The sequence below is a fragment of the Juglans regia genome, chromosome 3 (assembly GCF_001411555.2).
Source record: "Juglans regia cultivar Chandler chromosome 3, Walnut 2.0, whole genome shotgun sequence".
Taxonomy (NCBI): Eukaryota; Viridiplantae; Streptophyta; class Magnoliopsida; order Fagales; family Juglandaceae; genus Juglans; species Juglans regia.
Window position 1 is genome coordinate 27,679,289 of NC_049903.1, and position 72,089 is coordinate 27,751,377.

The 72,089-nt window shown below is 35.2% G+C and overlaps 5 protein-coding genes across 12 annotated transcripts; 4 read left to right on the forward strand and 1 right to left on the reverse strand.

Moving 5' to 3' along the window:
• The first annotated feature begins 17,219 nt into the window (after positions 1-17,219).
• On the forward strand, positions 17,220-22,998 carry LOC109011174 (MLO-like protein 3). 2 transcript variants are annotated; one of them, XM_018992267.2, is made up of 15 exons: positions 17,220-17,421; positions 17,535-17,592; positions 17,713-17,873; positions 18,036-18,152; positions 18,623-18,683; positions 19,772-19,860; positions 19,976-20,050; positions 20,202-20,290; positions 20,532-20,581; positions 20,753-20,793; positions 21,337-21,510; positions 21,608-21,643; positions 21,916-21,983; positions 22,132-22,192; positions 22,313-22,998. In XM_018992267.2, exons 1-15 carry the CDS (start codon positions 17,296-17,298, stop codon positions 22,667-22,669), a joined length of 1,563 nt encoding a protein of 520 aa, XP_018847812.1. In that variant the 5' UTR covers positions 17,220-17,295; the 3' UTR covers positions 22,670-22,998. The 2 variants fall into 2 exon arrangements, with proteins under 2 accessions (XP_018847812.1, XP_035544853.1); XM_035688960.1 differs by having other exon boundaries at positions 17,752-17,873.
• An 18,128-nt stretch (positions 22,999-41,126) lies between these two features.
• LOC109011226 (peroxidase 21) lies at positions 41,127-43,313 on the forward strand. Its single transcript, XM_035688190.1, has 5 exons — positions 41,127-41,221; positions 41,777-41,925; positions 42,044-42,232; positions 42,317-42,482; positions 42,797-43,313. Exons 1-5 carry the CDS (start codon positions 41,146-41,148, stop codon positions 43,201-43,203), a joined length of 987 nt encoding a protein of 328 aa, XP_035544083.1. The 5' UTR covers positions 41,127-41,145; the 3' UTR covers positions 43,204-43,313.
• A 1,734-nt stretch (positions 43,314-45,047) lies between these two features.
• On the forward strand, positions 45,048-47,972 carry LOC109011227 (DNA-binding protein S1FA-like). Its single transcript, XM_018992338.2, has 2 exons — positions 45,048-45,280; positions 47,522-47,972. The coding sequence occupies exons 1-2, from the start codon at positions 45,227-45,229 to the stop codon at positions 47,735-47,737; spliced, it is 270 nt and encodes an 89-aa protein (XP_018847883.1). The 5' UTR covers positions 45,048-45,226; the 3' UTR covers positions 47,738-47,972.
• A 1,744-nt stretch (positions 47,973-49,716) lies between these two features.
• On the reverse strand, positions 49,717-52,688 carry LOC109011228 (cell number regulator 8). The gene is made up of 3 exons (XM_018992339.2): positions 52,157-52,688; positions 51,329-51,531; positions 49,717-50,158 (listed from the first exon to the last, which is right to left on the reverse strand). Exons 1-3 carry the CDS (start codon positions 52,479-52,481, stop codon positions 49,919-49,921), a joined length of 768 nt encoding a protein of 255 aa, XP_018847884.2. The 5' UTR covers positions 52,482-52,688; the 3' UTR covers positions 49,717-49,918.
• Positions 52,689-55,143: 2,455 nt separating this feature from the next.
• LOC109018462 (phosphatidylinositol N-acetylglucosaminyltransferase subunit C-like) lies at positions 55,144-59,823 on the forward strand. 7 transcript variants are annotated; one of them, XM_035688212.1, is made up of 6 exons: positions 55,144-55,379; positions 55,481-55,622; positions 55,709-55,836; positions 57,703-57,815; positions 58,492-59,572; positions 59,709-59,823. In XM_035688212.1, exon 5 carries the CDS (start codon positions 58,615-58,617, stop codon positions 59,524-59,526), a length of 912 nt encoding a protein of 303 aa, XP_035544105.1. In that variant the 5' UTR covers positions 55,144-55,379; positions 55,481-55,622; positions 55,709-55,836; positions 57,703-57,815; positions 58,492-58,614; the 3' UTR covers positions 59,527-59,572; positions 59,709-59,823. The 7 variants fall into 7 exon arrangements, with proteins under 7 accessions (XP_035544105.1, XP_035544106.1, XP_035544107.1 ...); XM_035688213.1 differs by lacking the exon at positions 59,709-59,823 and having other exon boundaries at positions 55,709-55,856; positions 58,492-59,707; XM_035688214.1 differs by lacking the exon at positions 59,709-59,823 and having other exon boundaries at positions 55,709-55,856; positions 57,713-57,815; positions 58,492-59,707.
• Positions 59,824-72,089: the final 12,266 nt, after the last annotated feature.

Genomic DNA, 72,089 nt, shown 5'->3' on the forward strand with positions numbered 1-72,089 from the left:
TGAGTGACTTTATAGATTCTTGTACTAGTCCAATATGTATGAAAGAATATTTATGTTCTTTGTGATATTTAATTGCTTCTTTTGTTAATAGTTGTAACGATTTATAATCATTATTTAAACTAATGGTTTTTTCTACTGTTTTAATTGTATAATTTGTAAGAAATGATAATTTAGAAGAAAAAGTAGAATGTTTGTATATTTGATTTTTTGGAACATTATGAATTGTCCAGTCTTGTAGATTTCTTTCTATATCTATTATACTGTAATCTTCTTGATTGATCTTATCAGGTTTTATGGGAATACTTGTAGTGGATTCATTAGGATTGAATAATGAATTCATTGAGAAATGTCTTTAAACAAAGATTTTCTATATCCTAAGAGATATAAGTAAATTAAGAACTTGAGAAAACACCATCGAGAGCACCCTTAAGGCCTTCTAGCACGAATTGGTTGACTAATGGTTTTTCATGGCTTACCAACACAAGCTTCCCAATATACTTCATTCTCTTTTGTTATGGGTTATCTTTGTAAAAAATCTATATACAATTTAAATATGCTCTTGTATCTAATAAGGCAATTATAGTTAAAGAAAATTTTTGATTAATTGAAACTGTTACTTCAGCATTTCATTTTTTAAAATTTATTTTATCAAAGATATTAATGAAATTATCTGTTTTATCTTTTATAACTAATGTTGAACATTCTCATTGTTCTTTATTATGTTCGTCTTCAAATTTTTACTTCACAAAATGATAGTCCACCAGCATTAAATCATTGTTCACTACTCATTCTTTTCTTCCTCAAAACAAAGTTAAATTGGATTATGAAATGAGAATATGTCCTCATTTCTCTCTCAAAACTATTATGTTTCTAGCTCGCCAAGTTTCTATCAAATGGTGGAAGAAATACAATTATGACATAAAAATGTTTTCAAATATTTCCAAGACACCAGAGGTTCTAGTCCAGTGGAGCAGATTTCAAGCGCAATTAACATCTATTACCAACAAGAAGGATTTGAAAAAATTAGCCGAAGCAATGTCATAAGTTTCAGATATTGACGATGAAGAAGAAGCACGTCATCTCGCCAGATTATCTCTATTACAGCAACTCGCATTATCACCAGTCCATCAGGCATCTCCTTCTCAACAAGCCTCTCATTCTCAGGATAACTCAGTCGCCTCTCATTCTCAAGATTACTCATCCTACATATATTCTCAAGATCCGTTTGACCTGAAATTAGCAAGTTATGATCCTCAGAGTATGTGATTCTAGAAGATTATTATTCATGTCAGATTATTGTTCAGAAAAACAACAAATGACTTTGTACATACTAGTTCACGTGTCCTGTATTGTGTTAATTTGCTTTTAGTGTTGGCTGATATTGTTCTTGTTTTTAGTGTCGGCTGAAACTGTTTATGTATAATTAGGATTACCGTGTTGTACTGTTCTAGTATCCATATAAAGGGGTTCGCGAAGGGTATTCAGAATTTTCCATCTGAAGCTTCTTCCTCTCTCGCCCAAACCACTCCACTTCAGTCCTGCTCACTTTGTAAATTTTCATTTCTTCATGTCTTCTGCTTCCAACTCCTTTGAGAATTAGTCTCCTTGTAAGTATTATGTTTTTAATAAAAAAGTTTATTTTGAATATATTTTCTATATTATTTATTTTCTCATGCATATGGTCGGTTATACCGCCTGCTCTTTCTGCTATCATGCATATGGGTGGTTATACCGCCTATTATTCTTATTAATATTATACTATTATTACTATCTATTAATATTACTTGGGATTTACGCATTTGGTATCAGAGTCAGTGGTGATTATATTGTAATATTTTATTATTTTACCTTTTATATTGCTATTTTTTCGTGTTGTTTAACTTTGAATTACATATTTTATTATGGATAATTATTATGCTCATAGTACTAGTTTTCGTTATTTATATGAGTTAAAATGTTTAGATTATTATTTAAGACATGAATTAGAGCATAATATTAATTTATATATATTACAATAATATATATTAAGAAGTAGTACTACTACTCGATGGTACGTGCATGCATGACTAATATGATCAATATTAATATTAATTTACAAGGCAAACCACATTTGGAAGGTGGCACATGAGTTCTTGTACGGAAACATCGTTTCAGCTTTGGATTGTGTGTTGTTAGCCCACCTACCCATAAGCTGCTTTTATATAATCTGTGTCTAAGTGCGTGCTGGCTAGCTTGACGAGAAAAACATGATCGTCTGATAATTAATGTCTAACGTATAATAATACACTAGTTTGGATATTGATTCATGTGGTCCATGCATTCATGCATGCAGAAATGTTTCTCCAAGCAATTCTTCCATTCCGTAGGAAAAGTTGATTATCTCACTTTGAGACATGGTTTCATCTCGGTAAGTACGTAATTATATATATATATATATATTTATTTATATGTATATACATATATAGCTTTCTTTGTCGCCATATCTTTAAGACAAACACTACTCCTCCTAATTCCATGTTATGGGTGGAGTAATTCCTTTCATGATCCTTCAATTGTCCAGATGCATAATCAATCACCTTACCCTCCTACATCAGAATGCATCCTAAATTATACTTCAACGCATAATGAACACTATGAATGGTTTATTTGGTTCTGACAGTGCTAAAATCGAGGATGTGGTTAATCGCCTCTTCAGTTCCTTGAAGGTTTGCTCACACCGCTTAGTCCAGATGAACTTAACATCCTTCCTGATCAACACCATGAGAAAGGTTGATAACTTAGAAAACCCATCCACAAATCTACGATAATAACCGGCTAACCCCAAGAAACTTCTAATCTCCTGTATGGTGGTAGGTCGTTTCTAGTTGTTCACTGCCTTCACCTTTCTAGGGTGTACCATGAATTCCTTCACTTGTTACCATGTGACCTTAAAATCTTACTTCTTCTATCCAAAACTTACACATACTAAGCTTGGCGTACAACTGATGATCCTGAAGGGTCCTCAACACTATTATCAAGTGATCTTCATGCTCCTCAGCATTTCAGGAATATATCAGGATGTCAACTATAAATACTACCACAAATAAATCTAAGAATGGTTGGAACACCCTATTCATAATGTCCATGAAAGTTGTTGGGACGTTTGCCAACACAAAAGGCATTTTAGTGAACTTATAATAACCGCTCCTAGTTAAAAAATTCGTTTTAGACACATCGCTTTCCTTAATCTTAAGTTGATCTTGGAAAAGACTGCAGCTCCTTCCATTTGGTCTAATAGGTCATTTATTCTGGGTAGTGGATAACTATTCTTAATAGTCATCTTATTCAAATCCCGATAATCGATACAAATGATCCTAAATGTTCAATCATTCTTCTTTACAAACAATATCGGTGCTCCCCAAGGTGAGGTACTAGGTCTAATGAATCCCTTTACTAATAATTTCTGTAGTTGACTCTTTAGTTCATTCAACTCTGTTAGGATGATCTTATAGGGTGTCCTATGAACTGGAACAACCTCCAGTTCTAAGTTAATGGCAAACCTTATTTCCATGGCAAGGGCCATCCCTAACAATTCCTCAAAGACTAGTAAGTTCTTACTACTGGTATGTCCTCCACTTCTTTATGTACTCATTTTCTCAAGGTCAGGTGCACTAGATAAGCCTCAATCACTTTTACCAACTCCTTCTTAGCTTGCATTGAGGTGATAACTTCAGGTAGGTCACATAGTTTACTTCCCTTAAAGACCATAGCTTCCATTCTCGACACTTAAAAAGTTACAGTCCTCGAAAGACAGTCTATAGAATATTGTCTCCTCATTTGGCAAGGCCTCCATGATCCCTTGGCTCATTGGCTGCTTCCGAAGGTTAGCCAGTTTGACTAATGTCGATGATACAAATGACTGAAAAACTCTAGAGTCAAATAAAGTGCTGGCATAGACATGTGACACCCTAACCCTTCCTATGATAATGGCCACTACTTAATATACACAAGGAATTCCCACAAAGGAAGTTAACTATGACGAGTAATAATCTCATACCTGTGAAGACACTAGCTTCTTGTGCTTCCACGGCCTCCTTGTCAACTTCTCCCGGGGGTAAGTGCTTACATTCTGGCTTGCACATGCTTCTTTAGACCTCCATTACCTCCTCTTGGCATCATTCATTGCATTAGGGTTGCTCGGTGACAATCTCAGCGAAATGTCCCATTTGATCACATCTATAACATACGTTTTGGGCTTGATAGAAATTTCCTTCGTGAGCTCTATGACAAACATTGCATACTGGCATCCTTCCACCCATTCATGACCTGGAATGACTGGTGGTTGCCCATTGGCTCTAGATACGAACTTCTGCAGGGCTCCTGAACTAATTCCTTCGTCTACACTCGTTCACATCTTTATAGTTGAGGATACAACCAACGAATTTTGATGCTCCCGTTCAGCTATGGACACCTTATGAACAAGTTTATGGAAATCTATAATTTATGGTGTTAGAGCTCCAACGCAAATCGATAATTAAATATATTTTAATTTTTAAGGAGAAATTATATATGTTCTTCCATGGTGTGCAAGCATCGAGCACTACCATTGGAAAAAAGTAAGGGTGTAACCTGTCCGGTTCGGTCCGATTTTGGACAAATTTTAGAATCAAACCAGTATTACATCAGTTTTGAAAAATTACGAACTGGTACTGAACTAATTCATCACTAAAATCGGAACTTTTGGTTTTCTGGTTTCGGTCCTATCTGGTTTTTTGGATTTTCAAATTAATAACTTAATATTAAAGTTCATCTTTAAAATTAAAATTTTATGCTATATTAATTCTATGTTATAAAATTAAAATTTATATGTTATATCAAAATTCAAATGTTATATTAAAAATTATAAGATTAATTTATGTTATATCATAACCAAATGTTATATTAAAATTTATAAAATTAATTTTATATTAATTTTACATTATAAGATTAATAAACATGAGTAATAAGATTAAAATTTCATATTATATTATTTCACAATTTAGCATATAATATATATATATCATTATATATAATATAATATAAAAAATTATATATACTATAAAAAGTCATATAAAAAATATTTTTTATATGACATAAAAAATTAAAATATATATCTACCAGTCAGGTTCAGTTCAAACCAGTTTTGTAAATATCAAAATTGAAATCGGATCGATTTCTATATATCTAGTTTTGATTGTTACGGAACTGGACCAGACCGATTACGAACTAGACCGAACACACCGGCTCGGCCAATTTTACTGGTTCACTAGTTTTTTACACCTTTGGAAAAAAATGGGTCTTTACTTATTTTAACTGATTTTTTCTTATGAGTTCTATATCTATAAGCTTTTATATTGAAGAGTGTGAGGGCATGCACACCCTATACTAGTGCGCGTGTGTATATATATATATATATATATATATATATATTTATATGACACTATAGCATATTATCACTAATATACTAATATATATATATATAGAATCATATAACATATACTATAGTATTACTATATGGTACTATATACTAGTGATCTATAGTTATTTACTTATAGTGATTTATATAGTGACTTATACATAGTGATTTAAAGCATATATCATATAGTACATATATAACATATATTATAGTGTCTTTTAATAATGTAAATCCCAATAAAACAAAATTACTAACTTATGAGTAATAATATGTTCTAACGGTTTTACTATACGTTAGAACAATTAGGTCATTGTTTGAACGTCCCCGAAAGAGGAAACTACACATTTGAACGTCGATTTTGGTGTTGGCGCCTTCTGACCTAGTGGCAGTAGTGTTTCACTCCAATGACTCAATATACGTGTCTTCGTTCGAGCGGTAGCTATGTCAATTCAAACGTACTAATTCTAAAGTTTTTTGTTTGAACATACATGCGCACAATGGGAAATTCATACTTCACATGTTGGAACTTTACGACGCAATAAATACATAATTTGAACGTCTCAAACTCATTTTCAAAAAAAATCCAACTGTCACGACTCCGCCATCCAACACCTCCATCCAACGTTACCAAAGCCTCACGACAAGGTTAGTGCTCCTCTTCTTAGCTTTTTATAGTATTTTGCATTTAATTTAAGTGGATTTGGGTGTGATTGGCCAATGTCCAAATAGCCATTGTAAGAAGGCTACTATAAGTGTATCCTTTATTTTTACAATGACCATTTCTCCAATAGTGGTATGCTTAGGGAAAATGAAAATGGCTGGGTCGACTCAACCATTTTTGAAATCTCCAAAACTTTTTACTTTTGAATGTAAAAACTTACATTTGAACGTGAGTTCGACTTGAATAAACATTTGAATGTAGATATATACGTTCGAACGTAGTGTATACATGTGAACTTTATACTCGCACATTTGAATATAGTTCAAACGTTATATTCGACTGTTCTAACATAACTCTTATGTGCGAACATAATTTACTTTAGGAATTATTGTTTGAACTGTAGACACTATTAAAGTTTGAACCGTGACATAATTACGTTCAAATGTTACCTGTTACATGCGCACCTGATTTTTCATGTTCACATATAGCTTTGTACTTTGAACGTAAATCACTCATGTTCGAACATATATGTTTACGTTTGAACGTTAGAAAATAGTTTGAACGTTATCCGACATAGTTTGAACATACATTTGAACGTTTTTATAATTTATCCAATTAGGTTATTAATTAGTACAACACATCTATATAATGAAATGTGTAATGAATTTCTTTATCTCTTTTGTAGGATATATCTCATAATAGGAAAACGGGGTAGGGATGGAATCCTGGACATGTTAAGGGTCAATATTTGAACAATTATGGTTGAACGTGAGATCAAGGTCTCGATCTCGAAGGGGAGGAGTTTGAGGTCCCTCTTCATTGCTAGAAAGTGGACTAGCATATGCGTACTAATGAGGAAGATATACCTATCCATTCCACATGCAAATGTATGACATGCTACAGTCCATAAATAGTCGCAATATATCTGTAGGGGTATTGAGTTTAAGGTATTGGCAGACGTCTTCACCGATCTACTAAGGGAGGCCCGATGAGCAAAGATGTAGACCCTTCAGATGATGATGGGACTCGACCTTAGGATAATGACAAATGATGACTTTTCTTTTGTCTCATAGGGAGATACCATACCTCGTTCGAAACAGAAAACTCATTCCCATCATAACATCCTATTACTATTTTTCTAGATGTTGCAACTCATAGTTGCAACAAACATGTAGATCTGATGGCACGTAGAGATCCTATTGACTTGCCATTGCAGATATTTGTAAAGATCCACTACAAGGCCAGCATCACCTCCATTGACATGATCCTTAAATATGGGATGATCATTACTCGATTATTATTACAGCGAGGAGTGGCACCCTGAGCTGAAGAGTGGTTGGCTGAACATATGAGAATGTTCAAGGTGCAGCCTTGGATAGGCAAAAGTCCATGCTCGGCATGAGGTTGGGCCTCTAGTAGATCTTGTGCCATTGGCTGAGGCTGGTGTTGTTCCCCATAATGAGAGTACTAGTGGGGAGCTGATGGGTGGAGCTACAGGGGATGCACGTCTTGCTTGGGTCAATGAGATTGTGTCCAATATTATTGCAAATGTTGACAAATAGATATATGTCCTCAATTGTCTCTTCGGGCATCGGTATATCGAGGACAATATGTCCTCGATTGGCTATCGTTAAGATATCTTAAATGAAAATGTCAACACATTGTCAAATGGATTTCATACTTATTTAAACACTGAGTACTAAGCTATGTTGATCCAGTTTTTACTTTTGTATTTATCATTTCATGTCATTTTTTGTTCTCTCTGTGTAATGAACAATATTAATTAATATATTTCATGTTTATGTATTTCAATTCTAAAAATCTTTTAATTATCAATTTTCTGTTTGCTATTATATTCCTTCTTTTGGTCTGGATATTTAAGTTTACAAATTTAAAGTCCAATATATATAGTTCGCACATTAGTGCATATCATGTGCACTAGAAGACGTTATGTTCGAACTATGAATTAGTAATGTTTGCATGTTGTTAATAACAATCGAATGTAACTTAGCCAAACAATATAAGTATAATTTAAAAAATGTACGTTCACATGTAAATCTAGTAATGTTTGAATAAACTACAACACTATTCGTACATATAAATATATGTTCGAATGTACTATCTACGTTCACATGTTTAATGATATATGTTCAAACGTACTAAACTAAGAAACAACAACATATTGTTACTGTTTGAACATATATCTTTTAAAGTCCAAACATTCGGTATCTTCCAACTTTAGTGACGGTCATCAAGGGTTATCTATGGTGACGGTTCATTGTTACAAATTCTAAACCGACACAAAAAAATAAAATCTATAATAGTGGGATAGTCTTACATATTACATGTAATCATGCGGACATGTAATTTAAAGTACTGTGGGTTGACGAGTAGCTGATATATAGTTGGCATGTCCATATTTCTTTGTAGTAAGGGGAGGGTTAACTTATGATTTAAGGCCTCATTTGGTTATACAAATTAGATAAAAGTTGAAAATTGAATAAAATATTTTTATAATATAATTTATAATATTATTTTTATTTAGAAATTTGAAAAAATTTAATTGTTTATTATATTTTATGTAGAAATTTTTAAAAAATTATAATAATTATATAATCAGATGAGATAAGATGAATTCAACATGCCTAAATCTCTACATGCGCATTCTAAGCACCTCGAGGCGAGAGAAATCTTTGGATCTAATCATCCTCAATACAGACGGATCAATATATAAACGTAATTGCTATAGAAGGAAACAATACATTAGATAAGTGAAAGTACATATATACTCGAAAAAAGAACTCAAAAGAATCGGAACTCATTGCAATAAGCTATTAAAATACGATATCAAATATTAAAAAGTGAGTAATTTAATACTTCTATTAATTTGAATCCTTAAACTTCTAGTAATTCATCTTACAATTAGGGGTTTCAAAGAATATTTGTTTCCGACACTTTCTAGAAACTTATTTTATATATAGGATTTAATTTATATTTGGGGTTTAACACACACTCCCATTAAAAAAACATAATTTAACTCGGTGGACTTGGAAGATAACTAAAAAAAAAAAAAAAATCAATTTGATGTTGTGTGATCATAGACTCCAATATTTTTAGCAAAATTATGTACTTTTCCTTCATGACGAAATAAAAATGCATAGTCATACGGTATATAAAAGAAAAAATTTATTTAGGAAGATTTTTAGAATATATGTGTATGTGTGTGTTGTATTTACAAAATACATCTTAATAGGAAAATTGTGTAGAATATAGAATTCAAGTAAGGGTGTAATCGGTCTAGTTCATTCCGATTTTGGATATATTTTAGAACCGAATCGGTATACTCCAGTTTTGAGAATTGAAAAACTGATGCTGGATCGATTCATCATCAAAATCGGAACTTCCAGTTTTACTATTTCGATCCAGTCTGTTTTGGTTTTTCTGAATTTTTTCGGTGTAATTAGGATTGCCAATAGGGTATCTCAATTACTTGAAAGAAACTTTTGCAACTCCTTTTTTTGTTTATGCATTTTCGGTGTAATTAACACTACCAGTAGTGAATACAGCAGTAATACTTTTTTCTTTTTTCTTTTTCACTTTAGGCTTTTGGGAATCACAAAATTATTTTGCTGAAAGTAGTGGGCATCACCAAATTTTGCTGAGCACTCACTACAAGAAAAATGATCTTTTTCAGCGCTCAAAATCGTCACAAATACCTTTCAGAATCGCTACATTTGATCATTTGCGGCGATTTATAAATCGCTGCACGTTCGCCACAATCCTAAAGCCATTTTTGATCAATTGCGGCGATTGGGAAAAATCGTTAGAAAATCTACTATTTCCGGCGATTTTAGTCTGTCGGAAATGTTCAAAAAATTCGACAGAAATGACCTTCCGATTTACCTTTAAAATCGCTGCAAACAACTATTTCCGGCGATATGTATCGCCACAAAACTTAATAAATCGCTGCAAATAACTTATTATTTTTCTCAACGGTTTAAAATTATCGCCTTTAGGAAGTATTTCCAGCGGGCATGTTTCGCCGCAACAAAGTTATTGTGGCGATTTAATGTCGCCGCAAATAAGTTTCTGCTATGAAAAAATATTTCCGGCGATCAAAACTCGCCGGAAAAGATGTTTCACAAAATTAAAAAAAAAAATGCACAAAACAGTATAGTTAGTGGCCAGCTCCAACTCTTTCAAATTAAACAATTTAATATTTTGAACATGTGCTTCCCATGTAGATAATTGTTGTTGTAACAATAGTCCACCATTTCGTTGGAAGAACTTCTTCTTTTGTTTCAACCTCCTTCTTTTCTGGACCACTTTGTATGACCACCATCCACCAATAACCCGAAATAATGCTCCAAGGATTGCTCAATAGAATAGGAAAAGATTACTCCTTGGAATAGTGAAGATATAATGGTAGTTTTGAATGAAGATGTTGACTTAAATTAGAAAGACATCTTCTCAAATATTAGAAAGCTTGACAAACTATCATATGCGAAAGACAATATCAAGTTAATAGAAATATAGGAATTGACAAGCATCACTGCAAAAGAGAGGAATTCTAACAAAGCACTATTTATAATTGAGGAAAAACTTAAAACAAAAAGAAAACGTACGTATTATGCTTGTAATTAGTTGAAGCATCTCTTTATAAGATGGCCAGTAGTGTGTATATAGTTTCCTTTAGAATTAAAGCCAGTCTCTTTTTAATTTCAACAGCTATAAATGATGTGGAGCCTTTTTTTTATGTCTATCGATCTCCCCAATTCGAATAGCTAGATAGAGTTCAAATACTAAGATCATGGATTGTTTGTCTCAATCCCTAAAAATGTGTATTTTCTCTTATAGAAATTAATCACAAGTCAAGATAATAAAAGTAAATCCTCATTGACCTTTACGTATTATATAAAACTAAAATCAGACCACCTCAATTTTCCCTATGATCATTTCTTATTTCTTATTTTCCCTCTTGATCAATATAATTTCATTTTGTATTGTTTTATTATTTAAGAACGTACTGTCAACGATTGATCAGGAAGATCATTAACGAAAATGAGCTAAAATAATATAACTAATTATAATTTGGAGCATTATTAATATATAAGTTCCATTGCCAAGAATATTGACTGTAGCTAGCTAGATTGATTGAAAAAGAAGCCATACCTATAATTATCAACATCCTGGTGTCCGTACAATGGTGACCCCCATCAGTATTTACACAGCATGAGTTCAAACACTGATTGAGCTCCGGATGTGCACAACTAGTCAATATCTGACATTACAAAGACAAACAGATGCAGTGGGAATGTTGGAATATAGTGTGTATATATATGATTAGGAAAACTCGGAGACATTATGGAAACGTAATGTTACTGGCCTGCCCGTGTTCACAATAATTAATGTTTTGCACGTTTCTATCGCTTGATGATACATCAGATGTTGCATCTATTAATGGAAGGATACCATGCAGTACTATATATTATAAATAGAGATAGAATGGTCTCTAGCTTAACATGATTTTAGTCTGTGTAGTACTTCATCTATGTGGGCTTATAGATCAGATCATGGATAGACTAAAAGATTTCTTCAAAATCAGGGTGAGTTTCTCTACTCATGAATGACTCGCAGTACTTATATATATAACGTCTTAAGACAAAATCGTTGAAGGTGCTCTTGTTTGTCACTTTTTTACAAAAGGTTTGTATGCGGTTTGTCTATTTGAGATTTATATGGGAATCTCCATGACTAAAGTTTACTGAAATAGAGAATAATAGTCATATGAATCTATGGGACTCCTTAATTCATATAATGATTATTTCTTTCTAGTTGGATCTAGCTAGAATTAATATATATAGTCGTACCAAACAAAGTTTAGCATAACAATGTTCATCATGTTTGTTAGGGAAAAATATATTTATTTTTCTGATGATAATTAACTCTTCTGATGAAACAGAGTTTTGGGCACGCAAAAAAAAAATGCACCACTATATAATACACTTGCAAAAGTTAGATAATAAAACTTAGCAAAAGTTAGATAATAAAACTTAGCAAAAGTCACCTATTATTAATTTCAAACGATCATTATCAAAGTAGATTACATTCTCCTGATCAAAATGAACATCGATTACATTCTGTTAGACAAAAAAGTCAAATGAGAGTTAACTTATAAAAAAGTCAAATGGGAGTTTTTTTCCAGCTTTGACCAGCGTGTCTTTATATTCAGTTGCACTTTTTGACAATTATATGGGATCCTCATGCTATTATCTATCATGCTGGTAAGAAACTGCAGTGACTGAGGCACAAAATGACCAAAAATCAATGTGAAAGCTCCTGATAACGTTTTTCCGAATATCTAGCAAAAATAATCAGTATGATATAAAACTCATTACAGCATTCTTCATGTTACTAAGTTTAAGCAATAAAAAGGATTTATTGGATAATTGAAGTGTTTGTTCTTACATAAACAAATGAAATGGAGGTTTGGCAAACTAATAAGATGAGACATTAATGTCAAAATAATAGAAGATCTTGTAGTGACATACCCATTTCGGAACAAATTGTAATAAACGCCAAAACTCTGGAACTATCCTTCTGGAGCAGCGGTCATTCACAGCATATCTCATCATCTTAATCACACTAAAGATCCAGTTTGTTCCTTTCTTGTCGATGACAGGTAAAAGTCTTCGCACTTAAAGACAAAAAAAAAAAAAAAAAGAAATTTACAATTGTTTGTTAACGTACCTTGATTATATTCTCAGTTTGTCTCCTTCTTCATCTTCTTCACTTTTCAGAAGCTGAAAGGCCTCATGCTTATGAAGTTTCATCTGCTCTTCTTCTCTTCATGTGCCAAAATTATGGCACACTCGAGCAGTCTTTGCGGAAATGATAATGTTCCTGGCAGATGAATCATTAAATCCTTCTTCCACCCCTTTGTCAAACAATCCAAACAATCATAATAGCCATCTATATTCAAGAGACCCACTTGTGTTTGCAGCCAAATTATGCTTGAGTGTGATGACAGCCTTAATGGTACAACTTTTGAGCTTTGTTTTTTAAAAACTAATAAGGATATATATATATATATATATATATATATATATATATATATATATATATATGGAGTAACACACATGAAAATTCTGAGCTTAGTACGTGACAACTAGCTGAAATGCATTAAAGTCAAGGCTTTTGGGTTAAGCATTTGCTAAAATTTCTAAAGCTAACCATGCTTTGTTCCAGATTTGTGCAATGGAATATTCACCAAGGTGTGACGCCCAAAACACACGTGTTTGATGCTTAAGAAAACCAGATGTATTGCCTACATCTATCAACTTCTTGCGTCTCTAATTTCCACTGTAATCCAACCATTATTCACACTCTTAAAACCTCAAAATCACTAATATGAAGATAAATAAATAAATTATAACAAAGTCAAACTACTATAAATCTAGGAACCAAAATAATTAAAAAGCAGCCTGCTTAAGTGATCTGGAACTGGTCATGGTGCCCTAAAAATATTATTCTGCTACTGCACCAAGTCGATTTGGTGTCAGAGCCCTTTGCCCTATGTTATTATTCACTTTATTTATGGCAGATAATAAGTCCTCAGTTTCGAAGAAGCCATTACAAGAAGAAAACAATAGGTACTTCTTCATTAAAAAGTAAAACTCATAATCAGAGACTAAAACCAAAAACCTTATATATGAATCAGAGTGGCGCATAATGGGAGTAGCAGATAATAAAGAAAACCTTTTTTTTTTTTTTCCTCTTTTGTAACATGCAGTATTCATGATCCAGAATGATCTTCCAAATCTTAAATTGAGGTCCCAAGAGATCAACATGCAGTATTCATGACTGGGTTTCGCAAACTGACCCGCCATTCTCCCAACCTAAAACAGATCAACCCACCCCGATTCTCAATCATAATTCAAAAATCCAAATATTGAAATCATCAAATCTAAATATGTTCATGTGGTTAGCACCGAGAGAAAAAACAAATATAGATCATTTCAACATCTATTACACAAACAACCCAAGAGAAGCAATACAGACCCTAATGATAGGCATTTGACCACCAAGAGAAAGGCATTGCCCAAGGCCGCCTCGGCCAGCTTCTCCTCCAGGTGCCTGGCCTCTCCAGCGAAAACGATGGGAGGGAAGGCCTCGATGGTCTAGAGCACCGAGTCTAGCTCCTTCTGGTCCGGGTACTCCGGGAGCTGCAGCGCAGTCTTGGACTTCCAAGTCTCCACCGTCCATTTCAAATTCGATGCCGCGACGGGCAGCGTAGACTGCTTGGTCGAGGGCTCTGCAGCATGGACAGCCGAGATGCGAGTGATCAGGGGCTTGGCGTCGTACGCTTTGGCGGAAGTGGGAACCAGAGAGTAAGTGGGTTGGTGATGGGGGTGAGAAGGAGGGGGTGGCCGTTGAGGTGAGGTCGCGGCGGCCTGCTGGGGCCGTTGGCGACGGGCTGTGCGCGGCGGGGGGTTGAGGGAGAAGAGGGACTGCGGAGAGAAAGGGGGAAGGGGGAGAGATGGCTGGAGGGAACGAAATGAGAAAACCTAACGCGGGGGATTTAATTTTATGAGCTTTTCCGGCGATTTTGACGCGCCGCTAATAAGTTCAAATGCGAGCATGTGTTTTTACAGCGACAATTTTCGCCGCAACTAGTAAATACTGTGGCGATTTTCTTTAATCGACGGAAAATTAATGCCGCTACAATTAATAATTTTATTGCGGCGATAAAAATCGCCGCAAAAAGTATAAATGTCGCCACAAAAAGAAATTATACATTTTTCCTCAGTGATTTCTCAACTTCGCAACGAAAATTAAGCGGCGACTTGAAAATCGCCGGAAATAACCTCTATTTGCAGCGAATTTTTTTGTGACGATTTTAAAATCGCTGGAAAAGGCCTGATTTCTTGTAGTGACTTGAACCAACAATACCACCAAACGAATCCAAACGTAGATTTTAACAAAACCTAAGAACCAAGAGTTTGGCATATAAAAAGTCGATCGAAAATCTGGCACATCAAAAATCCCTATTAAGCAAATCAAGAGTCTTAATTTATATTTCCATCCATCCCTATTAAGCAAACCATGCAAGAGTCCTAATCTATACTTGATTATGTATATATGTTAGTAATAATACGATGGTTACAAACTTACATATACTAAAATTATTAGTCTATTTATATTATAGTATATGTACATGATTATTTTATAATAATTAATATATATATACTAGTATAGTATTGAATTTAACTATATTCTATATAAGTTAGACTATAAACCTTTTATATGAATATATATTATCAAATGTGTACAAATGTATTATAAAAAAGAATATATATTATAATGTATTATGCAAAAAATGTATTTATCTTTGATATATATATATATATATCAAAAGTAGGTTTATATTAATAACTTAATATTAATGTTCATGTTTAAGATTAAAATTTTATGTTATAGAATTAAGGTTTATATGTTGCATCAAATTTTATACTAAGATTTATAAGATTAATTTTATGTTGTATTAAATGTTATATTCATAGACATGAGGAATAAGATTTTAAAATTTTATGTTATATTAATTAGTAATTTAGTATATAATATATATAATATAACATAAATAAATCATATAAAAAATATTTTATATATAAAAAAAAAATTATAAAAATAATATATATATATATATTTATATAAGTATTGGTCCAGTTCAGTTCAAACCGATGTTCTAAAATTTAAAACTGAAACTAAATCGGGTTTTAATCGAATTTGCTAAATAAAAACCGAGACATGACCCGTTTGAAACCGAACCGAACATCGATATGATTGAGGCCTGATTTGGATAGAGAAATTATCTCAACTTAATTCATCTCATTTCATTTCATCTCAACTAATCATTATAATTTTTTTAATTTTTAAAATAAAATATAATAAACAATTCAACATTTTTAAATTTTAAAATAAAAGAAAAAAAATTAAAAATATTTTATTCAATTTAATTTTCATATTAGCTAATTTTATCTCTAGTACTCGTTAGCCTAGTTAACGATATCTTTTTCATCCCTAAATCCAAGATTTTGATCAAACAAATGGGCAGAAGCTTTGAATATTGGAAAATGGGCATAGAATTTGAAGTTCGAGAATAAGGAATGACGTCATATCCCACAGCTACATGGCCACGTCAAAATATGAGCCGATGGAAATCATGAGACGCAATTATAATCGCAACATTTTAAAAAGACCAATGCTAAGCATAGTTTTTATTTTGAGATTGTATGTATAAGTCAAATTAATTTTATTTTTAAAATTTTTTAAAATTATAATACCTTTTCAAAATGATATTTTTTTCTATTTAATGAACAGTTTATACTTGTAATTTTTAAATAGGGACTAGAAATAATTTTTTTATTTTTTAAAATGATATTAATTACACGATCCTTATGACTAAATTTATGTATATCATGTGCAAAAATTAATTTTTAATAAATATTTACTTTTTTGTTAAAAGGAGTTCACATAACTGCAAACTCTACTACTAGATTATAATTATTACTAAATTTTAAAAAAAGGAAAATATTAAATATATTTAAAAAAATTATAAAATATATATTTTTTTACGTGTTAATTATTGATACGTTGAAAATTATAAAATTTAAAATTTAAAAAGATAATAAAATAAGTCTTAGTATAACAGCACTATTCTTTTTTTAAAAAAAATGAGCCTCCAGTTCCGACGTTTGACCGACCTTTTGATAATATTTTTGTGACTAAAATTGATTTCCGTGTCATGTAATGAAGGAGACGACTCAGACGAGTGTGAATATAAGAATAAAAGAGGAAGAAAGAAAAAATGATAAGAACAACGTTTCCTATCCGTTGTTTCTGGGATCTTTGTTCCTATAGCGTGAAGAAGAAGTGGTTTGTACGTAATATTTCCGGACCACTTGTGCTTTGAATTTATAGTACTGTTTGACGTGTTTGGACATGTATGTATATTTGACTCTGTACTCAGAGAGAGAAAAATAGAGCATTTATATATGACGTCGTATATGCCTATAAAAAGTCTCGGCTCCTCTAGAATCTGGTCACCATTTCAACCATATTGATGGCATATTCAACTGAGAATAAATAATAATCCCAATAATCAGAAAATCATAGGGAGAGAAGCAAGCGATCGAGGGTCATGGCGGGCGGAGACTCGTCCGATCGCTCTCTCGAATACACTCCGACATGGGCTCTTGCCGCAGTTTGTTTCTTCTTCATCTCCATCTCCATTATCCTCGAACAATCCATTCATCTTCTTACCAAAGTATGTATATATGTATATATATTTATTCTTTTGGGGTTTCTTTTGCTATTTATATTGTGTACTGATTTATAAACGTGGAGACGTTATATAACGTGAAAAAAATGGTACTGTAGTGGCTGAAGAGACATCGGAAAAATGCGTTGTTCGATGCAGTGGAGAAACTTAAATCAGGTGCATGCAACAAATATATATTAATCATGTCGCGAGCAGAACTTCGTCATGCATGCATGCAGTGTGTTATTAATCATGTTCTGATTGATCTTTTATGTGGGAATTTTAAAATTTGTACAGAGTTGATGCTTCTGGGGTTTCTGTCCCTCTTATTGGCAGTAACTCAGGATCGTATCTCCAAAATATGCATACCTGTCGATGCTGCGAACGTCATGCTTCCATGCCGCAAAAGCACTAATAATCATGGTGCAGCGCCTTCTGTTGATTCTTGTAGCTCCGAAGTATGTTTCATAGTTTGCCTTTTTGTTTTTAGTTTTTCCTTTTAAATTCATCATCATCTTCTCGACCAATATTTATTATATATATAGTAGTACTGAAGGACGTGCATGAATCAAAAGGACGCGGCAATGTTTCGTTGCTAAGAATTAGGAAGGATTTTGCAGGGAAAGGTTGCCTTGGTGACACAAGATGGCCTCCATCAGCTTCACATATTCATTTTCGCGCTGGCTGTTATGCAGATTGTGTATTGTGTTCTCACTCTGGCTTTGGGTAGGGCCAAGGTACGTACCTAATTTAAATTGGGTTTGCGCTTCGGATCATTGAGCCCTAGCTACAGGCCACCTAATAATTGACATTATAATGCAAAATTTTTGGGTTATTAATTTCTTGATCGAGTCAAATTTGTGGTAATTCATATATCTATCAACTTCTCTTATTCATGACAATGCTTTAGTAACAACACGTTGATATGTACATGTAATTATAATTTTATTTATATTTTTATTTACAAGACTCGTCATTTTATTAGTTTTATTTTAAATTTTATAATTTTTGACGTATTAATAACTGATATGTAAAGAAGTAAATTTTTTATAAATACATTTAATATTTTTCTATATATATATATATATATATATTATATACACGCCACCTACCGATAGGAAAAGTAAGCAATTAAATTGATGATTGCGCGCACTTCATGTACGTACCGCGTGTCTTAACTCCTTAATTGTTCTCTGATATATAATAGATGAGTCGTTGGGAAGCTTGGGAGAAAGAAACTCAAACAACCGAGTACCAAGTTGCCAATGGTATGTGTTTAATTTGATCATACGCACGTTGTATATATGCATGATTCAGTATTAATTGATCATGAGTATGCTAATTCCAATTAAGCAATATATATATATATATAATAATTAAAGCAATCGGCCTTAATTTGCAGCTTATATTAATTAATTAGGCATTATTAATTCCTCAGAAATGCTAAACAGATATAATATTGCTGGGAAGCCAGAAATCATTATAATTTCGATCCATCTCTCAAAGGGGAATTAAAATTTATATTGCTATTTGTAATATATATATTTATATATATAATATTTGATCTGTCGTGCCGGTGGGTTTTGACATTATATATATATATATATATATATATAATATAATATTTGATATATATAAACATGTATATATATATATATACACACAAGCTTCATCCGGCCGGTCACATTAACGTACGGCGGAATACAAGGTCACCATAAAAATCTCAAAGTGGTTAATTAATTTGCAAGTTTTGACATTAATTAGAACGTACGTACGGGACAACATGCATATATATAATAATGTATATCGTCTCTAGCTTCATGATGATCACCATTAATTAATTTTCGTCTCAATTTTGATCTTCTGCTTGTACCATTCATTTATATAATATACGTGTCTTACAGATAATTAATCTTTGACTGCGACCGATTCAATTTAAGTACACTAAACCTTAACGTGTTTATTAGGACGTTGAAGAAAATTCAGCAATTAATTATTACGTGATATATACGTTCTAGCTAGTCATCTTGTACTTAGTAGTATATAAATATCATGAAAGTTCAGCTACTTAATGCTAGCTTGATTTATTTTTTTTAACTTCTGATATTAACGTCTGTATGAGCTAGCTAGCTAGCTACGGATCATCAGATCAAGTAATTAATAAGATTAAATTAAAAAAGCAAATTCCTATATAAAAAAAAAAATAGTAGTAAAAGTTATCAAATGCATATATATAGTTTAAATTAATTACATTAATATATATATATATATATATATATATATTAATAAGTAGTAGTACTACTCGATGGTACGTGCATGCAATTGCATGACTAATATGATTAATATTATAAATCAGATCCCAATCGATTCAGATTTACAAGGCAAACCACATTTGGAAGGCGGCACATGAGTTCTTGTACGGGAACACCGTTTCAGCTCTGGATTGTGAGTTGTTGCCTACCCAGCTATTATAAGCTAGCTAGCTGCTTTTATATAGTCTGTGTCTGAGTGCCTGCTAGCTAGTTTGGATATAATTGATTCATGTGGTCCATGCATGCAGAAATGTTTCTTCAGACAATTCTTCCATTCCGTAGCAAAAGTTGATTATCTCACTTTGAGACATGGTTTCATCTCGGTAAGTACCTAATTATATATATATATATATATATGTATATAAATATATAGCTTTCAGCTTTGTGTTCCTGATTTTATAAACTACTGCTATATATATATATATGTAAACGTACAGTTTTGGACCATAATTAATATACTGATCATGTACTCAGGCTCACCTGTCGGCCAGTAACAACTTCGATTTCCGAAAATATATACAGCGAACCTTGGAAGAAGATTTCAAGCAGGTGGTCGGCATAAGGTTTTTTACTCTCTCTCTCTCTCTCCCTAAATATATATATATATATATATATATATATTCTGGAGCTTTCAATTTCATGCTTATATTAAAGGAGAATTACACCTTTGATATGCAGCTTTGAATTATGATCTAATTATTAGTACCCCAACTTCTTCTACTGATTAGATTTCAATAAAAAAAAAAAACTTCTCCTACTGATCATAATATTCATCATGATCATGTGTTCTTTCTGTCTCGACAGCCCTCTAATGTGGTTTCTAGTTGTTATCCTCATGCTCGTGGATGTGTACGGTAAGTATATATATATAGATATTTATATGCTTCCCCTTAATGTGTTAACTTAATTTAGTTTTTTCTTTTTTTATTTCCCAGAGAAAATTTGAAGCCAATTTCAATATTCTAGTTACCAAAAACAGTCATTTTCTGATTGAGATTTTTTTTGTATGTGATAAATTAAAACAGGTTGGCATGTATTTCTATGGGTATCCTGCATTCCTCTCTTGGTAAGCATATAATTATAGGAATTTACTATGCATCAGTCATTATTCACTCTCACACTCCATACCTATGTTAAGATCGATATAAAATAAATAATAAAATCTACCTCTTCCCAATAGCTTAACTTTTTGGGATAAGTGGTGATTTCATAACCTATAGCTTTTCATAAGGTGTGATGATTTTTTCATAGGGTATGTGAGTATTTTTCATAAGGTATAAAGTGTGAGATAGTGAATAGTGACTGATAAAAATAATTTTTCATAATTATATACCCACGTTAAAGTTCAATACCGATTGCTTTGTGCATGCTTTATTTTAAGAAAAATTCTATTTATTTGCATCGATTTTATCAGTATCCTCTCAACATCTCGATCATGGTATGGCATCAAATGAATGACTCGCTGCAAGTTGGACATAATAAATAGTCTCTAATATTCATTTAATATCACATAATAGAATGATGAAAGAATGATAATAAAATGATGGTAGGTATCAATTTATATTAATTTTCGACATTTCTAACTCATCTACATATATTGCTTTACTAGGTAGTTCTAGTTCTAGGAGCCAAACTCGAAGTCATTGTTGCGAGAATGGCTCTTCAAATCAAAGATCAGAATAGTGTGATTAAAGGAACACCTCTTGTTAGACCCAACGATAGTCTCTTCTGGTTCGGGCACCCAGGATTCGTCTTAACTCTTATTCATTATACTCTATTTGTGGTACGTAATTCCCTTGATATATAATAGAAATACAAGAAAAACATTTGCTGCGACATTGAACTATTACTGACTAATTTTTGTGGACATTTTAAATTAGAATGCATTCGAGCTGGCCTTCTTCATTTGGGTTACAGTAAGTTTCCATATATAGCTAGACTGCTCGATCTGATCTTTTCTATGTCCCTTGTTATTAATTGAAAACTTCGTAGGCCGTGGAGTTTATTTTACGAGTAATATTAAGTGTAAGTAAGTCTCGCGCAGACTTTTATAAAAAACAATATTGGCAGTATCCATTGTTTTACAAATCATGTGCTGCGTGGGACTTAGATACTTGAGATTGTAGAAAGCATTACTTTTATCTTATACTTATTGTGGTTTCAATCTCTCTTCCTGCTCTCTGATCAGATACAGTTTGGTTTCAATTCTTGCTACCACGAGCATACTGCAATCATTGTAATCAGAATTGTACTAGCGTAAGAGCTGCGTTTAGCAATCCATCTTCCATATATATATATTTTGTTCACTACTTTCTAATAATTATAGGATTCCAGAGAACAGGCTGTTCATCTTCTACAGATATTTCATCTAACTTAATGATTCTAATTCGTTGGATTTCCTCAGGGTGACCGTTCAAGTACTTTGCAGCTATATTACCCTCCCTCTCTATGCACTTGTTACGCAGGTGAAGATATTGAAGATTGTCATGTTGTTACTTTGCTGATATATATATATTGACAGATTTCAAAATGCATGCAATTAGCATCAATTAATGTTTGTATTGTTGTTGGTTCGGACGTCACAGATGGGGTCAAATTTCAGGAGCAAGGTACTAGAAGAGCAGATTGCTAATATCATAAGGCAATGGCACGCTGAAGTTAGGGAGAGAAGGAAGAAGCAAGAACTATTCATACCGTCTCCAGCTCGCAAGTCTTTGTCCACGGAATGGAGCCCCAGAAGGAGTAGTACTAGTGCGCATGGAGTTTCTTCATTCCAAAGACCCAGATATATGAGAAGCGACAGCATTAACAAAGGGAAAATAGTGGAACTAGGAGAAAGATCAGATCAAATAGTAGTACTGAAAGAAGAGGCAGCTGCTGGATCATCTAGACGTCCATCTCGGGCTGTCGTACTAGAACTTCCGACAGCGAGAAGACAGTAGAAGATTATATTGACGAGTAGTGCAAGGAAAGTACTTCAGTTTCTGAGAGAGAGAGCGAAGCGTTTCCAAATTGAAAACAGCTATCCTAATGTTAGAATTTTAAAAGAATTTTGTATAGCAAATTAATTGAGTACCGCAATGAGGTCTCAATCTGATGAAATATATTTTCCTGAAGAACTCGAGCTCTCCATGGATGAAAATGGAAAATGCTTTTGTTCATGTATCTACTTTTGGATGTGGAGTCTGTCCTAGGCTTAAAAATCCAGACTTGAAGTTGGGGTTTTATCTGTTTGATACTAGAAATCATCAAAATTTAGAATAAAACTCTGTTTGTGTTCATGTCATGTTTTCTTAATTGATGCTAGAAATAAAGCCATAGACATGAAATTTGGTCGGAGATTTGGGTGCTTGTGTAAACCCTAACTGAACCTGTAAAAATAGAAATATGGAGTTGAGATTAATTAGAACCATGAAATCTCTCTAACTCTTTGTTGAAGCAATCTTAAAGTATGAATGCTATATTGGATCTTTGATTGGCCCCAGTTGAGCGAGCAGCTGGATCTGATATTCACAAGATGTTTGATAAAACTACTTCCCCTCATACAAGCATAGCAATTAAGTATTCATCATAATAGAGCTTCTTTCCAAAATTTCTCTCTTACCCAAATTATTTGAATGGTGTAATAATATCTTATCTGTGTGTGATGGAACTTAGGAAGTGAGAGTTGTGAGAATTTATCAGTTGTTTTGAGTATTCTAATGTCCTCCTTATCGGAAAGCATTCTTGCCAAAGTGGTTGGTGTTACCACGTCTCGAGAGGTGTGGTCTGCACTAGAAAAAATGTATTCCTCTCATTCTCGAGCTCGTCTCTCAACAACTCGACGACAACTCTCCACTGTCACGAAGGGGGGCTTGTCCATCTCAGATTATTTTCAGAGTGTAAAGTCACTAGCTGACACTCTTGCAGCCATTGGACATCCACTTCCAGACACTGAAATTATCTCATATTTGCTTGGCGGCCTCCACTCTTCTTACGATCCTATTGTTACGTCCATTCAAACACGGGATACTCCCATGGAGCTTGAAGATGTCTTTGGTCATCTCCTCAACTTTGAGTTACGCTTGCAGCAATATCATCAAGTTGTTGAAGCTACAATTGGTTCTGCCAATGTCGCCACTCGCGCTAACCAATCCCGTGGCCCTTCTGGTAAGCCACACTACCCGAATCGTGCCCCATCGTACTCAGGTTCGCGTGGTCATCATAGGGGCCGAGGTGGTCATCATGGGTCCTCTGGTGGTAATCGACCAATGTGCCAAATTTGTGGCAAAGCTGGACATCTCGCCATCAAGTGTTTTCATCGTTTTGATCAAGCTTATCAAAACATGCCGAATAACATGTCTGCATTTTATACAGCGCCACAAGCCTCAGCTGATACACAGTGGTATCCCGACACCGGCTCCACCAATCATCTGACTAATGATATTCAAAACTTGAATCTCCATGCTGAAACTTATAATGGTGTGGATCAAATTCAAGTAGGAGACGGGGCAGGTTTGGATATTGCTCACATAGGTTCTTCTGAAATTAAATCCTCACAATCTGGTTTTACCCTTCACAATATTTTACATGTTCCACAAATTAAAAAGAACCTTATCTCTGTGAGCCAATTTACCAAAGACAATAATGTATTTATTGAATTTCACTCATCTTATTTTCTTGTGAAGGATGAGGTCACGAAGAAGGTTCTTCTGCAAGGCACGCCTAAAGATAGACTTTATCCTTTCCCCGCATCCATCTCGACCTCTTCGTCGTCTCAATCCTTTCTATGTCAACGTGTTTCCTTGGAGGTATGGCACCGTCGTTTGGGACATCCCACCTACCAAACTGTCAAGCATCTTGTGTCTAAATTCTCTCTTCCAGTTTCTTCCAATAAAATACCAGGTGTTTGTTCAGCATGCCAACAAGGGAAGAGCCATCGTCTTCCCTTCCCAGTCTCTCAGTCTATTTCAGCTCATCCTCTAGATTTAATTTTTTCTGATGTATGGGGTCCATCTCCTATTTTATCAACAAAAGGCAATAAATATTATGTTTCATTCGTTGATCATTTTAGCAAATTTGTTTGGCTCTATCCTCTTGCAAATAAATCTGACGTCTTCACCATTTTTACTCAATTTCAAAAAATGGTTGAACGTCAATTTAATCATCAAATAAAATGTGTCCAAACAGATTGGGGTGGTGAATTTCAAACTCTTAATCGATATTTTCAACAAGTGGGAATTCAACATCGTATTTCTTGCCCTTACACCTCGCAACAAAATGGCTTTGTTGAGAGGAAACATCGACATGTTGTTGAAATGGGTTTATCCCTATTATCTCAAAGTTCTACTCCTCATTGTTTTTGGGATGATGCTTTTCTAATGGCCACCTATCTCATCAATCGTCTTCCAACTGCTCCTCTCAGCATATCTCCTTTTGAAAAATTATTTCATCATCCACCTGATTTTTCTACCATTAAGATTTTTGGTTGTGCGTGCTATCCCTATCTCCGACCCTTTAACAAACATAAGTTGGATTTTAGGTCCAAAAAATGTGTCTTCATTGGCATTAGTAACCTCCACAAAGGTTACAAATGCTTTGATCCTGACTCTGGTAAAGTCTTTGTCTCTTGGCATGTAATTTTTGATGAGTCTTTATTTCCATTCACAACACTTACACTGCCTTCAGTTTCTACCAAATTTCCTCCTGCAGCATCGTCCACTATGTTACCTGTTCTAGTATCCTCAAACGACCAATCGGACCCTGCCGTTTATAATCCTCCATCATCCCCTATTACGACGTCGCATACGGATCCCCCCGAAACGTCAGCGTCCCACTTATCTGCTTCCCCAGCTGCGACGACTAAGTCTTCTCCTCTGTTTTCTATTCCTTCTGAGTCTTCTCCTCTATTTTCAGTTCCTTCATCATCCACGCCGCCTTTGGATCCTGCTCCATCTGCTGCTGCCTTGCCGACTGAATCGCTTCCGACTCGTTCTCACTCGATGACCACCCGCTCACAGAACAATATTGTGAAGCCCAAACAGTTTTTCGACGGCACTACCAGGTATCCTCTGCCCACTGCTCTCCTCACCGTTTCCACCATTCCTACTGATCCCACATGTTACTCTGAAGCTCACAAATTCTCGGACTGGCGTGAGGCCATGGATGCAGAATTCTCTGCTCTTATGAAGCAAGGTACGTGGTCTCTAGTCCCTTATAAAGCCGGCATGAACTTGGTTGGCAACAAATGGGTTTACAAAACAAAAACGCATTCTGATGGCACTCCTGAACAACGGAAAGCCCGTCTAGTTGCAAAGGGCTATCACCAACAGCAAGGATTAGACTATGATGATACCTTCAGTCCTGTCATCAAGCCTACAACTATTCGGCTTGTTCTTAGTCACGCCGTATCTCACAACTGGCCTGTACACCAGATCGACATCAGCAATGCATTTCTCCATGGCTTTCTCTCTGAAGTTGTATACATGCAACAGCCAGTGGGTTATGTCCATCCTCAGTTCCCTACGCACGTCTGTAAGTTGAACAAGGCATTATACGGATTAAAACAAGCCCCGCGGGCTTGGTTCTCACGACTCAGTGATAAATTGATGGATCTTGGTTTTATTAATTCCCAGTCCGACAACTCTCTATTTGTTTATGTCTCGGATTCTCTTACAATGTATGTCTTGGTATATGTCGATGACATTTTAATCACAGGATCAAAGTCTGATGCCATCACTTATCTTCTTGCCCAACTCAACTGTGACTTTGCTGTCAAAGACTTGGGGCCCTTAAATTATTTTCTCGGCGTGGAGGTCATTTCAGCTTCAGGGAGTCTTTTTCTTTCTCAGAGACAGTATATTCTTAAACTATTGAAACGCACAAACATGTTAGAGGCTAAGCCAGTCTCCTCTCCCATGTCCTCCTCCCAACAGTTATCACTTTTTGATGGCAACCCGTGCCCAGATGAGAATTTATTTCGCAGCGTGGTAGGAGCTCTTCAGTACCTATCACTCACTCGCCCAGATATTTCCTTTGCTGTGAACAAAATGTGCCAATTCATGCATAAGCCAACCGACATCCATTGGACTGCTGTTAAAAGGATACTAAGGTACCTTAAATTTTCTATTAATTTCGGCCTACTCATCAAGTCTAGTCCTTCAACACAGCTCTCCGTTTATTCCGATGCGGACTGGGCTGGCTCACCTGATGACCGTAAATCCACTTCTGGATACTGCATTTACTATGGTCACAATCTTATTTCATGGAGCTCCAAAAAGCAGCCAACCGTGGCTAGATCAAGCACCGAGGCCGAATATCGTGCTGTTGCTCACGCTACTGCTGAGACCTTATGGCTATTATCATTGATTCGTGAACTTCAGATATTTATCCCTTCACGTCCGATCCTATGGTGTGATAACATAGGAGCAACTTATTTGGCGGCTAACCCAGTGTTTCATGCTCGTACAAAACATGTGGAAATTGATTATCATTTTGTCCGTGAAAAAGTTCATAATAAATCATTGGATGTTCGGTTTCTATCTAGTAAGGGTCAAATTGCCGATGTGCTCACTAAACCACTGGTTTCTGTTCGTTTCTCCCATCTGCGCGACAAGCTCAACGTGAGGTCTTCCCCGTTGAACTTGCAGGGGCGTGATAAGGATAAGACTAAACAGATTCAAACACCAAGTCCAACTCCAGGATAAGAGGATAAGTTCAATGCAGATTCAAAAGAAATTCACTTCAAGTCCAATACCATTCCAGAGCATTCGGATGCTACCGTTTCCAGCCCACGTTTATAGGAGATCATGTATATCATAGTTTGAATTTCAAACCTTGTAACTGACTCTCTCTCTCTTGTAATCAGTTTATTCTATATATACACACGCTCATCAGCCATTAAAGGCAGAGAGCATAACACAGCAAATATCATTTTGTTTTAGTGAGAGTTGTGAGAATTTATCAGTTGTTTCTTCTGATAAAATATGATAAATCACCAAAAATCTTAGAAGTTTGTACGTGAGGGTTGTGAGAGCCAAGAATATATCAGATGCACTCAATCATAGAAAGAACAGAGAACAAGAGTTTGAGGCTTAAACTATGAAGACATATATAAGTGGCTGCAGTCCAATGATATCGAGAACTGAAAAGAAAGCCTTGAGTCTCTTGTGCAAATTTTGAATACACTTGCTGGAAAACAGATCAGAGGGATGGATACAGTTCTAGTGCATGTGTTGATCAGTTTCTTTTGCAAATTATGTTGATGTTTGCTACATACGATAGTATATAGCCTTTTGGATGGAGAGGAAAGAAAGACTTTCAATTAAAAGAGCCAGCCAAGAAACCTAGATCCTCTTGCTAGAGATCATGGGTTATATTTGTGAGATCCAAAATAAACTTGTTTGGATTCATAAAGCGTCTCAATTCATCTAATTATTATAAATTTTCTAAATTTCTAAATTTCTAAACAAAATACAATAAACAATTCAATCTTTTTGAATCTCAAAACAAAAATAATATTCTAACAATATTTTATTCACCTTTCATCACATCTCAATAATACTTCCATCGGAAATAATAGTGATTCAACAAAGGAGATTAATAAATAATAGACATGTGGAAACAATAGTGGAACGAAAAAAACAGAAAGAGTCCAATTAGAAAGCAATTAAAGATTTTAGAAGAATAAAATTAAAGAAATAAAAAAGACAATGGAAAGATTTATCAACACATTTGTTCATTACAAAATCAGAAATGGTTTTTACAAACGTTTCCCATTGAAAACAAATGCCATCAACGAGCTAATAACTTACTATATAGTTCTTACCATTTATTATGTAGTTGACAGTTGGAGAAAGTTCTTGAACTAGGTCAGAAAATATAAATAATCATTTTAGCACATTATATCAACCAAGATAATTCCAAAAAAACGTGTTAAATCCACAAATTGTATGAAGTCAATACTTATAAAATAATTGTTGGTTCATGGATAGGACCAAGAAATTAGACAATCTTTCATTTCTAGTGCATGTAATCAATACTCCCAAATATACCTGGAAATCCACGCTTTTCACCAACCATGAGCAATCTAACAATGTTATCATTATTGGGTTTCTTTAAGTACTAATATTCATAAAAGGTTGAAATCATTTTTTTAACAAATAATGTTAGACTTTTTAATGTAGTGGCTTCTCCGATCTTCAAGTATTCATCTATATAATAAGTTGTAACACTATATGCAAGTATCTTAAGAGCATCAATAATCTTTTGATTAGAGGGAAAATCAAGTTTTGTAGAACCATCTTTTATTTGAACAAAATATGGCTCGTGAGCTTCTATCGCATACTAGATATCGGGAGGTAGGGGGAGGGGGAGAAGAGAACGACCCATCCAGAACCTTCTTCAAAAATATTTGTGAGGATATAATGGTGAATCACAAAATAGTCGTGAAAAAATATTTTGATTAGCTTCTAGCTAATAATGCCTAATGAATGTGCGTGATTTTAGAAGGATCATCATGTGATGTCGATCCTCCTTCCATAACAAATTGTCTCACTATCTCTAACTTTTCCTTAGATACAGAATCAGAAAGTGTCATTTGGTGAAAACGAGAATGATCCATGAAGAGAACATTAAATTTGATTTGAAAAATATGAGACATGCATTAAAGTGAGTAAAATCGTTAAAAAACTTGTTTGGTTTTATAGTTAAAATGTGTCTTTTGGAAGAATATGAACATTGAAAGAATAATGTTCATTGGACAAATGTCTTTTGAAGAATAGGACAGTTAGAAGTATATGATCGTTGGAAGTATATTATGACCGTTGAACAAAAGCAATAATACACATACAGTTCAATTGTCAAAAGGGCTGTATGTATATCATTTTCCATTGAACAAATATTTCCGTTAGAAGAATATCATCATTGGAATTAGAACATGGGCATTGGTTAAAACATACTTGTTTGAATCTTTCATATTTTTATGTATTTTTTAATATCTTAAGAATAAACCTTTCAACTACTCTGAGAATTAAAAATATAAGAAAAATAAAATAAATATTTAAGTACAATATCAAAATCCTCTGCATATGGATATAATTTCCTCGACTAGTATCTTTCTCAATCCAATTGGCTGTCTAAACTTGTCTTTCGTGTGTATTCCAAACCTCATACCCTACTTACGTAGGATGTATTGGCGAGGCGGTGCCGATCCCTATTCTTCTTCATGGAATCAATAATCTCTAAATCATTATCATAATCATTAAGACGTATACTATGAAGAAAAAAAATAACCTTTAGAAAAATATGAGCTATATATAAAAGTATAAAGTGATGTAGAGGAGAGAGAAAAAGCCTAAGACAGTACGGAGAGAGAAAAGGCACCCAAACCCCGTTGTCATCCTCCACCCAAGCCCTAAGGCACCCCGCCATCGCCACAGACAAGACCGACGAGCTCTGGCGACTACGCTGGGGCAATCCGGCTTCGGTCCTTCCTCCGGCAACCTGGAGTGTCTCAGGGTTCTATCTTTGTCTTTCTCTGGGGCTAAATTGATGAGACTCTAGGTGACGTTAAGGAGATCTCTCGAAGGCGACATCGACCGTCAACCTGTGCCTTCGCCACTGCCACCACCACAGACAAGACCGATGGGCTCCGACAACTCCTTTGAGGGCACTCCGCCATCGGTTCTCCCTCCGGAGACCTGGATTTTGCACTCCTGTGGTTCGTCGGCGCAGATTTGGTTTAGTTCCATAACATCTTTTCTCGTATAACATCTCAAATATGTATTTTATTCCCGTATAACATCTTTTCTCCTTGATATGACGAAGCAAGATCTTGGGAGATGATCCCGTGACTTGGGATTAGAGCATGACAACTCGTGGCAAGAATTCATCTCAGATGGATGGTGAGAGATGGTTAAAGGTGGAATAAAAAACTTCTAATTTTAAGAAAGAGGGAGGAAATAGTTTTCTCATCTCTAAACGTAGTAAAATGATGGCTAAGTTCATGTGTTTATGTGGGACGACAGCTTCATGGGTGGCTAAGAACTCAAATGTCATGAGGGATTCTTCAGTGAGCCAAGGATGGGTAATAAAGTTCTTATCGTTCAACATCATATTAATCCAAGGGGTAGGTTTCTGCAACTCTGAGAGTTTCAGAATGGAAGGAGGAAAGGTTTGTTGGTGATCCCGGAAAGCACAAATGGCATCAGATGGAAAGGTTTTCTGCTTTCTATTCGAAGCGTCACTGGGTCCAAAACCATTGTTTTGAAGAATGCAAATAGAGGGGAGTTTGTTGATGAAAAGACAGTGGGAAGACCTTCCTCGGTCAAAGGTGCCTTGTACGTTTCAGTGTTGAGGTTATTGTTGGGTAGTCAAGCAGAGAATAGCTCCGCGGTAGAAGGAAAGGGTAAGGCACTTGTAGGAGACAAATGTTGTTAGGTGATGTTGGGAGAAGTGAAAGGTAAGCATCATGTGTTGTAGGGTGAAATGGCTACCTTTGTTAGGTGTTTGAGGGTGGGAAAAGTGGAGGGGGTCTTGTGGTTTGTCAGAGCTCGATTGACTGGAGTTATGGAGTATGTAAGAGATCTTATGATTAAAGTGGATAAGGAGTTGTACCTGGTCATGAGTTTGGGTGGTGGGTCGAGAACGAACGAGGGGGGTGCCTATGGGTTTGAAGGCCTCAAGCGTGCAGACAAAGGGAATTTCAATGCCGTCATAGATAGGGTTGTCTAACGACGGCATCGTTGTTCACGCCGGTATCACTTAAGACATTGGTAGCTTGCCGTCTGGCTACCCTCAGTCACCTGTTGAAGCTGGGGGTTCTTCTAGAATTTTAAGTACTTTGGAAGAAGTAGACGAGCCTCTTTCAGAAGATGAAAATGGGTTAACATAATGTAGTGTTTTCCCTACCTGTTCTATGCCTCCTGAGAAAATAGTAGGGTTTGACAAAGTGGCACAAAACAAATTGACAAGGGGTGGAGCACCTATAAGCAATGTCATCGTCGACGGAATGACAACACTTACGCCGAAGGTGAATGAACCTTTAATGGTGACATCAACAATGAACAACAACAATATAAGTGTTGAGAAGGTTCAAGATTTGAATGTAGGATATGGTGGGGAGGAAATTATGGATTTTTCATTGTTGTCTTGTGAGGAGGAATGTCTAGGGTCGAGAGTGCAGTTGGGGATTATGTCTGGGGATAATGTTGTTCTCTTGGTTTCTCTTCTTCCGATAAATAATATAGTGGGTTCACCACCAGATTAGGTTCCGCATAAGGTTAACGAGATTCAACATATTTTGGGGCTTTTATATGGAGGATGTGAGGACCAATTTAAAGCACTACTCATTGCGATTGAGGTGGGCCACTCGCTTGAAACCAAAACAAGTTTTAAGAAAAGCTGAGAGTTAAAGCGACTTTCTTGGACAATCAACTACGATGCTAAGGAAGGTAGTTGAAGTCGAGGGAAGACTAAATGGAGGGTATTATGGAGACGTCCTTGTAGAGAGAGTTTCGAGTGGAGTATTAGTCTTACGAGAAACAAGGGGCTGGGGTTGGAGAGGTGTGTTCTATTCAAATTCGGATTTTGTGTATTTTGGATAGATATCTAATTTTTACGGGTTTTTTTGGGTCATTAGGAGCTCTCTAGTATGGGTTAGGTGTTTTTTTGTATACATCCAGTGTATTTAGTTACTCCAATTGATATTTATAATATTTTTACTTATAAAAAAAATAAAAGTATAAATTAAGATTCAATAGAAAATGAACTTAGGATGAAATGAATGAAAGTAGGAGAAAATACAGGCACATTGAAAGAAAAATTCTGATTTCTGGAAAGAGATTTTTTTTTATTATTATTATGAAAATATGACGGCTATAAAAGGACAAATTTTAAAAAATAGGATGGTTAGAAAAAGTTTACAATTTTGAAAAGATGATAATTGGAGAAGACAAATTGTTAAAAACATTACCGCAAATATGATTGGTTAAAAAAAAATAATTCTTCTACATGCAAGCAAAACTGCGTACCAACTGCGTACCGATTGCATACCCAAAGATGACATGACAGGCAATAGGGGTATTTAGGTAATTATGAGAACTAAAGAAACAAAAGCAATTAAATAAAAAAAAAACAAAACTATTCCTCATCTTCCTCCTAAATCAAAGCCTTTGTCTTCCTCCAAAATCAAAGCCCAGTTCCCTCCATCTCCCCAAATCTCTTCCTCAATAAAGCCAACTCTCCCAAATCCCTTCTTCTGCGCACGACGGCGAGATGTGAAGTAAGCCTTCTCTTCTATTAAAAAAATTCAATGAGTGGAGGTATTAAAGCACAATCGAAAAATCATTGAGATGTAGACGATCTCCTTTGAAGAATCAACCAACCGAAAAGTTATGCACATGGTCAAGTAATATGGTTTGGTTGTGCATTGAGCTACAAGAACACCTTTATTTATTTATTCTGTTTTTGCAACTAAAACCTTTAAGAGTGAAAAAGGTGAACCATCTGAATGTAAAAAAAAAAAAACATTCTTTAGTGTTAAAACTCCAGTGTTAAAGCTCCCGTAAGAAGGGGTTAAATATCAACTATGAGGAGTGAAAAGGGGAGAAGCTTTTGCTCTAAAAGAGTCACCCACTTTCTAGGATTAATTAGGATTTAGGCTTTTTTTTTCTTTTTATGATGAATGCACTACTTTACTCTATGTTCTTGCTTTTGAGGGATTATTAGACTCCATGCTATTCAAATCTAATTAAAGTAATTAGTGTTTCCTGATAGGGATATTGAACAAATAATCACAAAAATCTTTCACATTAACAAACTTAAGTAAAAAAATAAAAATAAAAAAGATTTGCGCCACGCACCTAGGAATGTATATAGTTGGAGGTGATTTATCGTTGGTTGCTTTGCCCCTCTTTCAAATCTCTCTCTTCTTTTCCCATTGGAGTGAGAGCAAAATAAGTCGTGAGTGCTGCGTGTAAAACTTCAAATAATTGGAGTGAGCAAAACTATGGCTTGGTGGCTTTGGACCCACTTTGGTCTTACAAAGAGGGAAGATCTACAAGAAAAGAAAGAAGCGGGCTCCAACCAGAGGAGAGAAGCATCGCTGGGGCAAAACCTGAGAAGAAAAGTTAAAGGGTTTCTCGATTGTTTAAAACTGTGCGTTTTGCCAATTGTTTTGAATCCCGCCCAACCAAATGAAGTCAGTCGTATGACTCCCAAACGGTTCGTTTCATTAAAACTATTTCATGTCAACACTTTGGTGCATATAAGCGCTTGCCTTTAGACTTTTCCAAAAACAAAACTTGGAAAAGAAGATATTTAGAAAAATTTAGCCCTGGTTTGGATTGAAAACTCACATCAACTCATCTCATCTTATCATTATAATTTTTTCAAATTCGCACACAAAATATAATAAAGAATTCAATTTTTTTAAATCTCAAAATAATAATAATATTAAAAAAATAATATTTTAACAATATTTTATTCAACTTTTCTAAAATCTTTTTAAATCATCTCTGAATTCAAAGATGCTATCAATGCTATTGAATTAAGCTAAATTTTAGCTAAAATTCGATTAGCCGCCTATGAATGCTCTTGATGGATTTAAATGTATTTTTTCATCGTTATCTAGTAATAGTAATTTGAGTTAGTATATTACTTGTTAAAACAACAGTGGGAGTGGTTGAGAACGGTAATGATAGAAACTACTACGCCGTCCCTCTATTATCACACTTAACTAAACGTATAATGGCTATTGAATAACTCTTAAATAAATACTTTTTAAATATAAAAATAAAAACTTATCACACGCTACCATGCATGTCACTATCCCACTATGATTATGCTATATATAGGCTGTAAGTACAAAGAACTAATAACTCTATTTTAAGACTTTTACATCACACACCATCTATATAATATAATTTGATTTGAAAAATAAATCTTAAAAGAGAAATAACATTTATAGTCATGGAGTGTTGCGCAAACACCGCGCATTTCTTTTGAATAAAACGAGTAAATATGAAATATACATGAAAAAAATAATTTTTTAATAGGATTTCGCTTTTTTTCCAAATGAGTGTGCGGCACTTGTACAACTTATGGTTGTATGTAGCATTACTGATTTTAAAATTTAAATTTTATAAATTAAATTATGTATGTGGATTGTGTGTGGTGTAGAAGTCTTAGAATAACATTTCTCTTGTAGTACTTGCTTGCAGGGAAATTAAATGAATGGATGAGGTGAAGATGTAGATGAGATCATGGCTTTGTACATGATAATGGAGGAGTACCAATAAAAGAAAATAATATTGAGTTTATCTGTGGAATGTTGAGAGCAATGAGATTGAGAAATTTGATTCGGGAACCCTAACTTTTTGGTGGTGATCAAGGGAATGGACTAAAGGCATCTAGAAGAAGAAATGAGTGGTGATGGGCTTTCCCTAGTGGCCTGTGTTTTGGCGTGAATGGTGGGTTTGTTTTTGGGGTTAGTGTGGTTTGTGGCAGTCAACATTAATTAGTACTTTAGATTTTGTGGTATATGGATTCTTAACTATGGGTTATATCTTATTTTTCTAAGCTAATCATTGCTTTTTTAAACCGTGATGATTTAAATTGTGACTATGTTCATTCTTGGTCCCTAGCTTGATGTTACGATTTTTATTTATTTTCCCTTCCACTTTCGGCTTTTGGGTTAGGCTATTGTTGAAAAGTAGCTCATTATATACAGAGTCATTCTATTCACAAGCTAGTGCGAAGAACATATTATAAATAATTAAATGTTTAGATATAAGCAAGTTTCATGAATAGTGTAAAATCTTTTTAAGATGATGGTTTTACATAGTTTTAAAAAAGTAACGAGATCTATTAAGAATATGACTGATTCTAGGGGTACTACTCACACCCCGAGATTGGGGGTGCCCTTTTCCAACACCCCGTGGGCAGCACCGTTGTCCGGGTGCCAAGGGGCAGATTAGACCCCTAGTTCGTCAAAACTGGCTCATGGCCCACTCGGTCTAGAACTTGTTATTGGGCCTAAAAATTGTCCAAAACATGTTTCTGAACTATTTTGAACCCATATGCAATTCGAAATTGCCTAAATTAAAATTTGAAAATTTGAAAAACAATATGATACATATTACAAAAAATGAAACAAAACTTGTTAAAGCATAAAACATAAAATTCAAAGTTCTAAATAGTAAGTTAGTATCTATTAAAAAAATTACAAATTTTCTAGTAATTTAAATGAATAACCTTTCAAAAAAATAACAAATTGTAATAAGATGAGATCATTTGACATTGATTTTGAGTTTGAGATTGAAATTGAAATTGAAATTGAAATTGAAATTCGGGGGTAGTGGGCAAGTGATACTGTGAGATTATAAAATCTGGAAAAAAAAAATAGGAAAACAAATTAGAATTACAAAAAATATGTACATACGTAAAAAATTTAAAAACTTAAAACTACAAGTGCAAGGCAAGATGAGATCATCAGCTTCTGGTCGTAGGCTTTTCTATCATGATTAGATCACTGGAACTTTGGGATTAGGGTTGGGCAAGTGAGACTATAAAACATGAAAAAAATCACAAATACGAATATTATATAGATATGTAAAAAAGTTAAAAGTGGTATGTGTTTGATTGTTGAAATCAACTCAACTCATCTTAAACCAATTGTTGATGAGACCCAATACTTTTTCAAATTTTCATAAAAAAAAAGTTAAATCGATTATCTCAACCTACTTCATATATTTAAACATATATCTCAACCTATATATATTCAAATACATCTCAATGGGGCTTACACAATATTACTATTTACATATCAATTCAGATTATCTGAGATCACCTCAAAATCCAAATGCAGTTTTAAGTACAAACTAAGATGAGATTGAGATTAAGATGAGATTATTTAGATTAGGACTGGGCATGTGATAGTGAGACTATAAAACCTGAAAAAAAAAATAGAATTACAAATATTATATACATATGTAAAAAACTACAAATAAATAAGAGACAAATTATACAAACAAATGACAATAGTGGATCAAAGTTATATTGCGACTGATGTAGACGTAGCCTCATTTCTCAAACTTGTTCCTACAACAATTGAATTTCAAATTAACTGCGGTCAAATAAATAAAATTTATAACACAATATATTATAAGCAAAAGGAAATCAATGAATTAAGATCGATTATAAGAGTCAGGCTGATCACCACCTTCCTCCTCATCGACCTCCTCAAAGTCTACTATAGAATATGAATTGACTTCTTTTTTATCTAATTATGAGTGCAAATTAATTACTCTAATGTAGTATAAGAGAATGAACTTTGGAATGGATCCAATATGTGCCCTTAATGCTAAAAAGGTCGACTCTAAAGCTACATTTGTAATAGGGATTACCATAATATTGCATGCTATGTCTCCAAAGATATGATACTTGAAGACATTGACCTTTCACCAAAATAAGATATCAAGCTGGTGTGTAAATGGGTGCATCTCCCTTGCCAAGTATCTATCCAACTCCGATTGACCACCTACGCCTTTTGAAACCCCCAACTTTGGGAGGAGGCGATGCAGTACGTGTAAAAGCCAGAATATTACCACTCTTGAGTGCAACAAACTCATCAAACAATCTATAGAGGGTTTCCATAACCCTTGCTGCAATATGGTTCGCCCATACCTTTTGGTTGACCATTTTCAATCCATACACCATGCCATCAATTTTGTACTAGAGGTCAAGAACAATAGCCACATATTAGAAAAATGTTTATACTTTATCCTACTCAAATCTCTCAAATACTTGTTATACTTAGTCCACATGCTAATTGCCATATCTTGTAGCCTACTTTGGTCACTCTCGCATATTTCATCTAATCGTTCTTTCACCTGACATATTTGCTAACAATATTCATTGAATGTAACGTACAAAGACCTAGAAATAATGTTTGTGACCTCGTAGAGAAGCCTAAAAAACTTTACAAAAATTCTCACTACTGCCCAATCATCATCCCTAGGCCATCCCAATGGCTCATCATCATCGAAGTGTTTGATATATTGTATGAGTTCATCACCCAATAAGTCAAATGTAATGATAGGGATAGGGGTAGGGGTAGGGGTAGTAGATCTAGTACCAACGGTAGGGGTTGGACTTGACTTACTATCCATTCTCATTGACTTACAAATACATAACATGATGCAAAAACTACACAACAATCAAATCCTATAATCGTGAACATTACATGTGTTTTGGGTCTCAGTTTTGAAATCCCAACCCCAAAACAGAATGTGGTTTCAAAATTGAAACCCCAAATCATATCAGAAACCCTAACATAATTTATGGTTTCAGATTGAAACCTTAAATTAACATACACAAAATATAATCACAATCTATTGTCCAATACATACAAATCACAATCCAATCTCCACAGCACACAAAACACAATCACATTCTATAAATCTATTGATCAATCTCATCCTCCATGAATTCATTGATAGACTAAAAACATTTCTAGAGGGGTTTTTGATTTCGAGATGCTTACAGAGGCTGAGAACTTGAGAGAATAGCTCAAAGACTGCATAAGCTGCAGACTTGACAATGACGATGAAGGGGGACGGCGTGAGGGTGAGGGTGAGAGAGAGAGAGAGAGAGAGAGAGAGAGAAGGGTTGAGAGATTAGAAAAGAGAGTGAGAGAGGGTAGAGTCAGAGCGGGGGCGGATGGGGGAAAAGACGGATAGGTCTTAGCCCAGCCCACACCCACCCCTTGCTACAAAGATGCAGGCAAATACCATGTTACTAGCATCTGACAGACAGGACCCCCACCCCCGGGGGCGCGTTGCCCACCCTCCACTGATTCAATAAATTATAACATTGAGATATTACTTATACGATTCTTCATATTTTATATGAGAAATGTTAGATACAGTTTGAGAATGTGTAAGTTCTATGCATTCCTTTTAATAAAAGTAGACAAATTTGAGATCCACATGAAAAAATTATTTTTATAATGATAGGCTCTATATTTTTCAAAAAAATGTGTATGAAGCTTATACATCCTAAGAATTTATCTAACATTTATCATTTTATATACGATATGAGAATATTAAAATAAAATATTAATGGCCAAAACTTAAGAGTGAGGAAAGCTTCGAATTCAATAATATATAATAATAATAATAATAATATGAAATAAATTTACATCTAAAATTGGATGATATTCTGTCATGAACAATCTATCAACGGTACTAGTTTGACTTTGCTTTTGTTTTTAAGTTTTTTGCCAAAATTAAAATGGAGAACAAATCGCCTCTGAAATTAAAGTTGACCAACCAAAACACAAGCTAGAACATGCTGAATACTTAGACGCATTTGTTAAATTAATATTGACACTCTGTAAGTATATTAATCTATAGTTTGTACCTGTACGGCTCCACTGATCTGATCCAAACAATAATAGAGAAAATGGCCAAAATAACTTGTGGCTGAAGAAGCGGCCATCACATGATCATTTTGGATTGACTTGAAATTTATTAATTTATTTTTATTGGAAAAAATATAAATAATATTCCATTCCATTCCATCTTAATTAGACCCACTACCAACCATGACTTCATGTGTATGTTAGATTATTATTATTATAAATATATTGGATTACCCACTGATTTTTTACCAAAGTGCTTCCTATCTGATCTCAGCTTGGAAATGGCACTTTTGTGGTTTGTGTATAATAACTCCACTAGGGTTTGTATTATATATTGGGAATGGCATTAATTGCACTCCAACTACTTTAAAAAGGTTAATTAATATTTTCATTCCACCAAGTTCTTATAAAAACTTTATATCCTATAGATCCAATGAGAAATTCATAATTTTAATGAGGAATGGTACCTTTCATTTAAAATTTCATTATCTTTAATCGTACTTGCTGCTGATCATGTGGTATGTTTTTAAGTAATTTTATATATCGACTGCTTAAATAAATTCTCACTTTAAATCACGGAGAATAATATCTCGATTTTGTCAAGATCCTTTAGATCAATTGGCAACACCTAATTGATTTATTACTAAAAGAACTAAGGATCGAATCCTCCCTTCTCATGTATCAAAAAAATAAAATAAAAAATAATATCTCGATTTTCAATGGCTTAATAGTAAGGAATGATAAATAATTATTTTTGTTTTTTAATATTTCTAATGTTTGTTTATAAGTTTGCAATAATAAAAATTACCGGTATTCTAACTGTAATATCACAGGTTTCCATTTATTTAAGTAAGTCATGGGGCGGCTGGCCAGTCTGCTTAGTCACATGCATTATCTTAATTTTGGACCTAAGCCATGTTATAATGATCATTTCTAAAGGAATTAGAAGAATTATAATTTTCAGTCAACAACAGCTATCGTCTTGAACGAGTTTTCCGCCGTAAAAATTCAATTATTCAAACATTCTGACCCACAAAGCTTAAATATTCATGCATGCAATAATTTATACGTACAATCCGATTCTTCTTAAATATTCTCTCTTTATAATCTAATGAAGTGTGGTAATTTAACAGTTCATTGAAGCACTAAAATATTCTTGAATAAACATTTTAGACGTTTATAAACCCATGCATTAGGCCACTTTTTTTTTTTTTTTAAATCACGAAATAATATATATATATATATATATATTGAAATAATAGTACTTGAAAATGGATAAAATACAAATTAACAAGAGGCCCATAATACTACGGATAAGATAATTTATAAATAATAATAAGATTATTAATTAAAATTAGATGAGATGAGATAATTTCATCTCACATTTGTATCCAAACGAGACCGTACTACTTCTTTATAATCCAATTTAATAACAAGTACTTAATGCTTGTCGGTGAAGTTTTCTATATATATGCAAAAAATAATCTGTAAGAATTCAATGAAAATCCCAACCCACCAAGATCGATCTAATAATATAGTGTGAAGGTAAGGTAATGGCACGTTATTGGTCTATACTATTTATAAAAATATATAAATATATAAATAAATGTTTAATTCATGATCTCCTATTAAAATAGAGAAAATATACTTACAACCGTGAATTGCGTAACCGCCGCGTAATCGTTTTGAAAAAAATGAATAAAACATGGGACCCACGTGAAAAAAATTAATTTTTTAATAGTGGACTCCACTCTTTTTCAAAGCGATTACGCGGCGATTACGCACTTCACGGTTGTATGTAGAATTACTCATTAAAATAATAAAAAGTACTTCGTCATGGTATTAATGGAGGCTTCCAGTGGGGCCACGCGTGTGTGGCCCAAAGGTCAAACAAAGAGGCGTAGTGGGGAGGCGCTCATAGAAGCACTTCGCCGCCGCATCCCTCTATAAAGGCTTCCGATAATTGCTCCAGAGAGATATAACTCAGCCAAGAAATAAGTCGATCCAAGAGCTCAGATGGCCACAGCCAAGCATCATTCTTCTCCCTGCTTCTTATTTCTGTTCTCACTGATACTCTTCCAGTTTCATTTGGGTAACCTTCTCCCACATTTTTACTTTTTTGGTTATTTAAAGAGAAATATTTTAGTCACAAAAGAATTATATAAAAGTAAATCTACAAACTGACGTAACTTAATGCAGGACGTCAGATTTTAAAATTATTTTTAATGTAAAATAGGTTTAACTCATCATGTGATCGAATCTAGTCATTTTGTAAGTTTATTTTTATCTAATCTTTTTATGTCTGTAGTAATTCTCTTATTTAAAATATGATGGAGCTGAATCGTGATCTATACAAAGATCACAAACCGATACGTTAAATATATACACTTTAAATATATACACTTTATTATAAGTCAGTTTATTTTAAATTTTTGTACTTATTTTGTGGTTTCAAGTATTTTCCTATATAATAATAACCAATAGTGTGTTAGAATTTCTTTCTTGTAGTACAACATGTGGATCTCTTCCTTTGTTTTCTTTCTAATTTCTTTATGCTTTGGGATATTGTAACATTTGCCAAACAAACTAAAGGAATTTATGACTTAAATTTACCCCAAGTTGTCTCCTTAATTTGTTTTTGACACAGGCAAATGTGATCTTCAACCGAACTATTACTCTCAAAGTTGCCCACAAGCAGAAGCGATCATCAAACGAGAGGTCACCAATCTGTACCATAAACATGGAAATACAGCTGTTTCATGGGTTAGGAATCTCTTCCATGATTGTATGGTTAAGGTATGCATATATATATTGTCATTTCAAAGTAGTACGTACGTACATATGTATGAGATCGACGACAAAACCATATATGTAAGCCGTTAACAAAAATCTTGCTGCATGTTATCATGTATAGTCATGCGATGCATCTCTCTTGTTGGAGACTGTGAATGGTATTACATCGGAGAAAACATCTGGAAGAAGCTTTGGGATGAGAAATTTCAAGTACGTCCAAACGATCAAGGCTGCACTTGAGCTCGAATGTCCCCTGCAAGTTTCTTGTGCTGATGTCGTTGCTCTTTCTGCAAGAGATGGTATAGTCATGGTATGTTCATGCTCAAACTAATCTCTCTCTCTCTCTCTCATTTGCTTTATGGCCATATATATTATATAATAATATATGTAACAGTTGGGAGGACCACACATTGAAATGAAAACTGGGAGGAGGGACAGCAGGGAAAGCCATACAACAGTGGTTGAAGACTCCATCCCTAATCACAATGATAGCATTTCTCTTGTGCTCTCTCGCTTTCAATCCATTGGACTCGATGTTGAGGGTGTGGTTGCTCTTTTAGGTACGGCTTGCATGTTCTCTTTCTTGGCTATATTTTTGTCTAGTGACTTTGGAGGCCGGCCTACACCACCTAATAACCTACCCATTTCGGCTTTGGGTTTAAAGGGTCTCTAATATTTTGGTCCCAAAAGCCCAAAGCTCGACTCTACTCATAATTAAACTGATGGTCCACTGTCGGGTTGGGAAAATTATTAAGTATATATATAATATTCTGGAAGTATGGATGATGAGTGCTATTTGAATTTCTTACATAAGTACTACTTTTTAATGGCATGTTATCTTATGATAGATTGGAATTACGATGCATGCATGCAGGTGCTCACTCAGTAGGTCGAGTTCATTGCGTCAATCTTGTACACAGACTCTACCCCACGGTCGACCCAACTTTGGACCCAAACTATGCAGAATACCTAAAAGGACGATGCCCAACGCCAACTCCTGAACCAAACGCAGTGCTTTATGCAAGAAACGACAGAGAAACCCCAATGATATTGGATAACATGTACTACAAAAACCTTTTAGGCCAAAAGGGCCTCCTCATTGTGGATGCGCAGCTTGTTTCTGACCCCACAACAGCTCCTTTCGTACAGAAGTTTGCTGATGATAATGACTACTTCTTCGAACAGTTCGCTAAGGCTGTGCTCTTGTTATCAGAGAACAACCCACTTACCGGAGACCAAGGAGAAATAAGAAAGGATTGCCGATATGTGAATAGCATTTAAGAATTAATGCTATGTGAAATGAGAAGAACAAACTTGTACCTAAAGTGTTGTGAAATATCCAGGAGTGATCCACTTAATAAAGGGATGAATCCTAATTTATTGTTCCTTTATGCAAATATCCTAATTTATGAATCCTAAAAATAAGGTTTGAGGGTCACAAAAATGATCTCTAAACCAAGTTTTAAGAAAGAGTAATGATACATGCAGTCGTGAAGTGCACAAACGCTGTGCAGTAGTTTTAAAAAAAGTTGAGTCTACTATTAAAAAAATATTACTTTTTCAACTATCATTTCCCTTTAAGAAAATTATAAACTAACTGCGCCTGTTCAAGTATTCAAACTAAGACAAAAAAAAAAAAACAAAGTTTTTCTATACAACATAGAATTGAAACAAATCTAAAAAAATAAATTACCTAAATTCAAAAGACGGTAAACCAAATTTATGAAGCAAGAAATTACCATAGATTTGTTTTGGAAGTTGTAGAGCTGAAGAAAAAGATGCATTAAATCTAGCAGCCCGGCCCTACATCCATCCACTAGACCATTGTCCTCTCTAAAAACGTGACATATCTCAAAGGATATATTACAATTCTATTGAAAAATATTTTAGCTGCAAAATAATTATATAAAATAAATTTATAAAGTGAGATTTTACGGATATCATGAGAGTACGTTAGTTTGTAGATTTATTTTATGTAATTTATTTGTATCTATAGCAATTCTCTCATTCTATTTCATACGTAAGATGCATTATTAATATCCTCGCAAATATTATTATATGAAAAAATTTGATGTTAAGATCACTATCCATGAGGAAGATCATGGCTCTCGAGTTTTGCTTCCAAAGCAATTCTTCATATCATAAATCCCTTTTGGGGAGAAGACACGAACGTTCCAATTGGTGGTTGCATTTGTATATGAGATAGGCATATATTGAGTAAACTTCCTGATTATTAGGGATGTGACCAAAGACATCAACATTCTACCTTCTCAAAGCCTTTGTGTTTTTTACCCTTTTTTTTTTTTTTTTACATTTCTATTTTTATAGAAAATAAAGCTAACATTAAAGATATGAAAAGCCCAATATAAATTAGACTATTTTGGTACACTTAATTAGGAAGTTTCTACCTTCTATTCATCTCATTGACATGAACTAATTAATTACATGAAACTTTTGATGTATTGGAATTTGGATGAGCTCAGCTCATAATATTTTCAATTAGTTGATAAAATATCTTATACATCACGAGGAAAACATGAATTAGTTTTTTTTCTTTTAAATTATAATTTTTGTTATATAATTTCTCTTGCTGAGCAAAGTACTGAAATACATCAAAACTTGAGGGTTAAATTAAAGAGAAATGTTAATTATATTTAAAAAAAAATGTCCAAAATTTAATTTTTTACGTTTCAATTATAAATATGTTAAAAATTATGAAATTTAATTTTAAATTTTTAAAAAAATTGATGAAATAAGTCTCTTATGTAAAATTGTAAGCACATATATATAACATTCTGGTAGTTCTACGCGCGCATATGTACTTAGAATTTTATGCACAATATTATACATATTGAGTAAAAGATTCATTTTATTAATTTTTTTTTTATAGTTTTAAAAATTTTATAATTTTTATTCACGTAATAATACGGGTTAACGTATTAGATATTGATATGAAAAAAATTATTATAAAATTTGAAATTTAAAATTTAAAAAAAAAAAAACTTATAAAATAAGCATAGTTACTTAAAAAAGTTTAATTAAATGTAATAATATTTTAAAATATTTTGTTATCGTTGCAGTGTCATATAAACGAAGGGAATTAGTACGCCGGAGTGCGATATAAAATTATAAATCACAGGACCAATCAATACCTGTTCAGACTGGGTCTATTTTCCAATTTTCATTCCTCTCTCTCTCTCTCTCTGTTTTCTCCAAGCTTCTTCGTTCCAATTCGTACGGTTAGCTCTCCCAGGAACTCCTCTACGAGCGACTGAGTCGATCTATTTGGGTCTGAGTCGCAGCCATGGACGAAGAGTTCGATTTCACTGACAAGGTCCCTCCCTCCTTCGATCGCATGGTACGCTTTGACACGGAACCCGTAATTTTGGATAAGTTTTGCGAGATCTGTATTAATGCGATTAAGTTTTAAGTTTCTGATTGAAAGATCTACAGGATTATATTTGTGGTAAATTCTATTTGTGGTAAATTCTTATTGATTATCGAGTCCTTGTGCTTATTTGCGCATAGAATATTTCCGGGAACATTCTGGGAAAACGTTATCTTTTATGGTGGTGGTTCCATTTGTCACGATTGTTATTTTACCCTGAAGCTTGAGGAAATTTATGATACATGTTCAACATGGTTTAGAAAATTGTAAAGGCGGATGCTTGTTTCCTTTCCCTGGAAATCCTTTCATTTAAGTCATTGATTCATCTTGGTTTTATTATTTGTTGGAGTTTAATGAAAATTTTTCCAAAATTTCTAGTTAAATTGCTTCTATTCCGCATGATATGGTTGTCCAAGTTAGTATTCAATTTAAGCAAGTGAGTTGCATGTTGCTTATTCAGCAAAAAATAAATAAATAATTGCATGCTGCTTACTATGGATGTCAAGAGATTAATTGTCATGGGCACATATCCTTGTCAGGATGACCATATTTCAGGCCCGGCAAAATGTTGTTCTCCTTCACTTTACTAGTAGTCTTTGGTGGTGGGTTTTTTTTATGATTCATATGTTGCTTATTATGTTTCTTTCACATTTTAGAAAAAAATATAAAAATTTATTTATCCCAGTGTGACATTAATACAATTAATAGGGAGAAGATTTTCTGATACAATGACCCGAATCTATTTAATATCATTCCATGATACCCCCAAAATTGCCAAATTCATTGAGAATTATCTGACTATTTACATATAAATATCCAAACAAGCTAATCCTCCACAAACTATGGAAAACAACCTAAAGTCTCAATCAAAATCCAAATCATTTCATGCAGTGAAAATTCCAATCCACTCACAAACTTCAAACTACAAACTACAAACTCTGTCAATCTGAAGTACAGAAATTCATTAACTCTGCATACCCACAGCACGCACCCAATTGAGGAACTAATCAATGAGAACATTGCTCTCAGCTCAAAACGATAATCAATGAATTTGTTGGATGGCTAATTAGTTTTTGTGACAGTAATCACAGATTTCTGTTTTGAATTACCAAGCTGCTATCTTGAGCTCTCAATCTTCTTGATAAGAGAGTAAGAAATGCACCTTTCCATTTGAAGAATAATCTTGAGTCTCTGGCTTCATCTTCACCACACTGTGTTTTGTCTCTGTAGGCATTGATTTATGTTATTTCTTATCCCCATATTTTGTTCACTCAAGATTTGCTGCAGTCCAAAGCCCTTTTTCTTTCTGGATAAGTAAGCCAAACAAGCAATTACCTATTTGATTTGAACGTTAAAAAAATTAAATAGTACTTATGTTTACCTTTCTCTGTATTTTTTGCCTTCTACCATCAATCTTCCATGATTTCTCGGTTGGGAAATTCTGATGTGCATGAAGATGCTCACCTTGCGATTAAGGATGGTGAATTCTCAGATGTATATTAAACCTGTTTGCTTACCATTAATGTCTGTCTACTGTTTGAAGCTTTTGCAAGTTTGAATAGACCTATTGTTCTTATTCTCAATCATAAAAAATTGTAGAAAATCTTACATAGAGATCATTTGGATAAATAGCATTCTTATTATCAATTATGCAGAATTTTTTGAGAGTGGTTCTATTTGATTGAAGTTCATCATCATCGGAAATTAGTTATTTCTTATATAGAAGCAGTGAGCCTGCAGGAAAATCAGAACCAAATTCCAATTTTAAAAAGTTTATTTATTTCCCTAAAACAAACACGGAGTTGATTCAGGTGCTCGTATAAAAATTTTAAGATTTATCAGTTGCGTATGACTGATGCCAAGGATAATGCTATGTGGATCTTTTGGATATCTGTCATTGCTTCATATAGCCCCAAACCCACTCCAGAGGTAGTTTCTGCCCTAGAATTGCTTATTAAAAGTAGCAATAGAGGTTTTCTTATACTGGAACCAATCTCAAGTCTGGCCATTTGTTAATGCATTACAATTGTTTAAATTAATGAAATATTTGAACATTATTTCAAAGCAGAATAAGGTGGAAATGTTAATGTTTTTGGCCCTAACCTGGATTGCTTGCATAAATGTTGTGTTGTGGGCTATTTCAGTTTTTTATTTGTCTTTTTCTGTGTGATGTGTCCTCACAAGAATATGATCTGCTGTTGCAATGTCTAGGGAAATGTGATCAAGGATGCCGAAGCCAAAGGGTTCAACCCAGGACTGATAGTGCTACTGGTTGTTGTTGGGCTGTTGTTGATATTCCTTGTTGGAAACTATGTACTTTACATCTATGCACAAAAAACCCTTCCTCCAAGGAAAAAGAAGCCGATCTCCAAGAAGAAGATGAGGAAGGAGAGACTGAAGCAAGGTGTTTCTGCACCTGGAGAGTAGAATTTCAAGATGTTCTTTCTCTTTTTCATCTCAATGTTGAACAATTGTGGTCGGAAATTGTCCTTCCTCTGTTTTTTAGAGAGTGTGCTAGATACTTTCCTTCATCTCCCTGGTACTGATTGGAGATTCAACTTGATTATTAGAAGTAGTTAACTTTATGTTCGGGTAGGCCAAGAAGTAAGAATGCTTGTTTTCCAGACAGGGTGTGCATAATTGTTCATATGCCTATTCTTTAGCTGTCTTTTTAGTATAACTAGTCCTCGATCTATAGAATAATTAAGAGGTGAGAAAGCCAAATGGATAAATAATATAAATTGATGCAAGAGTTGAGCGTAGGAACCTTAAAGAAATAAGAGAGAGGAAATTTATTTTTATTATACAAGGGGATGGGGGCTTTTGAATCTAGGTTTTTCATTTGGAGAAATGGGTTATATGTTATCAGACTCTTGGCTTAACAAGTGATAAGACATTGGTAACCACTACAAGATAAAAATCTTTTTTTTTTCTCGATTGAATTAATTATCATAAATGGAGGAAATCTTCCGCCTTCAAACGTATTTTTGTAAAATTTAATGTTAAAAAACTGAGTGGGATTATAATGATAATAAAGATAATATAATAAAATGTATAATAAAGAGAAGGAACAACGCATAGTGCACTTGTTACTTCTGCCACTCTCATGTATGTGCAAACAAACTATTTATAACAATTTTCTTTCTTTTCTTAAGAAAAAGGGAATGCGAGGTCGATCAACGTAGCAATTTTTTTTAAGCGTGATCATAGGAGCTCTTTCTTGTTGTAGAATGTCTTGTTTGAGCCATAACTACTATCCCTAGCGCGAGCCCGTTACCACAGCATCTTTAAAATATCCAGCTAGTTCAAAGCCTATCCCATGACCTAAAGGTCAAGTTTTGTCACTATAAATGGTTTTAATTTATGTCTTAACTTAAACTCTGACCTCGAAACTATGAAATATCATCTTATACCAACTGTGCTACCACATTGATGGTATAACAAAGTAAGTTATATATTAACTTGACAAGTCTTAACTTAATAATTAAAAAAGTTGACTAAAAAAAAAACTAATACATCTGTAAAATTATTTTTGTACAACTCTTACGTCGACAGAATAATTCTCTAAAATAAAAATTCTTTTAGATATGCACGATTATCTTTTGGTTTTTCAATATCTCAAATTTATTATTTCTTGTTTTGGGTTTATAATTATCTTTAATAAGAAAAATAAAACGTGACACGTCATTGGCTAAACAAATTATTAAAAATAATTTAAAATTTCTATAATCATACAAAATATTCAAAATCATCGATAATGGTGACGTGTTTTTGTTTCTAAGAAAGAAAATACTAATTGAACCGATAAAAATGACTATTGATTTTTTTATTTTATTTTTATTTTTAGATTTTATTTAATAATTAAAGAAGTAAATATTAGTGAATTGATATTTGTTTATTTTTTAAAAATATTTAAAATTGTGTAAAAAATGATTAAGAGAAAATAAGGAAAAAAAAAAAACATTTATACTGCGTGGATTGACTTTATTGGTTAACAACTGTACTACTAGCATTATCCTAAGAATGAGATCTCTCTATTATTATAAAGTGTGAATAAGTCGACACGCGTCAAACCATTATTGGTGTTGATATGACAATTTCAACTACTGACAAAATATTGACAAATTAATACCTGAAAACTTTAATCGAAAATCACATACGGTGCGTAGTTTTGTAAAAATTATGCTTTGTTTAAAAAGCAAAAGCAAAATTCCTCCACATTTTATGGGACATCTGTCGTATAACATCATGTGAATGTGCAAATATACATGAGAATCTGAAAATATACCACATCTCAACTTAAATCGAGTAAAGATATCTACGTAACACATTTCATAACACATGTTTTAAAAATCCCATCTATTTTACAAACAGCATTTTGGGCTTAAAATCGAGTAATGTAGAGATAATAGACATCCACAAACATCAAGAATTATAAACAATATAGGTGAAGTCTACATTTTCATTGTATCTTTATTTATAGGTGTTTTTGTCTTCAAACGCAAGCTCACACAATTCAAATACAGAATACAATTTACACGGTTCAACATCATATCATATTGATACTATATAGACAGTACGACTCTTTCATGCTAGAGGAGGTAGCTCTCAGGCCGCACGACCCATGGTCTGCTCCCCTGGAGGAATCATAACCAAGAATGGCTGAGCTTTGAACCCTGGATGAGGCAATCTGCGACGGAGCTCGCGACCTTCCTGACAAAGTGCACACACATGGCAGAAGACATGAGTCGCAAAGTCACATGCAGATTCACACTGTTCACGCTGCACCTCGTCCTCCAGAAAGCTTCCACAGCACCCACATGACCTGTGAAGTGCCTCACAACTGCCCTGCTTGTCATAAAACATTATGAACAAATTCAAAAGCTCTTCATCATAATTATTATCATATTTGGTATGGACAACAAAACACCACTCAAAAACCTCAAGTATGATCAAAAGGAGCAAAATTATAAAAGCCGGAGAAATGAGCTTGGAGAATCGTAAGACTATTCTCATGGTAGACACAGAAAACATTCATCCTATTCAACTGCATGGAAGAGCAGGACTGAATGGGATCAAATATCAAACTTCTCAACTTATTAATGCTGACTTTTCTATGTTCTTTTTAATCAATTAAGCTATGTGGTTTGTGTAATTCTAGAACATTCAAGAATATAAATATCAGCTGTGAGTTCTAAACTTGATCATTGCTATCCAAGATTCTTGTAATGTTCTTTAGAAACAAACAAGTATACATCGGAATTAAGAGTAAGAGAGTTAGGACAGCCTGTGCAAGGTGAAGTAAATCAAATAGAGAAAACATACGTAAGACACAAATATTAGGAACCACAAGGCCATGATCACCGCAACAGAAATACCAATAAAGTTATCAGCACCATAACATCCACAGTTGCATTTGAAAACAACTGTCTTTTTTTCCTTAGCAACACATTTACATCAACTTTAAAAAAATAGTTGCTATATATCAAAACCTTAAGAAAAATAAATACGGGTGGGAATGAACTCAAACAAGCAATGACGATTGATGTGTAATAAGACTTAAAAAATGAATCCATATTATTTAAATTGAAGTCAATACAACTTAGCCAGACATCCTACTTCAAAGGCCACTACTCATAAGAAAATGAAAAATGCCAAGAAAATATTCATTACACAGTACTTTTTCAATTCGTAGAATGTCAAAGTGCTTTAATAAGAACAAAACGCCACAGGATATAAAATCAATATTAGAAGAGTTCTAAACGTTAAAGAGGAACAAACATATTAATGCATAGCATGAATATATACAATGATGCACTGATAAAAAAAAAAGATACATATACAATGATGCACTGATAAAAAAAACATATATATACCCTGATGCAAAATTATAATCAATCGAGTAAACCTAAAACACAGTTAATCTCAATGGCAGACCAAAACTTCCATTGCTTATGTCATTTTTTTTTTTTTTTTCCTTTTTAAGAGGGGAAGAGCGTGGGAAAGACAAAAACTTGCCTCTAAGTTGAACATCCGGCGAATGGCAGTACGGCTTGTGTATGAAAACCATGGTGCGAGGAAGTTTCCACCAAAAATGGAATTTCCAATCAAATATAGGCCAGAGTAACTCAAGCAATGATTTCCAAAAGTCCCAGGACTAGATCCAAGCCTCTCCACATTGCCACCATACAGCACACAAGGAGCCACACTTCCAAGAAGACCTGGTCAGATGCCGTGACATTTAGAACAAAAACTGAAAATATGGAGCACAAGTGGTACTTGAAAAACACAATATGCAAAGAAACGTCCTGATCCAGAAGTGTTGCATTCCAAAAGCATCAAAAAATTAATTGAAACCCGGTCCTCTATTCAATTAGTTTAAATGGGTTCAAGATTGTCCTGCAACAATCAAACTCACCTTATGCACGAGTTATATCTTAACCACAAATTCTAACAACCAGTGTAGCTTCAATTAATGTATAATTAACAAGATTGCAAACTTTTTCATTCATCACCATTTGTGAATTCATGGGCAAATTCATCAAGAAATATTCAACTCTTCACGTAATTCTTTTCAAAATAATAAAAACAAAAAATGCTATTACACTTATTTGCAGGTGTGGAGTCAAAGATCTCCATGTTTGCTTAGAGAACTTTTGTCATTCTCATCTACTATATCAAATGTTTAAAGGTATCGGGTCAAGCACCAAAACGCAACAAAAAAGAAAATCCCAAATCCAATGCAAAATTAAAAACAGAACAAAAAGCCAGCTGATTGCACAGAATGACCCAAATCTCGATGGTAAGCTAATAAAAAAATCGACTTTTAAATAACAAATGACTTACAAACTTCAAGATCACTGCTACAGAACTCGTCGTTGCGACCTAAACAAGCAAAGATGCTCGAGTTCCACTGGGTCCGGCCCATGGGCTCGCCCACCACGCTCCCGTGTCCCAACGGCAACCCGTTCGCGGTCCAGCCGTGACCACCGAAATTTCCGGGTACCGGAGCCGGAGCTTTCGCCGCGGGCGAGACTGTGACCTTTTCGTCCTTAGCGTCAATTGGCTTGCTGGCTTTCTTTGCATCATCTTCTACTCCTTCGACGACTTGCTTGCTCAAGAGAGGGCTCGATTCCTCGTAATTAACATTGTTGTTGTTGTTGTCAGCCATTGGATCTGGCACCCGAACCGACTCACGCAGAGAGAGGAGAGAGCGAGAGAGAGAGAGAGAAAGAATCGAAAACTGGAAAAGGTAAAAATAGCGAAGAAGTCAGAGGTCGCTCCCTCCCGTGTAGTTGTAGGGTCCGCAGCCAAACCGCGTCCAACACGCTCTCTCTCTCTCTCTCTCTCTCTCGTATTTGATGTTAAGGAAAATGTTGAACAAATCCGTGATTTTGTCCCTCAACTTATATTCGTATATTTTATTTTATTTTTAATTTTTTTTCTTAAAATTTAAGAAATGATTGTTACGGCAGGTTTGGGGGTGGGATGAGATATAAAATTATTTTATCATTACATATTTTTTAAATCTTCATACAAAATATAATAAACAATTTAATTTTTTTCAAATCTCAAAACAATAATAATATTAAAATACAATATTTTAAACTCTTAAACAAAATACAAAATTCTCATCTCACCCCTCAAACATGCTCTAGTGACTAGAATGAGATTTCCTCACGAGTCTAAAGGTTTCTAGCGAGGTCGAAAAGTATCATTCACTATCGCAAGCTAGTTTGTCAATGGCAAGAGGTGGATAGCAATTCTCAGCAGATAAGTTAGAACTTAAACAAAAAGAAAGTTGGCAAAATTCAGAGGAAGATGGCAGATGCATTAGCAAATGTATGGAACAAATTATCATTAGCAAAGGAAGAAAAAGATGAAGTCGTAATTATTGAAATACACTGAACTCACTATGGAAAGAGGTAAATTATGTCTAGTGGGTAAACTAATAGTAGATTAAAAGATAAGCAGAGAGACTTTTAAAAACACCATGTCCAAAGTTTGGAAATTCTATGATGATATGAAAATTATTGAAGTATGAGAGAACCTCTATATATTTGAATTCCTATCAGAAGTTGAACTAAGCAAGAAATGAGAGGGATAACCTTGGATGTTTGATATGAATTTAATTTGTTTAAAGAGGTTTGAGGGATTCACCCCTCCTACTGAACTCCAGTTTACTCACACCAATCTATGGGTCCAATTAATTAATCTACCGTTAGGATGCATGAACAAAGAGGTAGGAAACATAATTGGATCCACTATAGGCACTGTACTTCAGGTGGATGCAGATTACAATGAAGATTGCTGGGAAAAATGGTTAAGGATTGTAATTGAAATAGACCTGATGAAACCATTAGTAAGATGGAAAGTAGTGGAATTACTAGGTCAAAAAAGGTTTGTACAATTTAAATATGAAAGGTTACCAAGATTCTGTTTTAATTGTGGGATTATTATGCATGGTTCAAGTGGTTGTGCTGCCAAATACAACAACTCTGATTTAATTGGAGATATAGGTGCCACTCAGCTTGGATCATGGCTAAGAGCAGTAATTTCTAGCCCTAGTTCAATTAGTTCAGGAGTTCCTGAACTAATTCTAGTTATGAAAGCAGTTTTGGAAAACTGATATCAAGTATACCCTGGTATGGGTTAAAAGGGTGACAAAATTTGGGAAAGCTGAAGATAAAAGAAAAAGCAGGAGGAAAGGGGATGAGGAAGGTGTTACAAGATTCATCTGCAACACTTACCGGAGATTTTAGCAGCAGCATTTACCTCACCAAAAAATAGAATTTTAACAGTCGATTAAGTGGATCAATCTACTAGGTGGTAAAGCAGTCGATTTGGTCCTTCATCGAAAAAAACCAGTGCATCAATTACCGACAGTTGAGCAAAAATCCATCCACCTCACCGACAGTCGAGCATAGACAGAACTCCACATACATGCTGGTTTGTGTTCTCTTCTCATTTCACTGATTATTTATTTTCATATCTAAAACTACTATTTTTGGTCAATGCGAGATTTGACCTCATATACATATAGTATCAAATATGTTCGCTTTTATTTTATATCATTGCGGATATTATTCTCTTAAATCTGTCCATCTTTATCTATATTTAAAAATATTAGAAAAAAAATGAAGCTAAAATAAACCTTTTGTTCAATCTCATCACATAATGCAATGTTTTTTGACAACCAAAAGAAGATTCCCTCCTTTTTTAAGGCTCCGTTTAACACAGAACAATGAGTAGTTTGGATCCTAAATAATTTTATTTAAATATTCCAAAATCAAGAGCAAACAACTAGCAAACATACAACCTGGTTGGATTTTGACAAGTGCATGCATGAACCAAGTTCTGATAAGATTCCATTGAACATCAATCTTTCAGGAAAATGGTGAGCATTTTCAGGACGAGAAGAAGACGTGGCGGCAACAGGACGGCGATTGGAGGGCAATGCACCCACGAGGATTCTGACTCGCTCGATTGATTTCATTCAGCCACTTTTATCTATATTTTTTTAATTAATATTATGTCTGGTAGCATGCCACGTCACGCGATCATTTATAATGGTAATGTGCAAGCAGCATAATAGTACCGTCCAAAATATTTTCACTCTCTCGATTCTCAGGATTCATTCGTTTATTTTTAGGGATGAAATAAAATTAAAATTAAAAAATTAAATAAAATATTATTAAAATATATTTTTTAATATTATTTTTATTTTAAAATTTAAAAAAATTAAATTTTTTATGTTATTTTATATTAAAAATTAAAAAAATTATAATAATTAGGTAATATGAGATAAATATTTTCTAAAAACAAACAAATTCTCCCCAAATCGTTTCTCTCCCGCGGAATTTCCCCTCCATTTCTCCCTCGTTTCTTTCTTCCTTTCTGCTAGGTTTCTTTCATATCTCATGTCCAATTAAAATCACTTTCTTTCGTCTCCGAGTGTCTGTAGCATAAAGTCCCTCGTTCCTTTCTTCCGTTCGTCTCCTAGCTTTCTTCCTTTCGTCTCCTAAGGCTTCTGCAGCTTAAAATATGTCCATTCTCGCCGCGGTTTCAGGTACTATCAATCTCGACTATGTTCTCAGAGCTTTCTACGTTTTATTTCAAATCGAATTCCTTGGTTTTGTGATTGATTTCTTTTTCTTTTGGTTTCTTGAGAAAAAGAAACCCTGGAATTTTGATTCTTCTTGCATACATCGGAACCCTCCCTTCACCAAAGTAGTCGGAAACTTCAACTTCCTCGACTACCTCCGCTTCACAACCATCACTGGCGTCTCTGTCACCGTCGGCTACCTCTCCGGTCTCTCTCTCTCTCTCTCTCTATCGATTCAAATTGATAGCTTGTGCACGAAATGGAATTAATTTTGTTAATTTTTTGCTAACTAGGGATTAAGCCGGGGATTAGGGGACCGTCGATGGTGACCGGAGGTTTGATTGGGCTGATGGGAGGGTTCATGTACGCGTACCAGAATTCGGCGGGTCGAATTATGGGATTCTTCCCCAACGACGACGAGGTAGCTCGTTACAATAAATGGTGATGATTTCCTGAGAATATTTTTTACCTAATTTCTTCGTGCTTTGGAAGAATCTAAGAAAAAATCCCCCTCTTTACAGATAGTATTTCTCCTAATGTTTCTCCCAAAACCATACATTTTGATGATGTTAATAATCAGAATGTTGAACATGTTGTTTTCATATCTATTTGTGCTCTAGTCGCGGTGTTGTTATGGAGTTTCTTCTTTGGGTGATGAATCTGATATTGCTCGGATTTGATGATCTTTGCTGATGTGTTTTCTGGATTCTCTAGGTTTCTAGGAAACTGCACAGTATAGTTCTAAAAGTCCATAATTTACCACCCCTGGATTACCTTTATTTTATCATAGCTTACTAAATTGTTAAGAAGCCTAACCTGTAGTTACCCTAGAATTTTGGAGATTCTAGATTCCCGATGTGTGTTTATTCCTTGCAATTTGAAGAGTGCTATGAGGCTGTAGTTTTTCCCCCTTTCCCTTCTTTCTTCTTTTCTCACTGCAGAAAGGTCTAATGCTAGGGTAGTAAGAAATTGTTATATTTTTATAGTAGATGTTTTGTTTCATGGATTTTGAATTGGATAAAATATTTACAGCAGATATTGTTTAACTTGATGGAATACAAACATTGCATGGTAACATATTGCTCAACAGTGTTTATGGAGTTATTCTTGGGACGATTGGTTCTAAACCGGTAATGCACCAAATGCATATACCTGGAGACATTAGGAACAAATATTGTATTTACTTATAATGTGTTATTGTTGAAATGATAAGCAAGAACCCATGTAATTATCAAGTGTTCTTGTAGCTTCGAGTGTATTTGATGATTCTGTTGGTTCAATGATCAGTAGACCCTTTTAGCAATATCGTCTGGTTTGTACAAGAATGTTATAAATTTTGTGAATATTTAGGCATTCCAATTTACATATTTTTGGTTGATTATCGTGGGTTGTGCTGGATTTGGATTTCTGCTTTGAGAGATTTATAATACTGTGATTCTTTTGTCTTGGTTGCGATTTTTCGGGTTTTTGTTATGGTGGGTGTATGAGTTTGTTTATGGGCAGATATGTTCCTGTTTGTCTTGTTTTTGGTGTGAATTTGATATTTGAACTTCCTTTACGTCATCTTTGAGCTGTGTTAGATGAGATAACCGCTTGCAATTCATTTACATATTACCTATTCATGTGCTTCTACTTGAAAACTCTGGATCTGTAACTTTTATGGTGATCTCCACATTGGGGACAGAAAAATTGCTCCCTCTCTCTCAGTATTACTCAATTTCACTTTCAATTATATCATATATTTCTAATTTAAACTAAAATCTACTTAAGCAGTGCCAGAGGAAAGAACCTCTTCTTCTCTACTGATGTGGAGAAACATGTTGCAGAGGCTGATATGTTCTTTGTTTCGGTTAACGTCCCTACCAAAACCCAGGGCCTCGGAGCTTAGATTCTGAAGGTCGTATGTTTTGCTTGAATTGGTGCAATTAGATGAAATAATTTGATTATTAATTAGGATATGAACTGTAGAATTGTGAAATGTGATAAAAATAAATTAGGTAAAAAAATAATAAAAATATTAAATTAATAATATTTTATTATTATTTTGGCTAATAGATGGATAATCCAATATGGGAATTAGTTTTGAGTGGAATAGCCAAATGCAAACTCGTGTCATATTATGCAAATTTTACATTTGCATTTGCATAATTCAATGCTAATGCTTAGAACCCTAGATCCTCTTTCAAGCTCCAAGCTTTGCCGAAAATCAAAGTTAATCAAACAGAAAAAAGAAAGAGCATGACGATCGGTTACAAATCCCCCCATTTCTAACTCTTCTCCTCGGCAGTAACATTCAGCAAAAAAGGACACTCCAATTCCAGCCAAACTCGCCCAGCCGGCAACAGCTCCTCCGCAGCTCGCCACGCACCCAACGGTCCAGCCACCGTCCACCACTCCACTGTAAGCACATTCTCTCTCTCTCTCTCTCTCTCTCTCTCTCTCTGTTTACAGTACAGCCACATCTTCCCGTCTGCCGCCCTCCATCTACAAGGTGAAATTAATCTGGTCCACTGAAATTATTTGGATTTTTTTTATGAATAATGAACACTGTTGTTTGATTTTGAGATTGATCTTTGATTTTAATTGTGATGGGATTTAGAATTTGGGATGAATTTCGATTTTGTGATTAATTTTGGTTTTGATGCGTTCGTTTGTGCAAATGCAACCCTTGTAGATGAATTTTTCTTAGATAAAATATGTTTCAATGAGAATCAAAATGGGGCGTACTAATTTGGCTGTGGCAACAGAGATGGGCATGCGCTCATGCTCGTTATAAAGGATTTCATTCTAGAGATTATGGTTTCACTGGTTCCAACCATGTCATTCTGAATCTTTTCTTTCACAAAAATGTCTTCATGTACGCTTATTTTGCAAGCAATGCTTCTGGGAAGAATTGAAATACAAGAAGCCAAGCTGCTGATTTAAGTGAAGAAGTGTCTCTTTTATTTTTCAGTTATGCATTGAATTCATTTATTAAGTATCACCTTTACACACACAAATATATATGATTTGTATCCCAAAAGGGTAGACCTTCTGTGAGAGCAGCAACATATATAATTATGTACTTCTTCTGTAGGTCTGCTGCATATTGCAAGATCGCAGTCTGTGAGAACAGGATTTATGTAACCTAGAATGATATATTCTTGCTGACAAAATTGAGCTCAAGGAAATAGGTTTGCAATTGAACGAGTAGATAGAAATGGATAACGGCATTGCTGAAAACTCATCTCCAACTCGATCCAAATGGAGAAAAGTAGCATATGGAGGGATGCAGCCTGGTTTTGATGACAATCACACTGATGAATCTTTTCTTGAAGATATAGTCATGAATGCCAATGTTGTGAAACGGGACATGCTAAAAGTGATGCAAGACTCGGTTTCCATCTCTGAATATCTATGCATTGTTGCCCTTGTGGGCTTGGTTTGGACCTACACTCTAAGATCAACTCTTGATGAAACTTCCCTTTTGTATCTTGATGTCAGTCTTCTTGGATCAGGTTTTCTACTTCTCCTTTTAACCGAAGAAATGCTTTCACTCAATCTTCTCTTGCATTATTTACTTAACGTTTTCTTTTTCACAACTGGATTATACGTTTTTGCTCCCATCTACCAAACTCTAACAAGATCCATTAGCTCAGATTCCATCTGGGCAGTAACTGTTCCACTCGTCATACTTCATCTATTCCTTCACGACTACTCAGGATCAACTGTTAGGGCTCCTGGGGCTCTGAATAATCCAACATTGACCAGTTGCATTTCTTTAAATGCCTCGATAGTGGCCTCGGTTTTCATTGCTTCTCGCCTTCCGTCAAGTATACATGTTTTTGCAATCATGCTATTCTCCTTACAAGTTTTTCTTTTTGCTCCACTGATCACTTACTGTATCAAAAAGTACTCCTTCCGCTTGCATCTTTGCTTTGCTTTCAGTTTGATGGCCGTGACCTTGGCTTTTGTTTATACACTCCACCGGCTACTTTTTGTGCTACTGTTGGGTTTATTGGTTTTTGTGACTGTGGTATGTCCTTATTGGCTTATACGACTTCAAGAATACAAGTTTGAGATCAATGGCCCTTGGGATGAGGCTAAGCTTTGTTTTGCCGTGACAGATTAAGATCTCCAGTGTCAACCTTTGTATGTCTGATGGGGACTTTTTGGAGGTTGGTTAATTCGAAATTGGATTGTTTGTATAATTTCTCTTGTTTCTTCTGTCCAGTTAAAGATCTTATTCCACTTATTACACCATATTGATGTGGCGCCATCTATTATTGAATCGGCATTAGTTTTCTATTGCAGGATCTGTTTTATTCTGAAGGATGAAGTAAGCCCACTCAAATTGGATTAAAAATCCTGAAATTTCAAACATAAATCTAAAACTAAAAAGGGGGATGGGTGGGCAGAATAGATAAAATGCATATCTGCTTCACCAAATCGAAGCAACTCTTCCATAAATCTTAAAGATTACTCTAATAATAATGGTCATCCAAAGCAGAAGACACTTATTACATGTACTTATCATACAAAAGAAGTCTAAACCTAGTAATACTAGTAAATAACTAGAAACAGGTTATTTAAAAAAAAAAAAAAAAACTAGAAACATGGGTGTTTGCTTGACCGAGGATCGTTGTGTATCGAGTGACATCTCAAGCAAACTTTTTGGACTAGTCATGCTCGTCCAAATTTTGAGCGGTGTGTCGAGCGAAGATTTGACTAAATCCATAGTGCGAAGATTTGGCTAAATTCATAGTGGAAGTCTTGTATCTATGTTCACTCAACTAAAACTCATGCGAAAATCAAGCGAATTCTTGGTCAGTGGGATTTCTCTTTGTGCGATTTTCTTCGACATTGGACCCTTCCTACCAACTTTTTGGATAAATTATCTTTGCATTGTTTTCATGTTTGTCTAGGCGTTAAGGGTGATCACTAGCTAGAAGAGTCGTTTTTAGGCTAGCCTTTGTTTTAAATTCTTTGAGAATTAGACTTCAAATTCAGACTTTTGTTTTGTTGGCATGACCCTATACCAGTAATTTCTGAATTGACTTGAGATAGTTATAATTTCTGAACTATTTTCTAGATTTGTTGTTTCTGATTTCTAATTGAGTATAAAAATAAGTCCGAGTCAGAATTCAAGATGTTGCTCTGATCCATTTTTCTGCTAACTTTTATTCTACACCACCACCACCACTAATCTACACTAACAACTGCACAGTATGCCTCTCAGGCAGGCTTCATTTTTCATATCACCTTGAGTGGTTTGCCTGCAAATTTTGACTGATCAAAGATAGATCTAGTAGCTGAGTGCATCAGCCGGCCGCCCTATCCATCATTCCAAAATTGGGATTGATCGCATTATAGTTGTTAGCATATAAGATGCATGCGTTTTATATTATGAATTGATCAGCTTGTGGGACCTCTTTCTTGTATATGTGGAATACATTTGAGGTACTTATATAAATGCAAGTCACTTAGATATATAAATGAACACAAGATCAATTAAACCAGCTGACCAAAATATATGGTCAGTACGTTTAAAGCTCTCAACCCTTAAGCTTACACACACATGACACACACACAAACGATATATATGCATAATCCAATATCTCCATTCATAAAAGGTAAATTACCTTTTAAACGGGGCCCTTCACCTATACATGCATCTTCAGCAAGATTATGACTCTTTGTTTTTCATTTGTCATGTTTTCATTCATTTAATTTCATTCTATTAGAGGGAATGAAATTGTGGGAATGTTCTGGGAATGGGCAGAAATTCTGGGAATGAAACATGTTCATGTGAATGGATAGTTTCTGGGAAAATTGTGGAATTTGAGGGAATGGATTAATCTGATAGAAAATGGAAAGAGTGACTTAATTAACTATTTACGTCAAACGTTAACTATTTACGTATTTGAATTGAAAATCGTTGGAGAAACACATATTTGAGAAGACACAATCTCACCACAAAAACCCATTTAGGGTGATTTATTGGATAGCCGCATAATTTGAGACTAGGCTCGGTTTTGATACACAAAACATCTCATCTCATAATTATAATTTTTTCAAATTCCTACAAAAAATATAATAAACCATTTAATTTTTTTAAATTTTAAACTAAAAATATTATTAAAAAATTATATTATAATAATATTTTATTTAACTTTTAACAAAATATCTGATCTGATATGATCTTATCTGCATAATGAATCGTAACCTAGAATTTATGTGGGAAAATATAGTATTCTCGGCGTTTTTGTCGCTGCCGCTATTGTCAGTGGCAAAATTTTGGTCATGGATGTTAAAAACTTATTTGCGGCAGAAGAAATTATCCATTGAGAAAAGCGTTGCAATAGTATACATACACATTGCGCCGACATTAATTAGACTAGGCCTGGTTTGGATTAACAATTCATTTTATTATTATTTATTACTATTCATTAATTTTAACTCATAAATTTTACTATTATTCATAACTCATCTTCAAATTTAAATGTGAAACGAGGCCTAAAAATGGCGATTATATACACTGTCGGTAAAAGAGGCTGGGGCGTTCATTACGACATTTGCGGCGAATCAATTCTGCCGCAATAGTTTTTTTCCAACTCAATGCATTATTAGCTTTGTTGCTTTTTCCTGGCACTTAAATCGTATATTCGCGCCAATTCATGAGCGCCGCAAATAATATGTTTTTATGACAATTATTTAGAGTAGTTGGTAAAAAGTATTTGTAAAGCAACTTTGGCGTCCAACATGCGTCAGAGTAGAAACCGGCCGGAAAATATAATTCCAGCAATTTTGAGCACTTCTTGCTTCGGATAGGTTTGAAAAACAAGATAAAATATAAAATTTTTATCTCATCTCATCTTATCATTACATATTTTTTAAATTCTCATACAAAATATAATAAACAATTCAACTTTTTCAAATTAATTCCAATACACTTTTATCAAATTTCAAAATAATAATAATATTAAAATATAATATTTTAAACTTTAAAATAAAATATAAAATTTTTATTTCACCTTCCAAACATGCCCTTAAATCTACCACTGGAAAATGATCTTTTTCTTGTAGCGAGAATTTTTTATATGACATGATTATTTGTTTGGAAATCTAAACAACCCCATGCATATGCATGAACCACACACTTGGCTCAATTTTTGGCCATAGATGATCCAATATCCACTTGTACTAACATTAATAATGGTGCACTTTCCAAATCACAAAAATATTATGAATGGTCAGACGTGATCCAAGCTAGGTGAAAAATATTTCCATTTCATTATTAAATTAAAGAGAGATGGAATCTGAATCTTTGATTGAACTCTGATGATCATGATCTCACTCAAAACCTTAGGAGCGATGCGATGAAAATGAGAAAGTGTAATTCTATTCAAAGGCAGTGACCACGTACATACACTTGAATTCCTACGATCCCTGGCCTCACAAAAAGTGATACCTTAAGTACGTACCTCACATGAGAAGGATATGATGGGGACATCATATATCCCTTTAATATGGGGATTCTCGAGAACGCCTCTGATGTCAAAATCAGTGATCACAATAAGAATATCATTTTCTAGACAAATGAATCAGATCAATCTTCACATACTTGAGGGAAGTGTATATATAGAACCCATGAGTTTTTTTGTTACCATGCGATAGCGGGCTTATCTGTTATTTGAAATTCAAGTCTCGGGATGGAGAATATAATCAAATCCAATTGATCGGATAGGTCTTCTCGTCCGGGATACTCTCAATCGGTTATTCCTTCAATAGTTGGAATGGATTTGACTCTTAGGGGAGTAGATTATTGGCTTGAGTGTTATTAAGCCCTTTCCAATCTCTTTGGGTGTAATTAATAGAAATATATATATTTTTTTAATTTTCTTTTGTTTTTTCAATCATAAACTGCACAAGATACTAATGGAGTGAGTTCATTATATGTAGGGAACTTAATTGGGGAGCATATATAGGAACCCTTTTGTGACATAATTGTCTAAATTAAGTAGGTATTATATAGACGCACTTGCAATGCTTTGCTTTGCTTTGCAAATTATGGCTGTGAGATCTCCATTTTTATTAGTTATAGTGTTATTTTATTTGTGTTATTATGTTGTTTATACTCTTGGTATTTTATTATTTGGGTGTGTTATTATTTATTTTGATATGTTGGGTTTTTATTATTATTATTTTTATATGTGTTATTTTTATTATTGAGGTTATCTTTGTAGTGGGTTTTTATTTATTTTTGGGCTTGTGTTTATTTTTTGGGCTTATTATTTGTGTTTTAATTCGTTGGGCCGTGTGTGTGTTGTTAGTTGAAGCCCAGCCGAACAAACCGGCCCAGCCCATGGCCCGGCCCAGCCCGCGAGAGAACCCAGCCCTCACTAAACCAAACGGCGCCGTTTTAGGGGATTTGGCCTTAGGGTTTCGTCTTATTGCCCCTTGCGCCGCACGCCCCACTTCTTTTCTTCTTCTTCCTGCTTCTTCTTCATTTCTTCTCATTTCTTCCAAGCTCCACGCAGCTATTGCCGAAAATGGGATCCAGCCGTGAGCCACCTCCACCTTCTTTTCCCTCTCTCGTGTCGATCGGCATGCGCCCCGAAGGCTAGCTGTCAACCCGTGGCAGCACGCGGTTGTTTCTCCATCCGCAAGCTCCTCGGTGGCGATGGGCATGGCTTCCGTGAGTGCTGCCGTGCCACGCGTCCGCGAGAAGACTCCCTTTTCTCCACGGCATGCTGCCGTTATTTCCTTCCTCCTCCGTGCGACACGGGTGCCATGCGAACCGCCGCATTTGGCCTATAAATAGGCCACGGCTTCTCATGGTTTGGGGATCCCGAATTGAGTATTTTGTTTGTGGAATTTTGGAGTGAAATCGAGTAACCTTGTAAGCTTTCCGAGTGCGAGTTGATTTTAAAATTGTGAAATTTTTTGTGTAATCCGAAGCTTGAGGTTGTTTTGGCCGTGTTTGGTGTTTGTTCTCATTGAGGAAATTTTGTTGGTTGTTTCCGTGAGTGTGTGGGCTGTCGGGCAGTGTTGCCGTGTACCATTGTTGCGCTGCCGCTTGTACAATTGTCCATTTCGTCACGTATGTAATATTGTGTAATTTCTCAAGTTTATAAATAAACTGTATTTATTGGCTTTATCAACTGTTGTTTAATTGTAAAATTTGTTGGTTTGTTGGAAATATTGTATTTGTTGAAATGTTGGGCTTTAAACGATATTATGGAAAAATGGGCCTTGGGCCGTTGGAGTTATTGAGGATTTGTAATTTAATTAATTAAATACATATTTTAATGAACTGTTGAAAAGCATATTTATCGTTTTATTAAATTATGCGGTAATGTCACGAAGTCTGTTGGATATTGATACTGCTGCGTGTGTTTCACGACCCCAAGCCGAGATGGGGCATTATCTCGGTGGAGCTTCTCTGGTCACTCGGGAGCGTAACAGACTGATGTGACGTCCCCTGAGTTGTCGCAAGGCGACAACGGGAACGGACGAGACGGTAACGCTCCCGTATCGATTCCATGACCTTTGGCTGGCGAGGTTAGAGGATGATCAGCTACGTGCGCGCTAAGCGCGGAACTGAGCATCACTCGTTACGAAGTCTCATGCACGGACGTTACCCGTGATGTGACGAAGAGAGCCAGGTCATGCGGATGGTCCCTAGGGGAGACCGTGGCGCATGCTTAATAACTAATAATTTTGATTGGACCAAAATGTGATTTTTGGTGTAAGTGATTAAAAAGTGTATTTTGGGAATAAATATTTGATATTATTGTGAATTATGTGCGTTTGGGAACGCGTGTTACTTTTATATCTCTTAAATGTAATTTTCGTTAATTATGTACTGAGATGTCATAATCTCATGGTGGTGTTTTACCCTACGGTTCCGTTTTATGGTTCCGTAGAATCTGACGCAGAGCCTGAGTATGAACCCGAGGAATCAGCTCCGCCAGAGGGTTGACTTGCTGTGTTACTGTTCAGTGTTATGGGATTTGTTTCCCCCTATGTTATTTTCTGTATTTATTTTATCTGTCGGATGACTGTTTAATCCTTGTAAAGTTATGTTATATGTTTTAAAACAAATTCTGGTACTGAATAAAGAAAGACTTTTTATTTCTCCGCTGCGTATATTATTTTTGTACACTTATTGCATGTTGTACACACTCTGAGCACTGGTCGATGGGGTGCGTGATCCGTGTGATCATCATCCCGGTGTCACGAACTCCACTAAAATAACACGTGGGGGTCGAGGGCGCCACAGGTGGTATCAGAGCGGTCTGGCTCTGGGTAACATCATGTAAATACCTAGGTGCAGTACCAGAAAATTTTATTGTATATTTTTAATTTTTATTTATTTTAGATATCGAGTTTTAAAAATATACGTTTTTATTAGAACGATGGACCGATCTGGAATACCACATCCGGAACCTGAGAATGACTTGACTCATGCTGATGTGAATTTTGCTATGGCTAGAGCCTTGACCCGTATGACAGAATTTCTCCAACAAAATTATCAGCCGCAAAGAGAGCAACAAAATGGTTGTCCGTATGAACGCTTTTTAGCTCATAGGACTCCTGCGTTTTCTGGACAAGAGGATCCACTTCGTGCTGGGAGGTGGATTAGTGATCTCGAAAAGACATTCGAGATATGTGGGTGCATTGAAACTCAGAAAGTTTTATATGCAAGTTACCTGCTGCAAGGTGATGCAACTGCCTGGTGGGAAACCAAGCGAGAACTTCTGGAAATGGAGTTAGGATCTATTGCAGCGGTATCTTGGGTACGTTTTAAAAGGGAATTTAATGACCGGTTTTTCCCGAACACTATGAGGAAGCAGAAGGCCCGGGAGTTTAATAATTTAGTGCAAGGGGAGATGACGGTTGAGCAGTATGCTCGGAGGTTTATAGAACTCGGGAAATTTGCTACGCATTTAATTGCCACTGAGGAAATGCGGATTGAGCGATTTCAGGAAGGTCTACGTAGGGAAATTCGTAGACAGGTTGCTTGTCTGCAAATTCCGACCTTCCAACAACTGGTGGAAGTTGCTACAATTGCTGAGCGGGAATTTATTGAGCCTATTACCGCTTCATTTGGACAAAAGAAAAGAAATTTCGGGGAAGGTAGTAGTACTGGGTCTGCACCTAAGTTTACTACCAGGACGGGAGCCCGACCGCAGATGACCACTGGAGTACGAATGGGGGGACGAGCTCCTGTATGTGGCAAATGTAATAGGTCGCATGTAGGTGAGTGTCATTTGTCTGGGATTCAATGTTTCAGATGCGGGCAAACGGGGCATCTTGCTCGCAATTGTCCTACCACGTTTCAAGCAAACCGAGGTGGTTACCAAGGTGGAAGGACTACCCCAAGACCACCTGTTCAGGCTAGGGTTTATGCAGTGACCCCCGGTGAGATAGACGAAGAAGCACCAGAGACTCAAAATGCTGGAGTCATTACAGGTTCAGATTCCTATCCAATCAATTTGATATTGATGTATTGAGTGTTTTGATTGATAGATTTCATCAGTAAATTTTTAATTTATTTTAGGTAGAGTTCGACTATTTGAATTTTATGCATGCACTCTGTTTGACTCCGGAGCATCTCAATCGTTTATATCTACTACTTTTGCACGGATGTGCAATTTAGTCTTTAAACCTTTATCGCAGTCTTTATTGGTGAAGTTGCCAAATGGAGAGACTGTTTGGTGTTCTAAGGTTACCCTAGGTTGTCCTTTGATGATTAGTGGAATGATTCTTAAAGCAGATCTGATAATGTTTAAGCTACTTGAATTTGATATTATTTTAGGTATGGATTGGTTATATCAGTATTTTGCCAGTATTAATTGCCGTAGTTGAATAGTTAGTTTTCAACTACCCGGAGGGAAGTATTTAGAGTTTGCTGGGAGTAAAGTTAAGTCAAAACCTACAGTTATATCTGCCATTCAAGCAAGTAGAGACTTGGCAAGTGGAGCTGATGCTTTCTTAGTTCAAGTAATGTCTGTACTTTCGGAAAAGAAATCTCTAGCAAAAATTCCGATTGTGGAGGAGTTTTCCGATGTATTTGTGGATGATTTACCTGGCTTACCACCTGTTCGTGATTTGGAGTTCGCCATCGATCTAGAATCCGGTGCGGCACCAGTTCATAAGCCCCCGTACCGAATGGCGCCAGCAGAATTGAAAGAGCTGAAAAGTCAACTACAAGAACTGGTAGATAAAGGGTTTATCCAGCCTAGTTTTTCACCTTGGGGCGCACCAGTTTTATTTGTTAAAAAGAAAGATGGTACTCTCAGAATGTGCATAGATTACCGAGAACTCAATAAAGTAACCATCAAGAATAAATACCCCTTACCTCGGATTGATGACTTATTCGATCAACTTCAGGGTGCAACAACTTTTTCTAAGATTGACCTAAAGTCAGGATACTATCAATTAAGGATTAAGGATCATGATATACCTAAGACTGCCTTTAGGTCTAGGTATGGGCATTATGAGTTTAAAGTGATGCCTTTTGGTTTAGCCAATGCCCCTGCAGCCTTTATGGATATGATGAATAGGGTATTTCGACTTTATCTAGATTCCTTTGTGATTGTTTTTATTGATGATATATTAGTTTATTCTCGAGATCCGGAGCAGCACGCCGGTCATCTTCGTTTGGTTTTGAGTAAGTTGAGAGAACATCAGCTTTATGCAAATCTGAATAAGTGTGAATTTTGGTTGGAGGAGATTAAGTTTCTTGGTCATGTTATGTCCCGGGATGGCGTAGCAGTTGATCCAAGTAAGATCGAAGCTGTCTTAGCATGGCCACGTCCTTCAACGGTACACGAAATTCGAAGCTTCTTGGGACTTGCTGGTTACTATCGAAGGTTTGTGGAGGGCTTTGCTCGATTGTCTGGACCTCTCACTTCACTTACAAGGAAAAATGTGGAGTTTGTCTGGTCTGACAAGTGCGAGAAAAGTTTTCAAGAATTGAAGAAGAGGTTAACTACAGCACCTGTGTTGGCACTTCCAGAACCTCATAAACCGTTTGTAGTTTTTAGTGATGCTTCCAAATTTGGTTTGGGATGTGTTCTTATGCAGGAAGGAAAAGTCGTGGCATATGCATCTCGTCAATTGAAAGATCATGAAAGGAATTATCCCACTCATGATTTGGAGTTAGCAGCTGTGGTTTTCGCTCTCAAGATTTGGCGATACTATTTATATGGTGAGACCTGTGAAATTTTCACTGATCATAAAAGTCTTAAACATCTCTTCTCGCAGAAAAATCTTAATATGAGACAGAGGAGATGGTTAGAGTTAATCAGTGATTATCAATGTGAGATTAAATATCATCCTGGAAAAGCAAATCTGGTTGCAGATGCACTTAGTCGGAAGTCTTATTCGATTAATGAGGCTCAGTCACCAGGGTTGGACTCTCTTCTTTTTAGTATGAGGAGACTTCTTGCTAAGAGTTCTCAGCAGGAAGAAGTGTTGACTTCAATTCATGATATCCGAGTTCTTGATTTTAAGGAGTTAAAAACTTTGCAGGAAAATGACTCTAAGTTGTGTGACATTAGAGAAAGAGTCAAGAAGTCGCAAGGACCCGCGCATTTCAGTCTAAGTAGAGAAGATATTCTTTTATTTCGAAATCGTAGGGTGATTCCTACAGATTCAGAATTTAAAGAAAGAATCTTGACTGAAGCCCATGCAGCTCCTTATTCTGTTCATCCTGGAAGTACGAAGATGTATCGAGATTTGAAGAAAAGTTTCTGGTGGGAAGGTATGAAGAGAGACATTGCTTTATTTATTGAAAAATGTACTACTTGTCGACAGGTTAAAGCTGAGCATCAAAGGCCTGCTGGCTATCTTCAACCACTCCCGATTCCCGAGTGGAAATGGGACGACATCGCAATGGACTTTGTTGTAGGACTACCAAGAACGCCTAGTGGGAAAAATTCAATTTGGGTAATTATTGATCGTCTGACCAAGTGTGCCCATTTCTTACCTATATCTAACACTGATACTTTGGGAAGTTTGACTCGGTTATATGTCAAGGAAATTGTACGTCTTCATGGAATTCCCAAGAGTATAGTGTCAGATAGGGACCCACGTTTCACATCTCACTTCTGGAAAAGTTTGCAAACAGCTTTGGGCACCAAGTTAAAATTCAGCAGTGCTTATCATCCTCAGACGGACGGCCAATCAGAACGCACTATTCAGACCCTTGAGGATATGTTGCGAGCCTGTGTTTTGGATTTTAAAGGAAGTTGGGAAAATCATCTATCGCTTATAGAGTTTGCTTATAATAACAGTTTTCAAGCAACTATTCAAATGGCCCCTTATGAAGCTCTTTATGGGAGAAAATGTAGGTCTCCCTTGTTTTGGGATGAAGTCGGCGAAGGTAATCTACTTGGACCAGAAATTATTCAGGAGATGAGAAATCAGGTTCAAGTTATAAAAAACAAGATGGCAGCTGCTCAGAGTCGTCAAAAGAGTTATTCGGACACGAGGAGAAGAGATTTATTATTTGAGGGTGGTGATTGGGTTTATCTTAAGGTTTCTCCAATGAAAGGTGTTAAGCGTTTTGGTAAAAAGGGGAAACTTAGCCCGAGATATGTTGGTCCTTTTCAAATTCTGGAGAAGGTTGGACCCGTTGCTTATCGTATTGCCTTGCCTGAATATTTTGGAGAGATTCATGATGTCTTCCACGTGTCGTCATTAAAGAAGAGCTTTGGGCAGCAAGAACCGCGTTTCGTTGACCCCGGAAGCATTCAACTTCGGCCTGATCTCACGTATGAAGTTGTTCCAACTCAGATCTTGGATAGAAAGGAACAACAGTTGAGATCTAAGTCGATACCATTAGTTATGGTATCATGGGGAGATCCTTTGGCTCAGGATTTCTCTTGGGAAAGAGAGGTAGATATGAGAAAATTCTACCCTTACTTGTTTGGGTAGTTTGTGTGTTGCTTTCTTTCTCAAGCTTTTGATAAACTTTGTTTTGTATCTTGGTTTTTGAATCAATGAAGAACTTGGCAATTTCGAGGACGAAATTTCTTTTAAGGAGGGGAGGTTGTGAGATCTCCATTTTTATTAGTTATAGTGTTATTTTATTTGTGTTATTATGTTGTTTATACTCTTGGTATTTTATTATTTGGGTGTGTTATTATTTATTTTGATATGTTGGGTTTTTATTATTATTATTTTTATATGTGTTATTTTTATTATTGAGGTTATTTTTGTAGTGAGTTTTTATTTATTTTTGGGCTTGTGTTTATTTTTGGGCTTGTGTTTATTTTTGGGCTTATTATTTGTGTTTTAATTCGTTGGGCCGTGTGTGTGTGTGTTGTTAGTTGAAGCCCAGCCGAACAAAACCGGCCCAGCCCGTGGCCCGGCCCAGCCCGCGTGAACCCAGCCCTCACTAAACCAAACGGCGCCGTTTGGGTCAAGATGAAGCCCTAGCTTCATCTCTTCTCTTCTGCGCCGCCCCCTTCATTTCTTCTTCTCCTTCTTCATTTCTTCTTCTTCTTCTTCCTGCGCGCAGCACGCAGCTGCTGCCGAACGGGACCCAGCCGTGAGCCACCTCCACCTTCATCTCCCTCTCTCGTGTCGATCGGCATGCGCCCCGAAAGCTAGCTGTCAACCCGTGGCAGCACGCGGTTGTTTCTCCATCCGCAAGCTCCTCGGTGGCGATGGGCATGGCTTCCGTGAGTGCTGCCGTGCCACGCGTCCGCGAGAAGACTCCCTTTTCTCCACGGCATGCTGCCGTTATTTCCTTCCTCCTCCGTGCGACACGGGTGCCATGCGAACCGCCGCATTTGGCCTATAAATAGGCCACGGCTTCTCATGGTTTGGGGATCCCGAATTGAGTATTTTGTTTGTGGAATTTTGGAGTGAAATCGAGTAACCTTGTAAGCTTTCCGAGTGCGAGTTGATTTTAAAATTGTGAAATTTTTTGTGTAATCCGAAGCTTGAGGTTGTTTTGGCCGTGTTTGGTGTTTGTTCTCATTGAGGAAATTTTGTTGGTTGTTTCCGTGAGTGTGTGGGCTGTCGGGCAGTGTTGCCGTGTACCATTGTTGCGCTGCCGCTTGTACAATTGTCCATTTCGTCATGTATGTAATTTTCTCTAGTAATATTGTGTAATTTCTCAAGTTTATAAATAAACTGTATTTATTGGCTTTATCAACTGTTGTTTAATTGTAAAATTTGTTGGTTTGTTGGAAATATTGTATTTGTTGAAATGTTGGGCTTTAAACGATGTTATGGAAAAATGGGCTTTGGGCCGTTGGAGTTATTGAGAAATTGTAATTAATTAAATACATATTTTAATGAACTGTTGAAAAGCATATTTATCGTTTTATTAAATTGTGCGGTGATGTCACGAAGTCTGTTGGATATTGATACTGCTGCGTGTGTTTCACGACCCCAAGCCGAGATGGGGCATTATCTCGGTGGAGCTTCTCTGGTCACTCGGGAGCGTAACAGACTGATGTGACGTCCCCTGAGTTGTCGCAGGGCGACAACGGGAACGGACGAGACGGTAACGCTCCCGTACCGATTCCATGACCTTTGGCTGGCGAGGTTAGAGGATGATCAGCTACGTACGCGCTAAGCGCGGAACTGAGCATCACTCGTTACGAAGTCTCATGCACGGACGTTACCCGTGATGTGACGAAGAGAGCCAGGTCATGCGGATGGTCCCTA

Coding starts and splice junctions, on each gene's coding strand:
- LOC109011174 (XM_018992267.2), top strand. CDS start 17,296: ATGGCGGGCGGAGACTCGTCCGATCGCTCTCTCGAATACACTCCGACA. Junction 17,422..17,534: donor CCATTCATCTTCTTACCAAA/GTATGTATATAT, acceptor ATGGTACTGTAG/TGGCTGAAGAGACATCGGAA. Junction 17,874..18,035: donor TTGATTCTTGTAGCTCCGAA/GTATGTTTCATA, acceptor AGGATTTTGCAG/GGAAAGGTTGCCTTGGTGAC.
- LOC109011226 (XM_035688190.1), top strand. CDS start 41,146: ATGGCCACAGCCAAGCATCATTCTTCTCCCTGCTTCTTATTTCTGTTC. Junction 41,222..41,776: donor ACTCTTCCAGTTTCATTTGG/GTAACCTTCTCC, acceptor TTTTTGACACAG/GCAAATGTGATCTTCAACCG. Junction 41,926..42,043: donor TCCATGATTGTATGGTTAAG/GTATGCATATAT, acceptor TATCATGTATAG/TCATGCGATGCATCTCTCTT.
- LOC109011227 (XM_018992338.2), top strand. CDS start 45,227: ATGGACGAAGAGTTCGATTTCACTGACAAGGTCCCTCCCTCCTTCGAT. Junction 45,281..47,521: donor CTCCCTCCTTCGATCGCATG/GTACGCTTTGAC, acceptor TGCAATGTCTAG/GGAAATGTGATCAAGGATGC.
- LOC109011228 (XM_018992339.2), bottom strand. CDS start 52,481: ATGGCTGACAACAACAACAACAATGTTAATTACGAGGAATCGAGCCCT. Junction 51,532..52,156: donor TAGCAGTGATCTTGAAGTTT/GTAAGTCATTTG, acceptor GCATCTGACCAG/GTCTTCTTGGAAGTGTGGCT. Junction 50,159..51,328: donor GCCGGATGTTCAACTTAGAG/GCAAGTTTTTGT, acceptor TATGACAAGCAG/GGCAGTTGTGAGGCACTTCA.
- LOC109018462 (XM_035688212.1), top strand. CDS start 58,615: ATGGATAACGGCATTGCTGAAAACTCATCTCCAACTCGATCCAAATGG.